The following is a 50,535-nucleotide window of genomic DNA, read 5'->3' as shown; positions in this document are numbered from 1 at the left end:
TCCGGTTGTGAAAGGAATTGGAGTGTGTTTGAACACATCCATTCTAATAAAAGAAATAGGTTGGAGCATCAAAAACTTAATGATCTTGTATTTGTTCGTTACAACTTGAGATTACAACAAAGGTATTACTCTTTTATTCAAAATATGACCTTACTTGTCGTTCTTTACATATTTATATGTAGCATGTATTTATGTTTGTATATAATAAAATCTATAAATGTATGAGTCACTTGAGGCATCAAAATTATGACCGAATAAATTTAGAAACATTTGAGGATCATTCTCATTTTATATTGGAGGAGTCACCACCATTTCTAACTGTTGAAGAGATTAAAGCTTTACGAAATGACCTTGTAAACATTTCCATCCAACCATCATTTGATGAAAGTGGTATGTTTTTTATTGTCTAAGGATTATGTTTTTCATTTCCATCAATTCCTAACTGTTTTAAATTGCTAACCATATGAAAACTGACATTATTGTAGATTAACTAAATTTAGAAGATGATGATGGTGCACAACTCAATCCGACGAAGAATGTGAACCTGGATGAATACAATGTAGGTCAAGCTTCGGCTCAAATGATGAAGAAATAGAACCTCGATTTGAGACAACTTTGACTCATTGGTGTTAATATTAAAATACCAATTTGTTTTTTAGACTGAGTGGTGAACTTGTGTCATTTATTTATATTTTGTATTTGTTAAGTGATACTTTTGGATTGATATATGTTTTGTACTTTAGACTTTGAATTTGTTAAAGACTTAAAGTTGTTTGTTTATATGAATTTTGACTAGATTATGAATATGAATTATAAATTTGAGTACCTAGTGAATTTTTGTTGTTATATGTTTATATATATATAAACAGATATGTCTGATTTAACTGGCATGCAGTTTAATTACTGAACCACCGGTTGAACCACTATACCAGTACCCTGACCGATTTGATAACCGATACGGTTTTAATAACACTAAATACTAGTGTCAACAAAGTCACCTAGCAGCAGAGCTAAAAGAAACAATTCTTCAATTTAATAGTAGAAGCATATAATGCAAATCTAAATAGTGTATATAGATGAACCACTAAATATACACTATATCTACTGTTTTCACTCTTACATATATTATTTATAGATAAAAAATCAAGGTAGTGTATACTATAAGTGAAAATTTGAACCCATATATACATAAAAAAAACACAAAGCAGCATGACATTAACATATTCACAAAGTCCCATGTTGGATATGGACACCTCTTGTTAGACATTTTTATGTTAGTCACCTTTGCCTCTAGACAAATTTTAATTGAATATGCATTTACATTTATGATAAAGGCATCAACACTGTTCTTGTTAAACATGGTATCCTATCTTGAAAAGTGAAAGAAAAACAAAATGAGGGAGAAAACAGAAGGAACGTGAAGATGATTAAAAGAATACCTCAGGAAATTTTTTATTGATTATAAATGGGAATGTACATGGCTATTTATAGTAACTTTTGATGGTTATTCAAAACAGAAATAACCACCAGAAAAGTAACAACCTTCTAAAACTAACTAAGAGAAGGAATGGGCCAAACAGAAAAGTAAAACTAGAGAAGGCCCAATGATAAACATAAAAGATAAACATGGAGGAAGAAGGAATTTGGAAATCAGTTTGTGATCCTTGCTTCCTTAATTTCTTTGTGATGATTATTAGCTTCATTAGTCAACTCCAAGAGCCCCCCACAAGCTGGGATGTGGATGTCTAACATCCCAAGCTTGGATTATAAATTCTGGAACAGATGAGGTGATAACGACTTAGTAAAATTGACTGCTACTTGAGATGTAGTAGGAATAGAAAGAAGATGTATCAATCCAGCTTCAACTTTTTCTTTTATTTAATGACAATCCACTTCGATATGTTTGGTCCTCTCATGGAAGATTGGATTTGCAGCAATGTGAATAACCGATTCATTGTCACAATACAACATTACAGGTTGAGGATGCTCAATCTGCAAGTCATGCATCAAGTAAAGTAACCATTGTGCTTCACATGCTGCTAAGGCCATGACTCTATACTCTGCTTCAGTTGAAGATCTAGCTACCATTTGTTGCTTCTTGCTCTTCCATGGGATGAGAGAGTTTCCAAGGTAAAAGCAATAACCAAAAACAGATTTTCTAGAGTCAGGACATTCTGCCCAATCTGAATCTCTATATCCTTTTACCTTAAGGTTAGAATCTGCAGACAGAAAAATTCCAACACCTATAAAGCTTTTTAGGTATCTTAATATCCGTTTGGCTCCCTCAAAGTGAACATTAGTGGGTTTAGATAGAAATTGGCTTAAATGCCCAACATAAAAACTAAGATCAGGTCTGGTATGAGTCAAGTATAAGAGCTTACCCATGAGCCTTCTATAAGGACTAGTATCAGTTAGAGGTGTACCTGTTTATGAGCTAACCAATTTCTTGGCATACTCCATTGGAGTGGAGCAAGACTTTGATCCTAGCATACCAGTATCTTCAAGAATATCCAGTGCATATTTTCTTTGATAGAGTAATATGCCTTTGCTAGACCTTGCCACTTCCATTCCTATGAAGTACAGATTTCATGCAATGTTCTAGATCAATGGTGGGAAACATATGGATGTCGTATACCAAATTTGAAAAGGTTGGCAGTCCATGTTCTAAGTCAAACATGTACTATACTCTGAATCAAGCAGTTCCTTCATAGAATTAATCTCAGTCATGTTATTTCCTGCTAAGATAAGGTGATCCACATATACAAGTATAGTAGTAAAACTGGAAGCAGTGGATTTAATAAAGAGAGAATGATCTGCAAAAGACCTTTGATAACCTGATTGAAGAAGCAATCCAGTGAGCTTAGCATGTCATTGCCTACTAGCCTGTTTTAGTCCATATAAAGATTTTTGAAGTTTGCAAACAAGATCAGGGTGGTCAATCTTGAGGCATCAAAATTATGACCGAATAAATTTAGAAACATTTGAGGATCATTCTCATTTTATATTGGAGGAGTCACCACCATTTCTAACTGTTGAAGAGATTAAAGCTTTACGAAATGACCTTGTAAACATTTCCATCCAACCATCATTTGATGAAAGTGGTATGTTTTTTATTGTCTAAGGATTATGTTTTTCATTTCCATCAATTCCTAACTGTTTTAAATTGCTAACCATATGAAAACTGACATTATTGTAGATTAACTAAATTTAGAAGATGATGATGGTGCACAACTCAATCCGACGAAGAATGTGAACCTGGATGAATACAATGTAGGTCAAGCTTCGGCTCAAATGATGAAGAAATAGAACCTCGATTTGAGACAACTTTGACTCCCTTACCCATGAGCCTTCTATAAGGACTAGTATCAGTTAGAGGTGTACCTGTTTATGAGCTAACCAATTTCTTGGCATACTCCATTGGAGTGGAGCAAGACTTTGATCCTAGCATACCAGTATCTTCAAGAATATCCAGTGCATATTTTCTTTGATAGAGTAATATGCCTTTGCTAGACCTTGCCACTTCCATTCCTATGAAGTACTTTAAGGGTCCAAGATCTTTTATACTATACTCTGAATCAAGCAGTTCCTTCATAGAATTAATCTCAGTCATGTTATTTCCTGCTAAGATAAGGTGATCCACATATACAAGTATAGTAGTAAAACTGGAAGCAGTGGATTTAATAAAGAGAGAATGATCTGCAAAAGACCTTTGATAACCTGATTGAAGAAGCAATCCAGTGAGCTTAGCATGTCATTGCCTACTAGCCTGTTTTAGTCCATATAAAGATTTTTGAAGTTTGCGAACAAGACCAGAGTGATCAACAGCAAGGCCTGGAGGGATTTTCATATAGACTTCCTCTTTCAACTCACCATGGAGGAAGGCTGTGTTAACATCCAACTGATGGATGTGCCAATTTCTTATTGAGGCTAAGGATAATATGACCCTAATTGTAGTCATTTTGACTATAAGGCTAAATGTTTTCATGTAATCTATCCCCTCGGTTTGGGTGAATCCTTTGGCAACAAGTCTTGCCTCGTGCCTCTCAATGGATCCATCAGATCTATATTTTAATTTGAAAACCCATTACAACCTATTGTTTTCTTATCACTAGACAGATTTGTTATAAACCAAACATCATTCTTGTCAAGAGCATGGAGCTCATTTTGAATGGCTTCTTGCCAACATTGGTGCTTAATAGCTTCATCATAATTATTTGGCTCAATGTTGGAAGAGATACTAAGAGAGTAATTTTTAAGAGTATTAGACAAGTGATCATAAGATATACTTTTAGATAGAAGATACCTTACTTTTGAGGACCTTGGTGAGGCAGAGTGTGAAGTAGAATTGGTCAAAGTGCAATGATAGTCTTGAAGGTATTGAGGTTTATGTCTAACTCTATTAGACCTTCTTGGAGTTTGATTATTAGTAGGGGTACTGTGTTCCTCAAAGTTAATGATAGTATTGTTTTCAACATAAGGAATCTGATAGTTGGTTTCTCCTTGGATGTTTATGGCAATATTAAGTTTCCAAGGGGATTGTTCATTAGAAGGAACCTAAGGACAAACAAGTCTACTAGTATTGTTGTCATAGGTTGAATCAGCACATGATTTAATAGGGATGTTCAGATCAGGGTCCTTTTCTTCACGAGACATTCCCTGAAAAGGAAAAATATGCTCATAGAAACGTGTATTTCTAGATATAAAAATTTCATGTGTGTGGACATCTAGAACTACATAACCTTTTACTCCCATTTTCATTCCAAGAAAAAACACATCTTTTGGATCTATGATCTAGTTTCTTTCTATGCGAGCAAAGAGTGGCAGCATAACAAAGACACCCAAAGACCTTAAGCTGAGAGATATCAGGTTGTTTCCCATATAAGATATTGAAGGGATTATCATTTGAAAGATACCTACTTGGTTGTCTATTAATCAAGTGCACAACATGATTTATAGCATAATTCCAAAAGCAGTGAGGCAAATCAGACTAAAAAAATTAAAGATCTAGTCACACCAAGGATATGTTGGTGTTTTCTTTCAACAACCCCATTTTGTTGGGGTGTTTCAACACAACTAGTTTGATGCTCAATCCCTTGTTCTACATAACAGTGATTTAGGGAAAATTCTTTCTCATTGTCACTTCTTATGCATTTAACTTTCAATCCAAATTGGGTATGGACTAGGGAAATGAAATTCCTAATTAGGCTAGGTACCCCAGACTTAAGCTTTAGGAAACATAACCATGTAAATCTGGATTTGTCATCCACTATACTCAAGAAATATCTATGCCCAAGGGTGCTAGGGATAGAGAAGGGTCCCCATATATCCATATGGATTAAGTCAAAAAGAGCAACAGATTCGGTAATGCTATTACCATACGACAATTTTCTCTGTTTAGCTAAATGACAAGTATGACAAGGATCCAAAATTTTATTGCAACTTGATATAAGAAAATAGTTTTTGCATGATGGACATTTTATTATGAGATGGATGCCCCAATCTATTATGCCAAATGTCATTGGAAAACACAGTAAAGGAGTTAACTTTCCTATTCTGTTTTTTGAGTAGATATAATAGGTAAAGTCTTGACAGATTCTTTCATTACAAAAAGACCATTCATCAACTCAGCTACACCAATCATCCTCAATGATGTGACATCCTGAATGTGACAAAGATTTTTCACAAAGGTTAGCTTACAAGGAATGGTGTTAATCAACTTTGAAACTGAAATTAAATTGTAATGAAAAGCAGGGATATATAGAACATTTGTTAGGTGTAGGTTGGAAGAAAATATGATACTCCCTGAAATTGTGGTGGATATTTGACTGTCATTAGGCAGTGTTACATAGATGGCATTAATCTTCTTGTAGGCCTGGAATTGGGAGAGTGTGTGACAAACATGGTCTTTGGCCCCTGTGTCAAGATACCAATCAAAGGTTTTAGTATAATAACTCAATAAACATTAGGTACCTTTGTCATTGGAACCATCTGTATGTGTGTTGAACTGATTTGCAATGTGAGGGGTTTTTGAAGTAGGTTGTTGCAGTATAGAAAGCATAGTCTGGTGTTGTTGAGGGGTGATATTAACCCATGAGATCAGTCCATCATCCTTAGCCTCATTATGTGATTCAATACTATAGTGCTCTTCTTCTGATGAAGTCACATTATTGATGCTATAGTTCTTCAAGTTACCCGGAGGGAATCCATGTTTCTTGAAGCATTGGTCAATTGTGTGACCTGTCTTATGACAAAAACTACAAAGCTTTGTTCTTCTTCCTCCTGAGATTATTGAAGAGTTTCTTCCTCTATTGCTTCTACCTTTCCCTCTACTGCCTCTAAAGGTATCTCCCAATTCATTCCCATTATTATTATCTAGTATCAACAGTGTTTATAAGAATTCTTAGTTCACCATAATGTGAATTAATGTGCCTTTCTTGCTGAGTTAGAAGTGAGCATGCCTTGTTGATGGAAGGGAGAGAATCCATCAATATAATTTGAGATCTTACCCCCTCCTATTGGTCATTAAGGCCTTTAAGTAAACAAATGATATAGTCATTTTCTTTGTATCCTTTTATAGTGGGAATCAAGTGGCAAAATCATTTGTGTATGCAAGCACATGATGGAATTGGTCTGAAGCTATCCAATTCTTGCCATAGTCCCTTGATATGGTTATAATATGCTCCTATACTAAGACTACCTTGCTTATATATGTGAATCTCAGTGAATAATTCTGAAATGAATATATCTCCTTGATAATACCTTTCATGTAGGTCTTGCCATATCTCCAAAGCAGTATCCATCCATAGAATACTTTGAGTCATTGAGGCATCAATTGATTGAATAAGCCAAGATACCACCAATGTGTTGCATCTGTCCCAAGCAGCGAATGTTGGATCATCGATTGAAGGCTTCATGAGAGAACCATCTATGAAATGCAGTTTATTCTTGGTTTTCAAGGACATGGCTCGGGACCAAGAATGGTATTTTTCACCATTGAGAAGCTTTGAAACAATAGCTACTCCAAGGTTCTCATTGACGTGCATAAAGAACAGAGAAGATGGATCTTGAATCGGAATCATAGGTTGGATGGTACGAGTTTCCATTTGTGAAGATTAGGATGAATATGTCGACGTGAAAATGAAATGGAGAAGAAGATAGAATCAAAGAAGAGCAAAGATGTTTGCAGCAGAGATGATTTTACCCAGAGATGGCTCTAATACCATGTTAAACATGGTATCCCATCTTGGAAAGTGAAAGAAAAACGAAATGAGGGAGAAAACAAAAGGAACGTGAAGATGATTAAAAGAATACCTTAAGGAAATTTTTTATTGATTATCAATGGGAATGTACATGGCTATTTATAGTAACTTTTGATGGTTATTCAAAACAAAAATAACCACCCCTGAAAAGTAACAACCTTCTAAAACTCACTAAGAGAAGGAATGGGCCAAAAGTAAAACTAGAGAAGGCCCAATGATAAACATAAAAATAAACATGAAGGAAGAAGGAATTTGGAAATCAGTTTGTGATCCTTGCTTCCTTCATTTCTTTGTGATGATTATTAGCTTAATTAGTCACTCCAAGAGTTCCAAAATCTCAAACATGATACAGCTTTATGACCTGGTTAATCTTAGCTCTACATACTGGGCAACCCAACTTCTTTGTTTTGACCTCATTCAAGCAAGACATGCATCCAGCAACATGGCCACAGGGTATGCATGCTCCTTCTGCTGGAGCGTCTAAGCATATAACACACGAAGAACTATTTTCATCAGCATTTTTTTTGTCAACAACTGGAGATGACGTATCACTTGGGCTTAAATCAATTGACGGATATTGAATCGGGCCACCTACTAGAACTACGACAGTAACTGGAGGCACCGATGGATTGAAATCCAGGCCACTAGTAGTATGCCCATCAGAGAGAATATCATTTTCAAGGATTTGGACATGCTGATTATTGCCACCTTGCTCAGCTTCATGTAAATTCATACTTCCACTGGTATTTGGATTTTTTGTACCTACAAAACCATGCTTGCTTGTATTGTTCCTTCCAGTTGAGGAGCTTGCTTCAAAGTTTGGATGGGCATCTGGGAAAGGTGACCTGTCATTAATGGCATGCTGAAGGGATGCATGGATAGCCATAGCTAGCTCTGGGTCTTCTGCAGCTGGTGGTGTTGCTGGTGGAACTATAGCCAAATCATTATGCAAAAATCGTGGATTTACCTGAAAAAAACCGAGGATTAATGCATCATGCAATGAGCAACAGAGCAAGGGAGTCATGCATGGACAGATTTATTAGATGAAACCTTTTAAACATTTTCTAGGTTGCAAATGGACTATCAGAAACCCTTTTTTTACAATCAGTTTGAAAAGCAAAAAATGTAAGTCCTATAAAAGAAAGCATTTCACAGAGAAGATAACAGAAATAAAGATAATGGAAATGGTTTTAATATATGCTGTTATGATTTGAATGACTGAAATCAGCCAACTGCCAGAGGCAAAATAAAGTAAAATAATATTCTGGTGGAAAGGGAATCAGGCATTATTATTTGGTATTGTCCAAAATATTGAGATTGGGAATTACTTAATATAAACTATATTAGAAATGCACCGGTTTCTAGATGTGATGAAGTAAATGAAATTGCAAATTTCTGTGAAATAAAAAGGATTGCCCCATCTTTGAATATAATGTTTGTAGTACATCAAATACTGTGCAACCATAAAGCTTTAGAAAATTGCAGAAAATTTCAATTTGACCACTCAATTTTCTTACCAAAAAACAGAGAATAAAGTAAATCCGGTTTCCCGACAGTGGTTTAAATAGTTATCAACAATGGATATATATCAGGAAATTGGAGCATGATTGATGCCCAGAAATCTGAAACCACAACCATCTTCTAAGTTAAGAGTAAATTACACTAAACTCCATTGACATCTGGTTAGTTGACAGTCCACCCCATTCTTAGCTCAATATTATAGCCCACCCCGCCCATTTGTGATAAGTTGAAAAACTTAGATGCTTCAGATATCATGATAAAGAGAAGAGAGAGAAAACAAACAGCTCATTCAACTTCATACTTCAACACAATAATATTACATGACAAAGTTTAAATGTACCTCAAATGCACGAACAACATTGGTGTGCCCTTTGGCCCTTGCAACCTCAAGAGCAGTTTGACAATCATCATTCAAGACTAAAGCATTGGCTGAAAAGATCAAATAGTAAATCCCATAAAAATATATTCACAATTGAAAATCAAATAACACTTGTTGGATTTCTAAAATTCAAATGAATGGAAATAGTCAAGCTTTGCTGATATGTAAACACTTGATTTTACCTCCATGAGAAAGAAGTAGCTTGACAGTACTTTCAAGGCCCCTTTTAGCTGCATGATGCAATGGTGTCCCAGCATGACAACCGAAAAAATAGTTGAAACCAGTCCCAGCATGACGACCTAAAAAATAGTTGAAACCAATAGATGAATCAAATTGAAAATATAAATCAAGTTCCTTTTTCAATTTCCACCACAACAATACTTGTCCATGAACATCACTGATGACAACAACGATAAACAAGAAAAAACCATCTCAAATAAGAAGAAATCTAAAATTTCCGTAAACATAAAAACTACACAACTCAAGCTCCCAGAGTCCTAAGTTTGAGGGTTAATTTTACTACCAAGCATCAAAAAATTTCAATGGCAATTGACTCTATACCATTCAATTCCAGTCATACCAATCCGCAACATTTTCCCAATAATCAAACTAATGCACTCATAAATCATACCTGGACGGTAAGCATTGACATTGGCTCCAAGTTCTATCAAAGTTTTAGCAACATTATAAAGCTCAGGATTCATACAAGCAACAATCAAGGGTGTCTTTCCTTCTATATCCATCCACTGCATCAAAATTATCAACAAAACCATCAAAATCAACATCGGATGTATTCAATCCCATTAACCCACTACCCATTAAAAAAAAGTGTAATATCTATAAATTGTTAATATAAAGACTTATACACAGTCACTACATCATACACCAGAACTCATACACTGCCATATACATTTTTTCTCTTACAAAATTCACACTTTACATGAGATTTTGACTCGGAAATTTTACCTCAAGGCCTGCACCTTCTCTATTAAGGGATTTGATTCCTTCAACGTTCCCATAAATGACTTGCTGGTAGAGCAATTCGTCTTTGGATTGCGATTGTCCCATCAGATAAATACAAACTCAGAACCAAAATTGGACCCTTTTTCTTTCTTTCTTTTTTTATAAGTTTTTCACAAATTCTGAAATGTAGCGAAGTAAAATTGGGTTTCAATTGAATCAGGAAATTTTCTAGGAAAATTTTGAACTTTGCTGAAAAATGTAATAGAAGTATGATCGTTTTGAATAATAATAATAATTGAAAAGGTTAAGGGTTTGGGGGGAAAGTGAGTGAGGGCTAAAAGTATAAATATTCAACAAAACCATGTCCACGGAAAATGACAAGAGAAATAGTCTCTAAGTTGAGTATTGTGAAAGTGAAAGGGAAGACAGAGCCAAATATACTCTGTTAGAGAGGCTCTAAAGTCTTCTTTTGTCTTCCCTACCCTTTTTAGACTTAGAGAAATATTAGACTTTATTGTGTTGAAGTAGTTTTACAAAAAAAATAAATAAATTATGGGCCACAGTTATAAAAGATTTAAAAGTTAGTACATAATTCATTTTTATTAATTTTATTTAATTATATTTAAGAATGAATGATGATTGAAAATAAATAGCGAATAATATAATAATAGTATAAAAACTGTTAATATTTTTTTTCTCTTTTATAAATTACTAGTGTGTACAGACACATCGTGTCTGTCGGTCAATATTATATAGTATTAAGTATCTAATTTTATATATTTCATTTTTTAGAATTGGAATATATTTGTTGTATTATGTGTAATTTATATTATAATTTTTGTATTTATGATAATATCCACTTTAAGGTGAGAGGTGTAGTTAATTAATGCGTTGGTAGTGATTATTTAGGGTTAGATGTGTTTTTTGTAAAAATTAAATAATGTTAAGGACAAAACAGGAAGTGGAAATTATACCGTAGTGGAAGTTACACTATGTTTTGCCTTTATATAATGTTAAGGGCAAAACAAGAAGTGAAAATTATACTGTAGTGGAAGTTACACTTCGTGTCTGCCGGCAAATATTGTGTGATACTACATATTCAATTTTTATATATTTTATTTTTGAATTAAATGTATTTATTGTGTTCGGTGTACTTTATATTATATTTTTTGTGTGATTATGATAATGTTTAATTTAAGGTGAGATATGTGGTTAATTAATACATTAGTGGTAGTTTCTTAGGATTATATAGTTTTTTTGTAAAAATTAAATAATGTTAAGGGCAATATAGGAAATGAAAATTACATCATAAAAGAAGTTATTTTAAGTTTTGGCTTTATATATAGTATAGATATATAAATATAAATATATACTATAAATATAAATATTCTTATAACTTTTGGAGAGAAAATGGAATTAGGTTTGACAAAATTTTATTTTTACACTTACAATAAAAATATATATTCATATAATTATATTTAAATAATAAAAATGTTATATCTTTATATTTTTCATGTTATTTATGTCGATATTTATCTCTCTAAAAAATTCTAACTCCATAAAATATGGGCATTTGATTTGTGGATCTTTCCATTTTAGAAAAAATAATAAAAAATTGAGAGGACCAATTTTGATGGTTGAATTATTTATGATTTATTTTTTAAAATTGTCATTGGATTTTTTCTGAGCCACATGCATATATTCTAACCAATACAATATTGGTTTAGTGTGGTAACATCTTAGTAAATACTCATGTGACATATTAGGTTTAAAGTCAAAGTATTGATTGTTAGGAGTTAGGAGGAAAAACATGCAACTCAACAAAACATTAGTTTCTTATTTATATAATACTATTGATTATATCAAAAAATAAATCATATTCCCATTTGAAATATTCTTATCATATTTGGCCTAACTTTGTTAGTGAATATTTTCACATACTCAATATAAAATAGTGGAACCCAAATGTTACCCAATAAAAATCAAACATATGACTCCCTAATCAATCACCCATTTGATTTTATAATTGGGTGCTTTAATGATAAAAATTGACACTCTCAATCCATTTCCTCGTATAATACAAGTGGCTGTCTCAATTTGTTTTAGAGATTTCAATTATTATTTAAATATGCTGTATAAATAAGTAAGACAGAGACATATTTCTAAATAAATGTAATACAGAAAGAAACCGTGTTAACGCCAAGTTTGATTTCTTCCTATCGAAGGAAATGTTCCTTATGTAGGATGAGGATCACTTGTCTTCATTTCTATTATAATTGGTGTCTACATTCAATTAAAAAATTTAGCTTAACTAAAAAGAAATATTATAATAACATAAATTAATATTTTTACATTATTCTATGTAGTTTGGTTAGCTAGGTACACAGGAACATGATTACTTTGTCACAGAAAATTCTTATCCTTTAATGTGAAGCTGGAATCGGAATATATAATATTTGCTTGTGATTATACCACTTTTCATCTCATTTTTCTATAGCAAAGAATATATAATATATGTGTTAGAAATTTGGTAGATTAGTGAAATACCAATATAGGATCTTAAATATTATGTTTCTCACACATAATATAAAACAAAATATAAAGTTATACTCGAATTCACGTTCTTTGTTCTACTCCTTTGATATCTCTTTTGAAAGAATTTTGGTATGATGGCCTTCCTCAATCAAATCATTAATTCATTTTGTGAACCTCGTTTTATCTCTGATGGGAAGAGGTGAAAACTACATGTGATTTGGTATATTGTGGACCATAACTGTTCCTTATGTGTTAACTTATAGGATTCCCATTATCCCCTATAGGTTAACCGTTTGGGTATCCACTCATTAAGCTCATATTCGTTATCAATTTTAGAAGTCTTATAGGTTATCATTAATTAGATCACTTGTTTTTTATGTAAACCCTCCTATGGCAGCATATGAATCAAAGGGCAAGAGAGGTGAAAGATGTCCTACAACTAGGGCCAGAGCTAATACAAAAGTCCTTAAGGTCTCAAAGGACACAATTGACCCAAAAAGGGCATGGGAGAAGGATATTTATGTCCTTAGGGAATTTACTTATCTTAGTTTTATTTACATTGTTATAAATAACTGAGAACTTATTCTCATATAGTCTTAGAAGTTTATTTTATGCCAAATATTTCATTTCAATACATTATGGGAGGGTTGGGAATTTATTGTAACATGGTCCATTAGTGGTCAAGTAGTTTTGTTGGTGCAACGGAAGCGATTGTTGTGCAGCGTTGGTCACAAGCAATCAAATAAAGGGCATAGAATAAATAGAGAAGAGAAGAAACAATAGAATTTGTTAACGGGGTTCGGCCAATCGTGACTATGTCCCCGGGAGCGATGAGCGGTTACCAAGATATTATTAGAGAATAAGGATTACAAACCATATCACACCCATGGGCCCACCTACCCATGGGGTGTTTCTATTTGGTGCTTATATCTAGTGCACATTACAACAATGGATCTGAGTCCAATATATAATATTGATATTCAACTATACTCTAAAGCTAGGCAATGTGAGACTTTATATAATAACATATTTCAAACATCCCCAATAATCTTCACCTTGATTGAAATAGACGAATATCTCGCTCCTTAGGAAATCTATACAAGAATCTCCACCTTAACGAATATATGACTTCACCTTGTTCAATGTCTAATTCTCTTTAACTGCTCCCTACAACATAGACCTTATGAGTATCCTTGACGATGTTACCAAGAGCCTAGCTCTCCAAACTTGTAGTGCAACTTCATGTACCACCATAAAATGGAACACGCCGCCTAGTCACCTATTGCTTGGAAGTCTTTCGATATATTAGAACCTCTACACAAAAGTTCACCAACAATCGTCCTCTTCAATACTCAGTCAAACTGAACCTTAGAGCTTCCTTGGAAAGCTTCAACCGCTACCACCATTGTCTACTCGGATAATCCTAGTTCAAAAGAACTATCATACTCCACCATAAGGAGTATACCCACAACACACACCTTGCGTCAATGCTAACTAATGTTTGTGTCACATCCTTGCATCCAAGGTAATGCCCATGTCACACCTCTGCGTCTCTACCAATGCTCGTGTTACAACTTGCCTCAAAGCCAATGCCCATGTTACACCCTAATGTTTGTGTCTCATCCTTGCATCCAAGTCAATGCCCATGTTACACCCTCGCATATCTACCAATGCTCGTGTTACAACTTGCATCAAAGCCAATGCCAATGTTACACCCTACATCAAAGTCAGTGAGCGCCTCTATGCTTTTGTGGATATGCTAACAATTAACATCTTTCACTATGACGTCTCACACACGCCATTAGGATATTCCACTTCCCATCTCAAATGAGAACAATCTCTCAACATCTAGAGAGATATTGTCAGCACCTATCTCTGGGTCAAACTCAACACATGAGTCTCTATCTCCACTTTGATCCTAATCCAGTACATGAATTTCTAGGATGCTAGATCAACATATACATCGTCCACACCACAGTTCTGCCATGTTTCATTCTTCCTCAACTGATATACTCTATATTTTCCATTACCTTTGACACACCTTGTCTAGCCATCACGCCTTCACCCTCTTTAGGCTTTATCTGATGTCAGGGTTAAGAGCCATCTACCAATTGGCTCTGATACCAATTGTTGGTGCAGCGAAAGCGATAGTTGCGCAACATTGGCCACAAACAATCAAATAAAGGACATAGAATAAATAGAGAAGAGAAGAAACAAAGGAATTTGTAAATAGGGTTCGGCCAATCGTGCCTACGTCCCCGTGAACGCTGAGCGGTTACCAAGATATTATTAGAGAATAATGATTACAAACCTTATCACACCCATGGGCCCACCTGCCCTTGGGGTGTTTCTATTTGGTGCTTATATCTGGTGCACATTACAACAAGGAACTTGAGTCCAATATATAACATTGATATTCAACCCTACTCTAATGCTAGGCAATGTGGGACATCATATAATAACATATTTCAAACATCCCCAACAAATTTGACAAGGAAAGGAAGTCACGGCTAAGACAAGTGCAATATGGCTAGATTGACACGGCTACAAACTTTTGTATAAGGCCAAGGACAAGACATGACATGACTAGGACATGTAAGAGAAAGGCAAGGAGCTTGTTTCATCCAACTATTTCAAAGGGAAATTAAGTTGATTAAAAGAATTATCATGAAGGTATTATAAAGATAATATGAGGAATATCATGATTTCGGTTGGCCAAATCATGTGTGAATAGATAGGGGGCTCAAATTATGGAAGATAAAGCCTCAAAGATAGGTAATAAATCAGCCCCTTAAAAATAAGGTAAATATCAAGTCACGGCTATCCTAATCAAGCTAAGCTCAACCAGATTCCATGAAGGCCAAGTCGCTTCCAAGACCCTTAAAAATAGGATCAAACCGTGTGCAAACTAAAGCCAACCTTAGAGGACCTCGACCAAGTCTAGGGTGGAATTTCAACTTCAAGTTCAAGTCAACTCATCCAACAACTCAATCCAACCAAAATTGATCAAATTAGATTATGTTTGTTAAGATTATGTTAGTTAAGATTTTATCTTCAAATTTCAATTTGTAAATTAGATTTTATCTTTATCTTTTCAGTAAGGCAAATCTGTCTATTTATAATTTTGATTATTCGTTAATAAAATTAAGTTTTATTTGGATTAAAAATCTGAGTTCTTTAGTTGAGAAGTCATCTCCTAAATTATCTAAGTGGTCGTGACCATCATTAATGTTCTTATCAAGCTTCCTAGCTTGTGGCGAACCTCACTTAACTTATCAAGTTACCTTAACTTGTGGCACCTTTCCCCTTCCTATCTTTCCCATATTCCATTGTGCCTCACTCACACTACAAATTAAATTCCTTCACTAAAGATCAACCGTGACCAGCAGCCCTCAAATACCTACCCTAAACCAAGTCATCCTCATCTAAAGCAGGTAACCAACCTTAATCCAAAACCCTACATAACCTGTCCATCGAACAACCTCAACACTTATCCTAAAACCTACCAAATCAAGACCTTTCCAAGAAGTCATTCATCATCCTAAATCACAATCCTCAACTGTAGCCTTAACCCTCACAAAAGCCATAAAACAACTACCCTAGCCGTGACCTAAAGTATTCAACCCCAAACACACAACCCTAACCCAATTATCCATCACACTCCATCCGAAAATTAGCCTAAAACCTTAAATAAACTCAAAACCAAATTTCCTTATAAATCACTCATAAATTCAAGCTTAAAACGATTCTAAACAAAGGTAGCCCCTAGAGATTGTCATAAGTTTTATAACCCAAAATAAATAATCAATATAATTGTATTAAATATATGATGTTTACCTTAATTAGAAATTATGAATTTCTAACAATATGCGTGTGATATAACAAATTGCATGGAGGTCTAGTTTTTTAGACAGTACCATTAAAGAAATGGACATCAATGTAATCATGAACTATTTTTGTGTGCTATCAAGAGTATCCTCAACCTTATGTAAAGAACTAATTATTTACATCACTAGAATAACACTTTGTTGGTCATGTTCTTCTATTTTGTTACAATATATTATCAGAAAATTGACATTTGTACACATGGACATAAAAAACATGGAAAAGATTTAGTTCTTTATTTGTTTCTCTTCCCCTGGATCTTACTCTTGGAGTTGTCAAGTAGATACTTATCAGTAGGTCTAACAATGAACCGAACTAACTCGGTATTCGTTTGAAACTTGATTCGTTATTTAACTTGATAAACTTGGTTCATTAACCAAATGAGTTGAACTTGAGCTAGAAATTGATTAATAAATAAGTTTTCATCATGCTATCTAATTTTCTAAGTTCTAATGATGTTATCAATACATATTAGTTTGGTTCGTATATGCTACATGTTTTAATTTAGTCAGATATATATATATATATATATATATATATATATATATATATATATATATATATATATATATATATAACCTTTTGAAGTATTTTTCAAATTTTAATTAATTATTTGAGTTGTTCAAATGAACCATTCGAATTGAACCGAACGGATCACGAACTTTAACTGAGCCGAATTCGAGCTAAAAAAATAACTCGTATCGAAATCGAGTCGAGTTTCAAGCTGAGTCAATCCTTATCGAACTGAACTCTGATTCGACTCGGTTCGACTCGATTTTAGTCCTACATATCAGTGTTGCTCCAACCAGGAGACCATGCTCATCCTAGTATGCATTGCTGGGTCTTTCTGATTCATCTTCAAGACCTAGTTCTTCAATTGAACATTTCTCAACTTTTCCTCCCATCTACAAATATTTCTCTTTCCCTTTTTGAAAATCGTGCAAGAAACCTAATTATTAATTTTTCTATTCGTCCAAGAACGTCGATTACAATAATATGTTGAAAATATTTTCACTTTTTTTTGGCATAACTATATATTTATGATGTACATGTTTAATTTAGTATCTCTAGGTGCAAAATGTAAAAATGATCTTCACATATGCAATTATTAATAAAGTTTAAAATATATACACTGACAGTAACTTTTTTACATTATCAACAGATTAAATTTACATTGTCAGTACATTATTCATCATTAATTTGTGTTATTTTTTTATAGAGTCAATAGTGATTAACAAATCAATGGTGAATAATTTGCTGACGAGGTAAAAAACACTTACATTGTCGGTATATACATAATAAATCCTTATTAATAAATAAGTTTTCATCATGCTATCTAATTTTCTAAGTTCTAATGATGTTATCAATACATATTAGTTTGGTTCGTATATGCTACATGTTTTAATTTAGTCAGATATATATATATATATATATATATATATATATATATATATATATATATATATATATATATATATATTTAACACAATTTTAATTTGGTTATTATATGTAGTATTATTAAAATCGGACTAGTTCATAACTCAGTCACGACTCTGAGTCACTGGTTGGACCAATAGATTAATAATTGAACTGGTTAACTCGATTTAATAAAAAAAATACTAAAAATCATAATATTAGCTATCCTTATTTAATAATTCTATATTCGAAATTTCAAAATATTATTATACCTAATTAAATAATCAATAGAGAATATTTCGCTACCATAAAATGTCACAAATAAGTTGAAAATGTCGTCAAATAAAAGTGCACATAAGTTTAAAATTTAATTAAACAATGCTAAAATATAAATTAATAAGTGACAAATATAACTACAAATAAGTGACAAATATTTTTTATTGACTCAGACGGTTCAATCGGTCCGACCATCTAAGTAACCGATTTTAGGCATAAATGGTTAGAGTCATAAAGTGAGTCAATTCATTTTTTATACGGTTCGATCCAAATTTTATAATACTGATTATATGTGATACTTATTTTTAATTTATCAAACTACTAATAAAAAAAACTAATTTTTAAATGTCTATATAACATTTGTTATAATTAATTATGTTTTTTAATCTATTTATATTTTTTCAACAATTTAACTATCTGTTAAATTACTTTTGAGTAGCTAGTATTAGGGGTGATTAGTCCTACCCACTTACCTAGCATGACTTGTTTATGATCGGCCCGAATAGTGTTGGGTTTGATTGGGTCTAGGGCTGAGTTTGAGTTCAAAATATAGACTCGGTCAATATTTAGGGTCGGGTATGGACCAAGCATGACCCGACCCGTCCCATCCCATGATCACTTACTCACTCATCATGCTTGTATATGTTTCTACTCAAATGTACACATGGTAATGATATCTTTTGGTCGAAAGTATCATTGATTATCTAATTTTTCATCATATATACATGATTAATAATAATATATATACATATATCATTTTATATGTCAAATTACATATTCATAATAATAAGTAACATTGAGAAGTCTTTATCTAAAATGAGTGTGCATTATATTTAATCGGGTCTAGGTCGGATCAGGTTTAAAGGCTACCCCAGTTAATATTTAGGGTAAGGTTAACTTCGGGTTTAGAGCCGCATCCGGGTTCAAAAAATGACCGGACAAATATTTAGAGTCGGGTAAGGACAAACCTTAACCTATCCCAACCCGGCACATGCTCATCCCTAGCTAGTATTAGGAGTAAGTAGGAGTCGAGTTGGGTCTAGTAAAGCTTATCTCTTATTGGACCCTAAATGTTGGTGGAGTTATTTTTTGAACCTGAACCTGATCCTGGACTTAAAGCTAACCCAACCCTAAAGGTTGATGTGAACCTGATCTTAGACCCAATTAAATAGAATATAGACAAAGTCCCTCCAATTAATATTACTAATTATTATGAGTATGTATATATATATATATATATATAATGTTAATCATATATATATAATGAAAAAATTAGATAATCAATTATACGTTCGACCAAAAAATATCATTATTGTATATACATTCGAATGAACACATATAAAAACATGATAAATGAGTGGTCATGAGATGGGTCAAGTCGATCATGTTGGTTCTTTACGCGACCTGAATATTATCCGAATTTATTTTCTGAACTCGAATCTGACCTTAACCCAACGATATTCAGGTATGATATTGATCGGGCCAAATCAAGTGATCTAGTATAACATGTTCATGCTCACCTCAAACTAGTATCTTAATGTCATTTAGGATTTCCAAATGCAATAATAAAATGATAAAATAAAAATGCAAATAAATCTTTTAGGATGTATTTGGTATTGAAGAAAATGGAAGGAATGAAAAGGGGTGGAAGAAAAAAAGGAGGAAAAATATCTTTTCCCTTGTTTAGTTTACATAGGAAAAGAGGAGGGGCCCATGCTAAAAAATTTTCCCCCCAAATGTGAGTAGAAATGTGGAATGAGAGCATAATCTACTTTCTATATAAGAATAAAAAAGGTTAGTGGTATTACAAAAATGGATATCTCCTATGGTTGATATTGGTGTTTTCAAGGGTTAAATTTATCATTCCAAAATTATTTTCTTTAAAAATAAAAAAGGAATTACATAGTGCATATAATTTTTAGAAACAAACAAAATCAATCATTGAGTGCACAGTATTTCCTAGAAACAAGATGGTTTGAATTTTGAATTCATAAATATTATATGGTTACACGTGCATATAGTCCACTTTCTTTCTTTGGCCACACCTATCTACTAATCAAATTGAACTTATCTCTATTTCTACCAAAAAACTCATCTCTCTCTTCTGTTATTGAAATATTTTTTTCTTCTTTCTTCATCTTCTTCTCTATATTTTGAAAGAAAGTATGCATTTTCATTTGCCTAAGGTATGTTTATTGTGTATGATTATCCCATTTTTTTCATATCCTATGTTACTAAAATAGATCTTTTTCTTCTTTCTTCATCTTCTTTATATTTTGAAAGAAAGTATGCATTTTCATTTGCCTAAGGTATGCTCGATGTGTATCATTATCCCATTTTTTCATATCCTCTATTGCTGAAACATATATTTGTCTTCCTTCTTCTTTCTTTTTTCTTCTTTATTCTTTCTTCTTTCTTCATCTTCATCTCCTTCTTTATATTTTGAAAGAAAGTATGCATTTTCATTTGCTATGTTTGTTGTGTATGATTATCCCATTTTTTCATATCAAAATTTTCAGATTTCTATGTTTTTTTATACGAAATATTGTGTTAAACTCAGGATTTTGTTGTATTTGATTTTCCTTCAACTGTGTTACTTTCTCTGCGAACGTAAGAAGCATTGTTGTGACCGGTCAAGTTCATTTGTTGTTCTAATTGTGGCAAATGTTACCCGAATGTTCACATTTTGTCATTTTTATGTTAATAATCATAAGGTGTTTGACGAAATGTCTGAATGATTGTGGTTTAAGTTTTATGTGTGTTTAACATTTCTCTACATTGTTTAATAAATTCATCCATTTGAAGATAATGAATGAAAAAATATATTTTCTTATAGGTGTGGGATGGGGAATTGGGATCGGTATAAGTTCAAGGATTGTATGGTAATGACACCTTCCAACTTGGTAGTCTATAAATTATAGGCTTAAGCCATAACGCTCACATGATTATTTTTCTATTTGTTTGCCATATGATTTTTCTTCTATCTACTTTTCCTTTTTATTGAAGCTTTTGATTTGAGAAACTTTGTCCTTCCAGATGGCTTAAAGGCATGGGAAATACTCAAGGGAAGGTCATACAATATTTATCTAATACTCACATAAGTGGATCTTTCATCCATATACGACTATGAACTTCTCACATTAATAATGGAGCATGATATTTGCAAAAACATCCATGTCATAAGTATGACATTGAATATAAATTTTTTATGTGTTAAATTATTGAATTTTCCACTTTGTTAATACTTTTAAACTAACTTTTGTGGATTTCTTTTTATTTTCAGCCATCTTGCAATGGCATATAGTTCTTGCAATTAAGGAGACTTGCAATGGCATATACTTCTTGCTTCAACAGAGACAACACGATTTTGAATTTAGAAAGTCTTCTCATGAACAAAGACAAAGGTAATTCCTACATAAAAAAACAAATGGAATAGAATGATGTTAGGTTCCATTTTCGTTATTTGGATTGTCTAAGATAACATTAGTATATGACAAATGATAGTGTTTCTTCTTTTAATGTCATAGACTATTATCCGATATATCAAGATTGGAGGCTAAGGTTGAGAGGCTTGAAATAAATTGCATGTCAAAGACAAAGAGATAGTAACCATTACTAGTACGGTGAGGACATGCTTCAGAATCTGCATTTGAGAAACTTAAAGCATTCTTTTATCTTATGCAAAGGATAAGAATAAATTGTAGCTATTTTTGTTGCAAGCACACAAATTCTTTTGTTACATAGTTATGCTATTATATTTAATTTAATTTTTTGTGGGAACTTCATTCTTGTGATAATTATTATTTTTCTAGGCAGCTTTAAATATTGCAGCTCTCAAGTTCAAAACTAAGAAGCTACAACAAGAGCGGGATGAATTTCAGAGAATGGTTATTAATAACTAGGTTAGAAAGTAGATCTACTTTGCTTAATTATTTCAAGGTGTTGTTGCAAAACATCAACTTCAAATTGGCTGAACTTCGACTCTTGCAAATGTGAATATGAATTCTACCATAGCAAGTAAGGACTCAACAAATGTATGAGTTTAAAATGAAGAAAAAGGAATACATAAAGTTGTAGGTAGGATATCTTTTGATTTTTCTTATTTGAAGGAGAGGGGTATTAAGTGATTGGTGTTTTATGGCCAAGGACTTAACTTTATTAGTGAATTATTACTTGACTCCACAAGTTACTAGATTTTGAAATGAACTCATGCATTCTACTTGTAGGAGAGGTTAAATCAAGTGTTGACGAAGAAGAAGAAATCTAGGACACCAACGAGGTATAAAGTAGTGTATGGCAAAATTTCCTTAAGTGGTCTTTAGAGTCCTACAAAATGAATAGTCTGAGATACCATTCATATATTAGATACTCACATAACTTGACAAATGTTATTTATGAGGATATTTTAGTACTTTTGGTATATTATTTCTATGGTACATTTTAAACAGTTCTTCATTTATTGCAATTGTACATTTTAAACGAGTGTTTTAGCTCGGGGCGAGACAACTCTCGCTTGAGCTAAAATAGGCACCAAGAGAACTGATTGTTTTCTCGCTTAAGCGAGACAGCTCTCGCTTAAGCCACACATGCCTAAAAAATGGATGTGCCCTTGCTTGAGCGAGATAGCTCTCGCTTGAGCGAGAGGGCTCCATACAAACATGACTTCTTTTTAAGTCGTCTGAACGATAACTCTTATATATACGAGATCCTAATGGCATGTTTGTCATTAAGAAGTTGTAAAGGTAAATAACTATATGAAATTCTTGAAAGTAATAAAAGTAATGAATTGCTTTGTTAAAGGTGAGGTCGAGGGTGTGATATTATGCCCACGCAACGAGATCGTTTGACCGTAAGAGGCTTGACTAGAGGAGTCGTCCAGGATGAGTCAGCGGTGGTTCACAGTGGTGCTAAGAAGTATTATGTTGTGCCCATGTAGCAAGATCGTCTGACCGTAAGAGGTTTGGCTTGAGAGTCGTCCAGGATAATTCAGCGATGGTTCGTAGTGGTGCCGAAATTATTCTCTTTTTGTTTATATGTTAAGATCGAGACCCACTAGAAGCATTCCCGATGGGAGATGTCTTAGGATGGGCAGATCGCTAGAAAAGATGGATTAAAAGACATAATTTGCTAATTTCGGTTAGGGTGCATATCCATGGTAAAAAATGAAGTAGTGGAGAGCAAATGTACGGGAGACGAATGAGCCCCGAGATGTTGAGAGGGAAGGCGTTGATGGGGGCGATTCTTCAGCAAAGTCTTAAGGGAGAGTCTAGGTGAGACGAGTCCCATGTATTCCTGGATGAGGGATTATGTTGGATCGGACAGTGCTCACAGTGCAAACTAGACGGTCTCTGACAATCCCTCTCTGCAATCAGGATCGATGAGAGGGATGCCTAAAAAGTGTTTGATATGACACCATCCTGAAACGGACAGTTTCATTGGAACATATCGATCATATATCCTTGCGAGGAATAATTTTGGTGTGATCAAATCGACTTGTTATGAGAACTATACTCTCGGTTATTTCTGAATAGTTATTGGGAGGATAAAGGAGTAAGGATGGTGGACTCATGCATCGTATTGCATACATGATATTCTTTGATATTGATTCTAAATTCTCGAGTTTTATACTTCATTCATCGTTATTATATGCTTGTATGATCACCTGATATATATGTACTCGTGTGTTGTCTTGGTGTATTATTCTGTGTAATTCTATGTATGATCACATGATATATCTGCACTCGTGTGTTCTCATAGATGTTTTACTCCCTCTCTTTTCTTATGGTGAATTTGTACGCATGTTCAGATTGACTCATCTGCACTGATCCGAGGATATCGCTTCACTATGTCTCAGGAGGGGACTTGGAGTGTTGAGGGTAATCGACACACTTACACAGGTCCTTGCGACATGGAGCTGGATCGAGTAAGCAATGGCTCAGTTCTGCATCTTCCACCTTACTATGTAGTTCAGGAGGCATCATTCACTTTGCCCGACCGAAGACCTGCAACCGCCGGACTTTCTGTACCAGCTGAAGCTCGAGGCGTACCAGATGTTGTTAGGACTTGGCCCCAAACAGGATTCTCATCATCAGGATCGGCGCCAAGAGAGATAGACGGGGCCATGCCAAGGGGGTACACCCCGGACCCCTTGATGGATTGGGGAGCGGATGAAGTGGAGGAGGAGGAAGACAACATCGACTATGTAGAGCTTATCTGCATAGAAGATTCAGTTGAGGTCATTGAGATCTCTTCTGACTCGGAGGTGGAGGAACACCCTAGCGAGGCTTCCAGTGCACCTTCGGTTTAGGAGGTTTCTCTTTTGTTTTATTGTGATAGGAACCTGTGTGAGGTACTTTTTGTTTCTCTTTTGTTTTGTTGTAATTTGCAGTTTTTTTATTTGTGGCGATGATTAGATTTCGCCCTGTAAAAAATTATGTATTTATTCAAGAATTTTATGAATGAGAAGTATTTAGAAAATAATTGTGTTCATTTAATTATCTTTAATGTATTAAGAATTTTATTTTTGCAAGGTTTGAAAATATGACGTCTTGAAAATGGAATAAGGTAAAAGTGAAAATGATTTGTAAGTTATAGGTTACATAAAATTTTCTTTACCAATTTTTCTAAAAGATTAAATATATTAAATATGAAATGATTTTCGGGGCGTTACATATTATGATATGTATTTAAAAAAATCAAAACTCATATCAAACTCATGTTATTGAAAGTGCTAAGCCATTATTAACTATGACAAAGACTAATTATGTACTAGCTTTAATAAAATACATTCTAACATTGTTATACAAGTATTATGGTTTATTAATCCATTGTAGTAGTAAAGACTCAAGAGTGATAAATATCTTATGTTATGGAAAATCCTAAATCCATTAGTGTCTATATAAAATACTATCTATAAATCTATGCTATAAGGAAAAGTGGATTGAGATAAAATAGAGTGATATTTCTCATGTAATTTTATTGTCGGACTAAATATTTAAAATATCTCACAACTTGGTGATTCTTTAAACTTCCATTTTTATGTCTTGATTTTTTAGAGTAGACAAGTCAATAAATATCAAATATCACCTGTATATTTCAACAATGTTGTTTATCTCATTTGATTTTATTACTTCAAATTGTTGATTGTGAATTATTTTATATTTTTTATTCTACTATTTTGACTTACATAAAGGGGAGAGGAACCCGTGCAATTGTTGATCAAACCTATAACATCACTTCAAGGATGAACAATTTCTGTAACCTAGAGCAATACTTCATCAACGATTAAGATTGTTGATCAAATCAATGAATATGTTCTAAGTAAATTTTCAAGTGAAATTTTTAGTTGTCTTTAAATTTTCAGGTGAATTTTTTAGTTGTCTTTAAATTTTCATTATGTTTGACATAATATATTTATTAAACTTATACTAATAAATATTTTAATGCATGACTATAGGTAATGAAAAGAAATACATGAGTATAGATTTAGTTGATATATCTTATGTTAATGAAAGTGAAACATTCAACCTACTAACTCCTGACTTTTTAAACTCACTTACAACCTTTGGTCTTCCCTATCATAAGATCAACTTGAAAGTTGGAGCTTCAATAATGCTATTGAGGAATTTAGACCAGTATAAAGAATTATGCAAGGATACAAGATTGGTTATCACTAAAATGACAAATTGTGTACTTGAAACAAAAATCATGTCTAAAAAATATTAGAAATATCATATATATTTCTTGAATGTCAATATATTCATCCCAATCTTCATGACCTTTTAAGCTTATCAAAGACAATTCCCTAATGGTTTTTTATACTATGATAATCAATAAAATCTCAAGTTGAAACATTAGAAAGTGTGGGGGTTATATTTACCTAGACTAATATCCAATTATAATCAATTATATGTAGTTATTTCAAGAGTTAAAAACAAAAAAGATTGAAGATATTGATACATGATAAGTTTATTAACAACTAAAGATAACAACAAATATGGTTTATAAACATGTTTTTCAAAATCTATAACATATATTCTAAAACTTATTTTACATGTGTTCCAAACTTTTCTTCAAAAAAACTATTTATTTATTTAACATAACATGTTCAACATCATCTCATTCATTGAAAACTTTACATTAACAATAAAATATATATAAATTATCTTTTATGAGGTAACCCTCTATAATATTTTTATCATTCTTCAATTAAATTTATGTAAAATAAATTACCGGCCATCCGTGCGAATGCACGAGTCTCCTACTAGTTTTTATGGAAATATTATAATACTTTCATTTATCTCATCAAACTTTTCTCTCTTCACTTATTTTCTCTTTCTTCCTCACAAAAATAAGCACCATTCTCATTCTCTACTTTACACAATGCCTCTTCCTCTAATATCTATTTGCACTGTCATTTTTACATATATGACATGCTAGATTAATAATTATGTTTCATTTTATTTTGTAGGTGAGAATTACATGAAGTGGTGAATATTAGATACATCATAGTTTATATGTAATTAATGTGTAATGTTTAACTATGTAAATTGGAGATGACCAAATTTTTTTTTATGAATGTCATATATTGTATGTACATTGATATTATGTCAAGTGTGTTTAATATTTCTATTTATTGCATAATTTTCAAAATAGATACTCAAAGTTCATTACAAATGTTTCAAATATATCATTTGTGTCTTCTTTGAGTGGAATACATGAGATAATAATTTTATCCAAGTTAAGATAATTGAAAATGTACAAAAAGTTGAATAATTATATAGTACATTCTAAAAACAAAGTAGTAAAAATAACATTTTAAATGTGACCTTTTTATTTGGGATGTTAATTTGACACAACTATTTTTCTTTCCCTTCCCTCTTTATACAACCAAACAATAGGAGAAAAAATTTATAACTTTCTTTCATTCATTTTTCTTCTAAACCAAACAACTAACTTTTCATTCCATTTTCTACTTATTTTCATTCCTCTAACTTTATTTCCTTCCATTTTCTATTGCAAACCAAACACACCCTTAAATAAAATGGAGCAAACCTAATAAATCACCAATGGGCCATTATTACAATTTGGACCATCACACATCCAACCAACCACAGTACCACACTTCTTCTAACTGACTAACTTCCCAGGTCAGCTCGAAAACCTCGATCACCATCACAATCTCTTCTTTCTTCACATTCCAATTATGTCTTCCTCTACCGAATTCCTCTCAGATTTCAAAGACGCTACCCAATCCGTGATATCCACGCGCCGCCCCTGGCCTCAATTCCTCTCCCTCTCCTCCCTCTCCCTCCCTTCCTCCTTCTCCGACGCCACCACGCGCATCACCCAAAACTTCACCTTCTTTCTCTTCAACTACACCCTCATCTTCCTCCTCGTTCTTCTCCTCACGCTCCTCCCTCACCCTCTCTCAATCCTCACCTTCGTTGCTCTCTTCGCCGCATGGTACTTCCTCTACCTCGCCCGTGAAGGCGACGAGCCGTTAAACCTCTTCAACCTCGTCGCACTCAACGATATGGCCGTGGTTGTTGGGCTAGGGTTTGTGACTGTTGTGGCGATGTTTGTGACGAATGCGTGGGTCAATGTTGTGGTTTCGGTTATAGTTTGGGGTTTGGTGGTTTGTTTTCATGGTGCGTTGAGAGGAACGGAGGATCTTGTTGTGGATGATCATGATTCGCCGTATGGACCTATGCTTAGTGGTAACCCTCCTCCTTCTGGTGGTGGTGCTGGTGGTTATACGCGTCTTTGATTTTTTTTATCGTTTTGGTTTGTCAAGAAATTGAAAAGAATCTAAGGTGTAGTTATGTGTGGAAATTTGTGAATTTGGATTCAATTCTCTAACTCAGTGTATTTCACAAACTATGATTAATTGATGATGATTCTCAACTGATTCATATTTAGATATCAGTATATGGTACCTGCATTCTACCTTTGTCCTAATTATTATGTTCTGCAATTTTTATTTTTATTTAAAAAAAATTCTGAGGATTTCTCAATGATGATGATGATGAATATATAGTGATGGTGAAAGAAAAGTAGTTGTTTAGTTGGGGTTGTCTGATTGGTTGGGCATATATGCATTGCACTGAGTCTTTCTGTGATTACTTTTGTATTGTTTGATAATGTTATGCTTGTCTCAATTATTGTGGTTTGTTACAGTGATGGTGATAATGTGATCTTATTGTTGTTTGTTTGATGATAGTACTGGTGAGGGTAAATTCCGATTTAATGGCAAAGGAGGAGTGGGGCAAAGCGATCCTTTGTCTTTGTTTCTCTTTACTATAGTGGTTGATGTTTTTAGTGGGCTGGTTAAGGGACTGAAGGTTGAAGGAGAGGGTATTTTAATATCCCATATTCAGTTTGCTAATATCACTTTTTCATGTGAAGGTCAACAGTGATTCTTTTATAAGTATCTTATCTTTATTAAGATTGTTTTGGCTGAAAGTTAACATGAACGCAAGTGCGCCAGCGAGTGTGAATGTGATATAGTCAGATGCTAAATGTTCTTGCTACTTAGGCTAGTTGCCAAACTCGTCAATGGCCTTTATGTATTAAGATGCCTTTCTAGGAGATAATCCCCAGCCAAAAATAGTTTAAGACATCCATCTGTTTAGATAGTTGGAAGGTGCATTTTTCTCTTTAGGAGGTCAGTTTACTCTTATACATTCTTGTCTTTTGAGCATCCCTTAATACTTTCTCCCCCCTTTTCACTTTCTGGCAATGGTTGCCCAGAGATTTGAGAGAGTTATACGCCTATGGAGAAGGGGGTTGGACTTGGAAATTCGTTGCCTAAGAATATCACCTTGCCCCAGCTGAGTGGATTTGGTGTTCCCCCTTGAGACTTCTTCTCTATGGCATAAAGTTATTACTTATTAGAAGCAAATGTGGTTTGCATCCAAATGGGTGGGACACCAAACACGAAACCTTGCTCCCCTGGAAATTCTTCTCTGAAGGGTACCCCTCTTTTTGGGTTCTTGTATCCTTGACTCCGGGGGATGGTGATCATATCAAATTCTGTAGGATACTTGGTTGGAAATGTTCCCTCTTCATATTCAAGGGTTTCTCTCAGCTTTCCTTTATTCATAATGCTTCTTCTTCCAACTTGGATTTTTCACTTTCTTTAGGAATTTGCAAGACTGAGACTGAACTAAAACCCCTTTCAGTTTTCCTTGAAACTGTTCAATTCTCCACCAACAAGGATAAAAGAGTGGTATTTCCTTGGGAGTCTTTTCTTGCAAACCTTATTGTCAATTACTCATCAATTCTCCAACTAGAAAAATATTCCTTTTCGATAAATGCAGATGGAATTCCAAAGCCCCCCCTAAGCTCAAACCTTTTGTCTAGCCTGCTATTCTTGATAGGAATGACATGTTACAAAAATGAAAACTTCTCATTGCTTTGTCCCCTAATATATGTGTGATATGTTGTTCTTGTTCAGAAGACGGACTATGTTCAGCTCAAAACTCCCTTTGGAATACATTTTTGGCATCTTTGGAGAGAACTAGGTCTTCCCTAAGGATTTACATCAGTTTCTTCTTATTAACTTCAGAAGTTTTGGCTGCCGTGAAGATGCTAAAATTCTTTGGCAGTGTGCTGTATTTTCTATTCTTTGGTGTCTATGGTTGGACATGAATACACAATCTTAATGGAACTTCATCTATAGATAACATTTGGGATAGGGTCATTTTGTTGGCTTGTTTGTAGTGTCCAATTCTTGGTTTTTTTACAGGCGATTATTTTTCTGTTATGGGTTTCTGGTTGAATTCTATATAACTTTGGTCTCTGCATTAAGTTGAAAGTATACATGAATTAAAAGTAATTGTCACTTCCACCTCCATAATTGGGTCTGCTTAGGCTATATGACCGAAGTAATTTTAGCAAGTGCGTTGCCTTTTGTTTTTAGATTGTGTATGCCATAACTCACGAGCTCTTGTGGCTGATATTCTACCATTTTTAGTTGCTCATGCATGCTTCTATGTGTTTATATATTGGCTTAAATATGTTTGTAGGTATTGCTCATGCATACCATTTTTGCCTCACTGTAAAATTTGAAATACCTAGTTTTGGTCCCTTGTGTTAAGTTTCTCTCTCTTTGAAGTGTTGATGTGATTGACGGAAAGAAACAGCACTAAAAACAAAGGGAGTTAATGTCATGGACCAAAATCACTAATTTCAATAGTTGTAGAGATGTAAATCCATATTTTTTATGAGGATGAAAATAAACATCGTTGTACTTTACAGAGATTAAAAACAAATTTAAGCCCTCCCATATGTATCTCACTATTGTGTTTCACCAAGAATTGTTCAAATAATCTGCTAGAAGGTATAGGTCAGTCCAAATGGTCTAACATGGTATAACTGTTGATTGACCAATACATGACCTCAAAAACTCATTGTTGCATGGTATAGCTGTTGATTGAAGAGTACATTACCTCAAGCTCATTGTTGGAAGAATATATGAACTAATTAGTGTATACATTTTTTTCTTCTTTTGTTCGAAACCATTAACCGCTGCATTTTGCCATTCCTAGGATGAGTTGATTATTGTTGTAGATCATTGGGTTGTCATCATAAACTTGTTCCTTTATTACCAGATATGTTAGCATCACCAAGTTTGCTATAAAAAAATAGATTATACAAAAATTCTCATGGAATTTGAGTTAGAGACATGGATCAGTATATCTTGAATCATCTCTCTCAAACGAGGAAAATAATATTGAAGAAGATTGTGATGGGTTAAAACTTAAATTTCACTTAAAATTAATTTAGCTGAAACTAGTTCATTCAAAATCATGTTTAATGCTTATCTAAAAATACGTACTCTATTATTTAGAATGACCAACTCTTATGTGCCTAAACTAAAAGTTATAAACTACACATTTAGTCACTAGGATTTAGGTTCCTAGCACATTCTCTACTCTATACTTCAACTATAGTGACAAATTTTGTTAAATAGTTTCACTTTCATTCCTCTATGCCACTTCTAATTTGTTAAAGAAAGTAGAGAAGTAATTTAGTTTTGACAAAGATGAACGATCGTAAAGTCATTTAAGACTCTTCAATGACCACTTCTTCACTTGTGAAAATAACACGTTCACTTTCTTTGGCAGTTTCTGAGAATAAAAAGACACTATATTCAAACATCATATACCTTTTTGAGTTGTGTAACTACCTAAACTAATATCGCCTACCTCCCTTTAGCTTATCTAATTCACAATGAAGTACCTTATCAACATAGAAAATGATAGCAATAACTAATTAAAAATGTAAAAAGATGTTGATCCTGAACATATTTATACCATATGTGTATCAAGGAAGATGTTGGTCCAACAAATTTTTGTTAATATCATTTTTCAACATACTTTATAACATTCATCTTTTGCTTGGAAAAATAGTAAGCATTTGATCAAAAATATTGTAAAAAAGGCGAGAGTTAATAAAACTAGTGTGGGAATTTCATCACACGACTATCAATCATGGCTTAGTTTCTAGAAACTAAATCAGATTGATCCCATCATCAAAATGCTAGCAGTAGTATCTCATTATTAAAAAAGCAATTAAAAACATTGGTAGTTTTAAAATCCTCATAAAACATATAAGAAATCCCATGTCAAACATGTTTTTCGACCAACCAATGAAAACTACTGCAGAGTGCAAAGCATATGCATATCCAACACATACCATTAAAACAACCATATGTCTGCTATGGTCTATGGAGCTTAAAAGTAAAGATAAAGTTCTTAAAATTCTTCAAAGTAAAAGCATGTCAGAGTAATTTATAAGTTCTCTCAACTCAAGCTTTTAGTCCATATGAAAGGACCATAATAAAATCCTCAGCTGAACTTCCAACAGTTGTATGAATCTTCTTATTCTTGGGCATTGTTTCCAACCACATGTCCAATAAGTTTTGCACTGTGTATGAAGGATAAACTGGCTGACCCCATAATTGAATCTCCACCTTTAAGATAATATAATCATAAAAATAATTAGCTTCTTAGAAATGACAATACATTATTCACAGAGATGTTAGATTTAACAAAGATAGTAAACCAATTTACCTCAGCATAGCTAGGAAGACCAAGCTTCTTGATAACATATTTCTCAAGATAGGACACAGGTAAACTACCATCCCTATAATAATTAGAAAATTAATTAGTGCAAGTTGTTAGTTATATCAAGTAATCTATATAGTTGAGTAATCTATATCATAAATGCAGAGTTGCAGACTATACAGATATGAGCTACTTGTAGCAATTAAATGGGTAAAGAGTGATTAATGAGTAACCACTTTGGGACATTAGTATTGCTCCAAAAATGTAGAATTTTAATCTCTGTTTCCCCATAAACCGTGTTATTAATACCGCACCAGTCATCAAACCAGTTAGGATAATGATACAGTGCTATAACGATTCAACTGATGAATTAAACCGCATATCGGCGAAATTAGATATACATATATAATATATTAACATTAATGTTGAAAAATCAATAAAAAATAATTTTTTTTATTTTCATTAAAAAATTAATTTTAAATAAAAACCGGCCAATATGACTAGTTCAATTGAAAACCAACAGTTATGACCGGTTTTGACCAGTATGATTGCATGACAAGTATAATTATTATACCGTATTGGTATTGAGACCGATTCACCGGTTGAACCGGCCGGCACGAACTGGTTTTTACAACACTGCTATAAACTCTTGCTTGGAATTACATTGCTTAGATTTTATGTAAACCATTGACTGAAACAAACAAGATCTGTATATATTTAATTATTTATTATGTTTGAAATGTAACATATCACAGGAATTTAAATTGTCTACCTCTTGAAGACATATTGACAATAGTTATCTGACTGATTCTTTAAGAGGAAGTGCTATGTAAATGATAAGAATGATATGATACATATACACAAGCACATATCTAGAACAAGCTATGGTGAAAGAATGCAATGGAAGCATGGTTTAAACTTTAGAGCATGTAAAAATGAATATACAAAAACACCTCTTCACCAAAGAAACATGAACCAGATAAACAGTTACTTATTGCATGAGCCAGTTCAAGCACTGAGAAATAAAGGAATGAGCATCAACTCATAGTAGAAAGAGGAAATATAACTCACAATCTTAAGAAGCGGGTAGGTATTTGAGGCAATCTTGCACCTATTTCCCTATATCCAGGAATTCAAGTGTCAGATATTCATTAAAAGAAAGGCAGACAAATACACAAGACTTCTAGTTAGTGGGGTATGAGAAAGGTAGATATACGTAGCCTTATCTTGTAATAAATTTCAAGAGATAAACTTTAAATAAGCCATAATATGCAATCTTACCTGTCTTCAGAAGCAACCAAGGACAACCAGACTAGACCACCACCAACTGCTTTGTTGCTTTGACTGCTTGAACCAATCTCTTGTTGAGATGGAAGATTTCCAAATTTGTGGCTGTTTTCACTGCCTAAACCAAACCCAGGTGGTGGCGGCGGTGGTGGAAGATTTAAGTCCCCAATGAACTTGGATTTTCCCTCTTTCTTGCCCTGCTTACGACCAGCTTTACGATGTTTCTTTTGGACCTTAGGCACGTGAGAGTCATTGCCACTTGAGTCCACAGGCACAGGAATGACAGCACTTTCTTGCTTGTGGGAGTTACTATTGATCTTAATATTTCTTGTAGCTTCCACCAGTGACGTTAATGGCTTAGACATATCAGCCTTTCCTTTTTTCGACGACTTGCCAATGCCATCTGAAGTCTTGTTAGCCACTACTTGTTTACTACGTTCTTCTTTTGAAGAGTTGTTCTTGGATTTTGTTTGAGTGACAACTTTTTTCCCCGCAGCTTTCGATTTTCCAGCATTGGCCTTCAGCGAAGGTGCAGACACCTCCTTTCGTGTTTTTGTCAATGGCACCAAAGGTACATCTTCTGGTGCCTTTGTCTTATTTTCATATTTCGGGGAAAATCGGTCCCTATAGTTTTGTAACTTCTGATCCTCCCTATAGTTTTCCAAGACAATTTGGTATCGAGGTCGGACAAAATTAATGAAAACTTCACAGAAAGAGGTAAAAAGAAAGAAATGAATTGAACTGCAACCATTATACTATATCCCATTTGTTCCAAACTACTAACATGTTCAGTGTTTACCATATTTTCCCCTTAGATCATTCATAGTCCATTGGGACTCAAAAATGTTTATGTATGCATTAATTCTATTCATACAATGACTTAACAGAGTTCAGAATAATGGATGTTGTCATATGAAAACTAAGTGCACCAAGTTTTCACTTAGTGAAGTTTGGGGAGGGTAAATATATACAACCGTACCCTTACAAGCAAAGTCTACTTCTAGGATTTGAACTCGTGACCTCATGGTCACTAAGAAACAACTGCCTAATCATTAAATTGTTGTATAAGTTGCTCATTTGCCCAACATTTCTTGGCCTATCTCTGCATGGTTCTACTATGAAATCAAGTTATTATACCAAAACAAATTACTTACCTTAATTTATCCAGTGGAGAACAACCCAAGTCGACATTGCATTCAGGACAGTGCCTTAAGTTCTCATCAATTATCTTCTTCTCTATGCATTCCCTGCAAACTGTTATTGAACTCAAGATTTAGGCTCTATTACAGAGAATGAGAAACAGAAAGGTACATGGAAAAGAAAAACAATGAAATATATTCATTACATAAAAAGATAAGAAAACAGAAAGTAAGGGGTGAAGAACATTGAGGCCAAATTTCTAGCATAATCATACACAAGTGTTAGTCATTGAATATAAAATGACTAACCATGACACATGCTCAAAAGATGCAAGAAATGAAACCAAAAGCAGAAAAAACAACAACAGTAATGGAAATTTCATATGCATTTCACATTTAGAAGATCTTAATTTCATCAGCTAATGAAAACGAGTCCTGTGAATATATGAGGGTGTGCTTGGTGTTGGAAAAAATGGCACACTCTCATAAAACACATCATAGAGAAAACAGCTGAAGACACAATATTTAACATCCACGGTCACATTCAGAAACATTTTAATATCAACATCAATAGTAGAATTACCCCACTCAGGAATTACAAGGAAAGATGAACACTCTTCTCTCACATGTGATCCTCTCAAATATTTTCTAGCTCTTTCCGCGCAAAATGATGTAGATTTTCATGAAGAACTGTTCAGTGAACAAAAAAATGAAGGAAGTTGTAGCTCATAAGTAGAGCTGAAAACTGGCTGAACTGAGTGGTACAAGAGTTCAATTTGGCTCGGTTCGATAAAGATTTACTCAGCTCGACATTCGATTTTAGTTCAAAATGTTGCCAACTCGAATTTGACAAACTGCTCCATTTGACTCGTTAGTTCGAATTGGTTTGGTTCATCAAAGAGTTCATAGACTATTTAGTTCAACTCATTAATTTGAATGACGATTATTTATTTAATATATATATATATATATATATATATAAGTATAAACACAATATATATATATATATATTTATTTATACACATATATATACAATATATACATATATTCATACACATATACTGATATATATAATCAAATACCTCATGAATTTAACGAGTCAAAATGTACTTAGTTCAAGTTTGACTTGTTCATTTAACGAACTTAACTTTTAACTTAAATTCGACTCGTTTAGTTTGTGAATCATGTTTATCGACCTAAATAATGAGTCAAACTTCAATTAAATATCAGGTTGATTGAGTTCGTTAACCCAACTTATAAGAATGAAAGCTTGCTTTCCATACACAATAAGAATTACAATAATTTTTTGGTCAATTTTACTCTTTAAATTTTTACCAACTTAATTAATTACACAAAATTAAAATAAATACTAATAATTATAATTAACTAAACAAATAAAAATTATAAATTGATAGTTACTAGAAATAATAATTTTATAATATACAATTAAACAAATAAATAATTATATAATTATTAATAGTTTTATCAAATTAATAATAATTATATCTATATTTAATTATACATGTATTTAATTTCTCCAATTAATACATACATAAACAAATAATGAATAAATATTGTATGTCATTTGTAGTCATTTAATAAATTTTAGATAGTTTTATTGAACATCTTTAATTTATTCACCTTCATACAAAATAATAAGTTTCAAATTATCTCCACAACTAGTAAATTGTATTAGTAATATAGTAAATGATGATGTAACATTGTTATGATACAAAAGATATAATATTAACATATCTTATATCAATATTATACTCAAAATTAAATAAAAAGATATATCACAAAAAATAAAATAAAGTAATCTCAAACTTAAGAAATTTTCTAAGATACTTTAAACAAATCTAATTTAAAACTATCACAATTTGAGATATTATCTCTATATCTAAGTATCATATAAATATTCTTTATATATATATATTTTAAAATATTCTAAAATACTTTCACATATGCTAAGATTCTCACTAAATATAAATCTTAGTAAACTTTAAGTTTGTTATAAATAATCTCTTTAAAAGGAAAATAATCAAAACAATTACATGGATTCCACCAACTATGATTTTAAGGTGTTGTAAACATTGTCAAAATCCACAATGAAGATGGTGGAACAATAGATATGATAAAGGTAGTCTAAGGTAGCTAGAATAAATGTTCTAAACCATTCATAACAACTAAAATCTTCAAATGTTATAAAACAATAAAGTTTAATTATCCATGACAAAAACTATATCTAAGCTTAACTATAATGAACAAAAGCAAATAATATAATGATTAACCATTCATGGCTAAAGCTACCTCCAAGCTTAACCACCATGGATAGAAGCAGATTAAGAAGAATGATGGATGCACAACAAACAACACCAAACAATAAGGCTCAACTTTGAGGATTGGTCTTCAATATGGAAGAACTAGAGAGCACCACCAACCAGGAATAACCATCTTTAACCACTAAGCGGGACGACATCAAGAGCGCCAAGAAGAACTTTGATCAACACAATAATACAAGCACTAATCGAAGCTAAAACAAGACTAATCTGAACCACTTCAAGAGTTGTATATACAATATTCCCCTCGAGTTGGAGCATTACATCATATGCATCCAATTTGTTACATATGGAGAAGAAGAAAAATCAATGACGCTTATGACATAAATGACAACCACAAATCCAAGAAGAATATGTTGATTAAAGTTTAATAAAATCATGCACCAACTGATACATATCTAGAATATAGAGAGAAAACCAATGTGCTAAGGAGAGAGAATAGAAAGACGATAAAACAACATTAGAAATGACAATCCTTGATAGTGTGATGACAAGAATGACTAAGAACAAGTGAGAAAGAAGTTGACAACCAGAAAACTAGATGACAAAAGGATCACAAGCTAGAATAAATATAATGAAGGTGGTGGAACAATAGATACGCTGAATGTAATCTAAGGTAGCTAGAATAATTGTTCTAAACCATTTATAACAACTACAATCTTCAAATGCTATAAGGCAACAAAGTGAAACCAACCCTGACAGAAATCATCTTTAAGTATAACTATAATAGACAAAAGCAAATAATGCTTAACCATCCATGGTTGAAGTTACCTCCAAGATTAACCACCATGGATAGGAGCAATCTGAGAAGAATGATTGATGCACTACAATCAACACTAAACAATAAAGATCAAATTTGAGAATTGGTCTTCAATATGGAAGAACTAGATAGCACCACCAACTAGAAATCACCATCTTTGACCACTAAGTAGGATGGCATCAAGAGCACCAAGAAGAACTTTGAGTAACACAAGAATACAAGCACTAATCGAAGCTAGAACAAGATCGATCTGAACCACTTCAAAATTTCTATATACAATATTCCCCTCAAGCTATAGCATTACATCATATGTACCAAATTTGTTACATATGGAGAAGAGAGAAAATCAACAATGCTTATGACAGAGATGAAAACCACAAATCCAAGAAGAATATGTTCAGTGAAGCTTTAATAAAGTCATGTACCAAGAAATACAAATCTAGAATATGGGGAGAAAACCAACATGCTAAGGGGAGAGACTGGAACGACGATAAAACAACAGCGAAAATGACAAGCCATGATAGTGTGATAACAACAATGACTAAGAAAAAGTGAGAAAGAATGTGACAACCAAGAAAACCAGTCGACAAAAGGATCACAAGCTATAATAAATACGATGAAGGTGCTAGAACAATAGATACAATGAAGGTAGTCTAAGGTAGCTAGAAAAAATATTCTAAACCATTTAAAACAACTACAATCTTCAAATGCTATAAGGAAACAAAGTTTAGCCATCCATGACAAAAACTATCTCTAAGTCTATCTATAATGGACAGAAGCAAAAAATGCTTAATTATTCATGGCTGAAGCTACCTCCAAGCTTAACCACCAAGGATAGAAGCAAACTAAGAAGAATGATAGATGCACAACAAACAACACTAAACAATAAGGATCAAATTTGAGGATTGGTCTTCAATATGGAAGAACTAGAGAGCACCACCAACCAGAAATCACCATCTTTAACCACTAATCGGGACGACATCAAGAATACCAAGAAGAACTTTGATCAACACAATAACACAAGCACTAATCGAATCTAAAGCAAGACCGACCTAAACAACTTCAAAATTTCTATATACAATATTCTTCTCAAGCTATAGCATTGTATCATAGGCATCCAATTTGTTGCATATAGAGAAGAGAGAAAATAAAAAATGCTTGTGATAGAGATGACCACCACAAATCCAAGAAGAATATGTTCATCAAAGCTTTAACAAATCATGTAACAACATAAATATATCTACAATATGGAGACAAAACCAACGTGCTAAGGAGAGAGACTAGAAAGACAATAAAACAATAATAGAAACAACAAGCCTTGAAAGTGTGATGACAACAACGACTAAGAACTAGTGAGAAAGAAGGTGACAATTGGAGAACCAACCAACAAAAGGATCACAAGCTTTCATGACATAATATTATTTAATATTTCATCTCAAAACCAGTTAGTTATAAAAGGAGTACCCAATAGGTATGTAAACCATTTATGATACAATGGTACAAAAGTTGTAAGCTAGACTTACTTCCCAACAAATTAAAATAGAAGAAAATCAACAATGGCTTCATTTCAATTGAGCCTGCCAAGTCTAAGTAAGTTATTTTGGAAGTAATGTGCTGCTTGCAATCATCTACATCAAAAGAAATCAGGACCAAATGAAACAACTTAAAAGATTTGTAAGATTGCATATTGTGCCACATTTGGCTATAAACGTTGCAGAATATTACAAAATGTCTGCCAACTTACCACATTATGTATAGATACTAAATGTGGAAGCAAACTCAAGTTATGACTAATCAAGTATTCAAATTAAGTAAGAAGAGAAGCAAAACAAAGGCATTATTGTAGTTTTATTATTACATAATAATGTTGGAATTTGTTGAAAGAATAATGTTTTGAAGTGAAATGAAAAAACTTTTTAGTCCCACTTTGCTAGGAGGAGGGAAGTTGAAATGATTTATAAGCCTTAAGTTACGGACCAACATTTTTTTTAATAAAATATTTATTTATTAATTTATTTAACTTTTAGGTCTTTTGGGCTTCGACCATGTGTTGACTAAGTCAACACATGTAACAAGGAAAGAGTTGTTAGAAAACCATTGGAGGAGATCTCAACCATTATGACAGAGTCGTTGGTAATAAAGTTGTTGGTGAAAGAGTCGTTGGATACTTCAGATTATAAATAGAGACATCATTCCCTCATTATAATTTGCACCAAGTTGAAAGCGTTTACCTCTCAACTTCTCTTTCTCCCCCTTATATTTTGCCGACGCATTTCCGGCAACCTTCTGCCTCTTTCTTTCTGTGGCACTTGAGAATTAGCACAGGCAGCCAAAGTGGGAATTTCGAGAACTAGCACTGGTAGTCAGTATTGTGGAAAAAGAATTGGTATGGGTAATCATATTGTGGGAATTCGATAATTGACACTGATAACCATATTGTGGGTGTATTCGAGAGTGATTCTTATAGTGCAATAATAAATCGTATAACAGAGAACTGAGCTATTTTATTCTAGGGGCGCGTAATTGATAGTCTGCTTGTACAATTTTAACAATACCATGAAACGTCTTAAAGAGAGCGATCCGGTTGTGACTCAGCCAATAACAATTATTTCATGCCATTCAGAATTGTTGCGAGTTACGGTAAAAACACATAAAAGCTAAAAAAGACACATACCATGAGCTACAATAACCAAAATGATAGAGTTTATGAGCATAAAAATGTTGAGTTAAGAAGACCACATAATTGAATAACACATAACATACAAAAGCAGAAAAAAGGTAAATATAAGGAAAACTGTAACACTTACAAGTATGCATGCATTCTATCACTGTGGTGGCATCTTTGAAAAGATCATTGCACAAAAGACATGTCAAGGGTGGTGAGACCTTTGCCTTAAGTCTTGGTTCCTTCATATCGCTGGAGATTGTTGTTTTCTTTTATATCTGCTGAACAATGACAAGGACCCACATAAACACATGCACTCACATAAAATATAAAAAAACTCACACAAACATCACTACTCATGCACGTACCCATCATGGTGCATGTTACCAAACAAAGAGCAAGAAAAAAATATGGGAGTTTTGATTAAATCATTTTGAATGAGAGTTAAAATAATGAAGTTTCACACTTGTTGAATATGTGAGGGATAAACCATTTGTAATAATTTGGACAATTCTTCATGATGATATAGATTAATTGACATGACTATAAAGTTAATCTAATGATATAAGATCTGAGTTGATTACATGTTATTTTATAAGGTTAAAAATCAAAGTTGAGAAAGGAGTATCTTACTTAACTTAGGAGAATGAAACATAAAAAAGAACTTAACCACCCAGCCACATTTACAATATTGAAATTTTAGTTGGAATAAATTAAATTGCAAATAAAAGGGTGATGTTATGTCAGATATTAAATCCTATTAAACTATCCTAATGTAAGATGATACAAAGTGGTATGACTTCTTATTTATTATATAATATAATGTACTTTGTTTATAGAAAAATAATATAACGAGGTTTGTTCATGTGCCATGTATGACTTTTGTTCTGTTCTATTTTTTATTTATATTAAGAGTCTATATTTTTTTGCTTTGGATTTTCTTAATATATTATTGAGGTGCGTGTGTGTATACATGAAAAATAAAAAGTAAGAGTTTTTTTATAAGCAAATTGTATTAACAACAGCCCAAAGGTACTAACTTAATGTAAATAACTTACTTTGAGTATAGAGAAAATTGTTCAAAAATGGATTTCTTTGATATCTGGCAATCTCTCACACAATATTATAGAATTTGGGGAACAAAATTACAAATAATTGGTAACTAGGAAATCTGTTATTTCCCAAAGATTTTAACGGGACACCCCACGTTCGGTTGAGAAGGAAAGAATAGAGAGGGAGAGAAAGCAAAAAATACCATTAATTTTCCTTTCCTTAAGATAGAAGATGTAAGAAGGGGAAAATAAATATTAAGAAATATTTTAAAATTTCTCCAAAAACACTTAAGGAAACATTGAGATATATTTTAATATTTCCAATAAGATTACTCAATTTCTCTTATCGAGGTATGTTTTTCAACTTTAAATTGAAAAATACTATTTTCTCTTCTTCCACCTATTTTATCCAGCTAGCAGAAAATCTTCATACAAACAAAACAAAAAGTACATGCAGGCCCAAGACAGTCAAGGTATAAAAAAAACATACCTCCTTCACTAATACACCTAACACACCTTAACCAATATACCCAACCTTCCAAGGTTTTCACCCCTTTTGACTTTTTACTTGAATTGTTGAAGTTTTCATTCAAATATTGTTAAAAATCACATTTAATTAAGCTACTCCTAATCAAATTTTGCAAAAGATTTACATTAAAACAATGTCTTAAATGAAGAAAACATTAGATTACTTGCATGTGTCATTTTATTCAGATTAATTATATGTGTATATTTCTTGAATGTTGGTTCAGTTCAAATCTTCTGATTTGGATTATATCTATTTATCCTTTACTTTTTATAACTTACGATTGTTGAGATGATAGATATATATATATATATATATTTATAATTTTGTGAAAAATATTACTTTTCTAGTTTCCACCTCCCTTAGATTTTAACTCTCAGTTTTATTTATGAAGGATTGAAGATGGATTGTTAGACCTATCATAATTAAAGAAGAAAAATAAAGGAGGAAAGAGAGGAGAAGAAATACCTAATGAGATTGTCTTTGATTGAATTGGTGCTTAATGCTCTCTGATTCAAATCCAAATCATCTATTTTTCCGAGCAAGAAAATTATGGACGTGTGAAGTCTGAGGTTTCTCGCTACGCTAAATGAAAGGTGAAAGTAGTAACGCACACTTTGAAACAGCTTTACTTTCTCTATATAAGTAAAATTCTCATGTTCTCTGAGTAATATAGATGAGCATTCACACGTTACTCTAGGTGTTTGGTACATATATCTCAGAGCATGCATTACAAAATTCATATTAAATCCGTCATTGTACATTGAATAAGAAATATAATAATAAGGCTAATAAATGAATATCGCTATCCAAAATTCAAACAAAAGTGTAAAAGTTAATCAAAAATAAAAGTTCTCATATTTGCAATGTTTGAGTAAAAAATTACACAAATATTATCACTACTTTTTTTGGCAAGAAAAAATTGAAATTATCTACATAATATAAAAAATCATTATTTTTTGCACTTTTTAAATATAGTAAAAGAATTATTACTTAATTTCTGATGTCAATCGTAGCTAGTGAAACATTTTTCTATAATATTCCATAAATCTAGACATTGGAAGAAAGTGATAGTTCCAAAAATGAGAAAAATGGAAAATGAATAAATAATGGTTGAATAGTGTTTGTCATAGTTTAACAAAGTTATAGAAATGGTTTAGAATAATTAGAAGATTTTTTGAGGGGTAAATGAAAATAAGTTAGCTAGGTGATATTCTACACTTAATATTTAACAGATCGTAATAAATGTGAGAAAATTATTCATAATCCATAATATATTTAAACTCAAGAAATTTAAATTCGTCCAAATATACATTTGAACAAACGGATTTAAATGAATATAATTTAATGAATAATTGTAGTAATGGATAAATTTAAATTATATTCAATGGATATCTATTGATATAACTATTTTGATGATATCTAACTCATCCAAAAACAAATATTCACAAATAATATTCTTTACTTCTTAATTTTATTTAGTATCTCAACGTTTATTTTTTGTAGTGTTTCTCACTCTCATTTAATTAATTTATTTATTAAATTAAGATCGATTATAAAATATGTATATTATCAATATTAAAAGTTATTATTAAATGAATATCATATATAAATATTTATTAAAATTTTTACAAGTAGACTCTTAAATATTTTGTGCTTTAAAATATCACAAAAAAATAATAATACTTTTTTTAAAGTTCAAAAAGTCATGGAACCGATATTATGGAATAGACGTGAGATGAAGATCTCATACTCTTGAACTCTTGCATAATTAAACTTAAGGAGAAAATGAAAAAGAATCACTCCATCTGAATTCAATTAGGAGCACATTTCTAACTATAATGATGTTAATATGCTAATTGGTTTATGACCATGTTTATTATTTTAATTTATCTTCTTAAAGTAGATTAATGAATATTTGTCTTTAAAGTCATGAGTTTGAGTCGCGAAAAGTTTTTCTCGTGAGAAATAAAATATTGTAGGAATATTTAAGTTTGTGGGTGACACCCTTAAAAAATTCATCGACCCGAGGGTTGCATGTCAGGACTAAAAGTGTTAAAATTTAATTTCTAATCAGATGTTGTTAATAGTTTGTTACTATAGTTTATTTTAAGTAAATTTTTTAATTTTAGTTGCTCGTAAAGAAGGAGTGACATATATATTATTTGAACTAAGATTGTATCTGTGACAACAAAATTTAACAGTAACAAGTAAAGCACAATATAGTTAAACTAAAATGGAGAGGGACACTAGTTTATGTAGTTAAATTTTAAAAACAAATTAAAATTTTCTAATGTTTAAAAAATAATTTTTTAACTTAATGTTTAAAAAATAATTTTTTAACTTAATGTTTTTAAAAAAATTTCTTATTAGAAAATGTGATTTAAAAAAATGCTTGGTTGAAATAATGGTTTTTTAAAGAATGATTTTCTTCAAAATTTAGTTTAATTAAAAAATCAAATGTATTGGATATTCATTTATTTAATCTATTAAAATGGATTCACATATAGATGAGATGAATTGGAATCTGTCTATTAAGTTAGGATATTTTTTTGCTACTATCAATGGTACTTCTCACATTTTGGTAAGGAACTAATCCTTTCGAGGTACATGATTGCGTCTCCCAACAACTATCACTCGCACTACTCGAACATTTGACATTTTGGTCATCCTATGAATCTCTCATGACCTTACAGCACTAGAACAACGCTTTGTACAATTTAAATGGATTGATGGATGACTTTTCATCCATCCATTAGGATCCAAATCCAAATTTATCTAAATTCATTCAATTATTACCCTAGAACTAGTTCAATATCATTATTAGTATTTACAACAACAGAAAATCATTAATATATAGCGAGAGGAACAAAGACTTGGAGATAAATGAGTTATATAGAATTGCTTATAGCCTGGGTACTTGACTTAATACATTTGTGTCTATAATTACGTATTTATAGACTTTAGGCACACCAGTGATAAGGCGGTTATTTTTAATTTCTTACATTTTATAACTTTCTAAATGTATCCAAATAACGTAAAGTTAGTCCTATGCAGGAGAGCAATTTACATTATCATCCCCTCCCTTCAAGAGACAACAACTGTTTGTCCGACTCAGAAAAAACTAAAAACTTTAAATAAATCGAATTATAAAAAAATTAATTAAAATAAATATATTAAGGTTCTTACACCTAAATGATTAGGTTAACCGAAGTTTAAAGATAAAATAATTTAATTTCCAAAATATTAGTTTGTAAAAATTTAAATTAAAATGGATCCTAAAAAGCCTATAATCATTTTTCTAAATAGGGATAAAAATAATATTTTATTATTATTTTATAATCATTTTTGGAATTTTTATTATAAAATAAATAAAGGATAATTAAAAAGTTTTTTATATTAATTTTATAATTAATTCGAATTTATATAATAGAAATAAAGGAAATGTTCTAAAAATTACTTTTAAATTCCAAATAAAAAAAAGTTAATTTTTTATATTTTATTTTTCGGAGAATATAATTTTAAAAAATAAAACATATTCAGATGTCATTATTTATATTTTGTTCGAATTTATAGAATATAAAAAGTAGTTAAAATATATTTTATTAGGTTTTTAAATAGACAAACAAAAAATAAAATAAAAAACCACCAAGTCAAAATCTGACTTTGTAGGTGGTTTACATCCCACAAAAGTGGAGATAATCGGCTAACAAATTTTCTATCGTTAGCAAAGTTTCAGATAATCAAGTTAGATAATTTTTTCTATTTATAGAGTTTAGGTTAATAGGGTCCAAAAAACACACCATAAACACTATGAAAACACTATAAGTACTGCCAAAAACACATGAACAGTTAGAGAGCAGTGAGAAGTTAAGGAAGAAGATCGAGTGTGGGCGAGAGTACTGTCGCCTTGTGCTCCTGCTTTGTGGTTCAATCGCTGCAGTGAATCCTACATACTTTCTCCATCAACACGTTGACCAACTAACGGACCAATCAGAAAGCGAAATGTAGCGTGGTTCCTCTGTGCCTTGCCACACGTAATCATTCCTCCAATGTAGGCGCAGGATCACGTAAGAACGAGATCACGGTCGAACCCGTGCAGCGTTCCCGTCAGCGAACCATGTTATGCCACGTGTTCTGGTGCTCCAAGTCTTCAAGCGCTTATCCAATGCGTTCTGCCACGTGTCCTTCCATACTCGAAATAGCCACACAGGAACCCCAATCCTAGCAGTGCAATTTTTATATCAAAAAGGCAATCACGTGTCACCTTTTATTTCTTTTGGTATCCCTTTTATTATTTTAGCAATACAATACATGTTTAATGAATAAAAATTTATTTTTTTTTGTAAATAATTTATATATAATTTCATTAATGGTGTTTCACAGTAATTAACATTAACACTAACTCCTTAATAATATAATAATATATGAAATAAGTAACTAACAATAAATAAAAAAATTCCTTTAATGTAGATAATAACCAACCAATATTTTTTATGATTTTTTTAACAATTAACTAATCTTTTATTTTCTATAAATAATTAAAATTTGTCTTTAATCTATACTATATATAAAGCCAAAACTTGAAAGAACTTCCCTCATGGTGTAATTGTCATTTCCTATATTGCCCCTTAACATTATTTAATTTTTACAAAAAAACTATATAATCCTAAGTAACTACCACCAATACATTAAATAACCACATATCTCACATTAAATTAAACATTATCGTAATCACAAAAAAAAATATAAAGTACACCGAACACAACAAATACATTTTAATTCAAAAAAATGAAATATATAAAAATTAAATATGTAGTATCACACAATATTCACCGGCGGTAGGCACGAAGTGCCTGTACACACTAGTAAAAATAATTAGAGTATTTTCATTATAAAAATAATTATTAATAAAACTACATGAGAATCTTTTCAAAATACAATAATTTTCAGAATTAATCAAAGATGGAGAGAAGGTCGCCCTGGATGCCTCTTTCTTCTCAAATCATCTTCGAAAGATAGCGCTACGCTGCTTCTTTTCAATCGATTAAATTATATTTTTTAATTAAATAAATGGCAACAATTAACCAAAATAATAATAAAAAATTTACCAAGAAATAAATATGCAAAATCAATATTTTGACTAAAAAATATATTTTCCTTAATTAAAATACACCCAACCAACAAACATTTTTTTACCTAAAGAACTATGTAAACCTTGCTTCCCTTAATAGGGATATGTAGGACTAGGGTCAATCTTATCGGGCACAATAATAAAAATAAATATTTTTTTGTAATATTTAATTAATTACATAATTTAATAAAAAATAATAATAACCATAACTTTTTTACACCTACACAAACCCCTAATTTTAATACTTTCATTATACTGACCACCCTGCGAAATAAGTGTGATTTTTTGAGCAAAAAATGTTATAAATACAATTAAGTTAAAAAAACATGGTATACTATGGAGACAAGTCCAAATAATATATGAGTCGATACCTCTTTATTATTTTTGGTTCGTTACGATATAGTATAAGAGCGATTTAAACAATATCTCTTTAGAATTGTTGTTGCATTTTGTAACAAAAAATAATAAAGATACATTGATTTATATATTATTTGGATGTTTCCTCACAATATATCATGTTTTGTTTAACTTAATTACATTTATCACATTTTCTGTTCAAAATATGACACTTATTTCTCATGCAAGGGTAGACAATCATGCAATACACAGACTTGCTAAACAAGCAGTGCATGCTTCTATGGCGAGGGCATGATTATGGTATAACAACACTAGTTTTTTTTTATCATTGATGTAATTTCAATTTGGGTTTGAAGAAAGGGTGACAAATGGATGAATATGGATTTAGATCCTAATGGATAGATGGAAAGTCATCTATCAATCAATATAAATTCATAAAATCACATTTCTAAACTATTCAATTCATCCATATACAATGGATTCCAATTCATCTATGTATCCATTTTAATAGATTAAATGAATAGATATCCAATCCATTTATTTTTAATTTGAACTAAAGCATTATTTGAACAGAAAAAAATCAATTTAAAAATCATTGTTTAATAGAGCATTTTAAAAAGTCAATTTAAAAAACATTTTTAAAAAGTGTTTTTTTTTTAAAAAAACACTTATTAAAAATCTCAGTATTTAAATTTACATGTGAAAACTCTAAAAGACAAAAATGTAGATGAAATTATAGATACTGCATTGTACGCATTGTTTTCTTGTGCTCAATCGTGACACAAATTGTTATATCAATCCTTATTGAAACTTTTTGAAAGAATACTTTGATAAAAAATATAATATTTTTGAAGGAATCTTTTTGTTAGAAAGAGAGTAGTTTATATTTTGCACGCTGGGTTTGCATAACAAAGTTGGGTCTGCAAGCTGATTTATAGAAAAAAATATTTTTGTGTTTATTATTTTGGATGAATTGAATATATATTCAAATGAATATACTCATGGATATTCATTGGATATAATGGATGAATTTGAATTCATTCATTAGATTATATCCATTTAAATCTATTAGCTCTAACAAATAAATTTGGATAGGTTGTGGATTATAGATAATTTTGTCACCTCTAGTTCGAATAAAATTTACATCCTAAGAGTTGACTATCTAGTAATGGTGGCAAATGAGTAGATTTGGATTTGGATATGGATGCTAATGAATGGATGGAAAATCATCCATCAATCTATATAAATTCATTTAAATTATATTTCAAGTTATCGAAATCATTCATATTCAAACTTAATGGATGAATTCCAATCTATCATTGACTCTATTTTCATTGATTTGGGTGAATGAATAATTAATCCATTTTGTATTTTATTATAACTAAAAACACTATTAAATAAAATCGTTATTTTAAAAACTACTATATCATTAAAACATTTTTTAAAATCACATTTTACAAAAACACTTTTAATAATCACTTTTTAAAAAAAGTGATTTTTTGAACTTTTAAAAATAATATTTTTATACAATATTCTATAAGCATTTGACGTTTAAAGTTTTATGTATAAAGTTTTTAACAAATACATATAGAGTGTAATATATATGCACTATCATTGTAAAGATTTATACATAATCACTACATCATTCACAATTTATTTTGATTACTTTGTTTGAAGAATCAATTATAATTAAATATAAATGGTGGATGGTGCAGTACAATGTATAAAACTCATACACTGTTACTGCATACATTTTTTCTCATACTTATATATGTCATGCATTTAAAAGTAAACTTTTAATATTAATTACATGTCCTATAATTGATAGCAATTAAATAAAATATTAAAAGTGAGAATGAGAGTCATAGATGAATTTGTTTTAATTTAATTTTCCTAAATATTAAATAAAATTGAAAAGCAAAAAATCTTAGTTTTAAATTTTGTTTTTTTGGATGGATTGAGTATCCAGCCAAATGCGCATATCCATGGATATTCATTGGATATAACGGATGAATTTGAACTTATTCATTATCAACACTATTCATTTAATTATATCCACTTGAATCCATTAGCTATAACAAATGAATTTGATTAGATTTGGATGGATTGTAAATAATTTTATCACATCTACTTTTTACTCATTTTGAAGTTCAAACTATAAGAGGTTTAAACGAGTATGCAATTTTTATTATTAATTCATTTATTCATAATTTTGTCTTTTGTGTGATAATTCAATGATAATTTATGGTATTTCATTATGCCAGAATTTCCGTTCAACAACGCTTATTTTAGATGTATAACATCCCTTTCATGCGTTTTCTGTCCGCAGTAGTATATGGTCATCATTAACAGCACTTCACAAACGTTGTTGTATTGATTATATACGATAGCACAACACATAAAAAAGCATTATCATATAGTGCATCAATACAACAGCGCCTCATCCACAAAATGATGTCATATAGTGGAACAATACAACAGCGCATCATCCACAAAGCGCTATCATATAGTCTTAAATAAACAACATATTTTATAGGCATTATTAACAGTGCTTGTTGTTGCGCTTTTGAAGTTCATATATTTAACAGCGCAATAACAAAAGAGCGTTGTTGTATTATTCATAAATTTTCTCAAACAACATCTTAATACAACAGTGCATCACATGCATAGCGTCGTTGTATTAATAATGTACCACATCGCTTTCTATAAAAAAAGTTGTAGTTATCCTTTAACTGTAGCGCATGTCAAGGCTTCCTCTAGAATTCGATGTTGATTTGTATAAATTAATACCTGCATATACATTAATACATGCCAGAAGTTTGTTTTATTAAACATCAATACACTACAAAATACAAACAATGAATATCATGTCAATTATGTTTTGTTAGAGTACATAATTACTGATAAAAAAATTACACAAATTGCAAAGAAACAATATTATACAAATTATAAACAATCAAAATTATACAA

The 50,535-nt window shown here is 31.8% G+C and overlaps 3 protein-coding genes across 3 annotated transcripts; 1 reads left to right on the top strand and 2 right to left on the bottom strand.

The window, feature by feature from the left end:
- Positions 1-7,591: 7,591 nt before the first annotated feature.
- Positions 7,592-10,419, bottom strand: LOC109337023 (putative E3 ubiquitin-protein ligase XBAT35). Its single transcript, XM_019573882.1, has 5 exons — positions 10,126-10,419; positions 9,791-9,905; positions 9,342-9,458; positions 9,121-9,209; positions 7,592-8,226 (listed from the first exon to the last, which is right to left on the bottom strand). The coding sequence occupies exons 1-5, from the start codon at positions 10,225-10,227 to the stop codon at positions 7,597-7,599; spliced, it is 1,053 nt and encodes a 350-aa protein (XP_019429427.1). The 5' UTR covers positions 10,228-10,419; the 3' UTR covers positions 7,592-7,596.
- A 16,923-nt stretch (positions 10,420-27,342) lies between these two features.
- LOC109337022 (PRA1 family protein D-like) lies at positions 27,343-28,171 on the top strand. The gene has a single exon (XM_019573881.1). It carries the CDS (start codon positions 27,440-27,442, stop codon positions 28,001-28,003), a length of 564 nt encoding a protein of 187 aa, XP_019429426.1. The 5' UTR covers positions 27,343-27,439; the 3' UTR covers positions 28,004-28,171.
- A 3,640-nt stretch (positions 28,172-31,811) lies between these two features.
- LOC109337024 (E3 ubiquitin protein ligase DRIP1-like) lies at positions 31,812-40,771 on the bottom strand. Its single transcript, XM_019573883.1, has 6 exons — positions 40,639-40,771; positions 34,748-34,847; positions 33,588-34,244; positions 33,378-33,425; positions 32,313-32,385; positions 31,812-32,212 (listed from the first exon to the last, which is right to left on the bottom strand). Exons 1-6 carry the CDS (start codon positions 40,742-40,744, stop codon positions 32,048-32,050), a joined length of 1,149 nt encoding a protein of 382 aa, XP_019429428.1. The 5' UTR covers positions 40,745-40,771; the 3' UTR covers positions 31,812-32,047.
- Positions 40,772-50,535: the final 9,764 nt, after the last annotated feature.

Source organism: Lupinus angustifolius, unplaced genomic scaffold (genome assembly GCF_001865875.1).
Source record: "Lupinus angustifolius cultivar Tanjil unplaced genomic scaffold, LupAngTanjil_v1.0 Scaffold_1_748, whole genome shotgun sequence".
NCBI lineage: Eukaryota > Viridiplantae > Streptophyta > Magnoliopsida > Fabales > Fabaceae > Lupinus > Lupinus angustifolius.
Note: the sequence above shows the minus strand (reverse complement) of the source record. Positions and strands in the feature narration are given on the sequence as shown.

What these genes read in the sequence shown, in the direction of transcription:
- LOC109337023 (XM_019573882.1), bottom strand. Translation starts at nt 10,227, where the DNA reads ATGGGACAATCGCAATCCAAAGACGAATTGCTCTACCAGCAAGTCATT. An exon ending in GAGAAGGTGCAGGCCTTGAG is followed by an intron (nt 9,906 to 10,125) that starts GTAAAATTTCCG and finishes ATTTTGATGCAG; the next exon opens with TGGATGGATATAGAAGGAAA. An exon ending in GCTACTTCTTTCTCATGGAG is followed by an intron (nt 9,210 to 9,341) that starts GTAAAATCAAGT and finishes TGATCTTTTCAG; the next exon opens with CCAATGCTTTAGTCTTGAAT.
- LOC109337022 (XM_019573881.1), top strand. Translation starts at nt 27,440, where the DNA reads ATGTCTTCCTCTACCGAATTCCTCTCAGATTTCAAAGACGCTACCCAA.
- LOC109337024 (XM_019573883.1), bottom strand. Translation starts at nt 40,744, where the DNA reads ATGAAGGAACCAAGACTTAAGGCAAAGGTCTCACCACCCTTGACATGT. An exon ending in GATAGAATGCATGCATACTT is followed by an intron (nt 34,848 to 40,638) that starts GTAAGTGTTACA and finishes GTTCAATAACAG; the next exon opens with TTTGCAGGGAATGCATAGAG. An exon ending in TCTCCACTGGATAAATTAAG is followed by an intron (nt 34,245 to 34,747) that starts GTAAGTAATTTG and finishes GGAAAACTATAG; the next exon opens with GGAGGATCAGAAGTTACAAA.